Below are 72,089 nucleotides of genomic sequence, written 5' to 3' on the forward strand. Positions count from 1 at the left end.
TTGATTCTTAAAACCATGATTTCTGTTATTAATATATAAACTAGAAAGCAAACAAACAAGGAAGCAACATTTATAAACAATAAATAGAGAAAAGATGGTGGTGGTGGTTTAGTCGCTAAGTTGTGTCCGATTCTTGCTGACCCCATGGGCTGTAGCCCACTGGGCTCCTCTGCCCATGGGATTCTTCAGGCAAGAATACTAGAATGAGTTGCCATTTCCTTCTCCAGAGGATCTTCCTGACCTAGGGATTGAATGTAGGTCTCCTGCATTGCAGGCAAATTCTTTACCAACTGAGCTAGGTGGAAAGCTCTAGTGATTTATATATAGACCAGCCCAAATAATAGACTTATGAGACCTGAATTATTGTTTTCTCATCAATGAATTAAATGAGTTTTCAGAAGGTTAAGTAACTGGGCCAAGACCGTAAATCTCAAGTACTACAGCCAGAAGAGCTGAGGTGGCTAAGGATAGCTTCCCTGGTGGCTCAGGCGGTAAAGAATCTGTCTGCAATGTAGGAGACCTGGTTAGATCCCTGGGTCGGCAAGATCCCCAGGAGAAGGAAATGCAACCCACACCAGTATTCTTGCTTGAAGAATTCCATGGACAGAGAAGCCTGGCAGGTGACAGTCCATGAGGTTACAAAGGGTTGAACATGATTGAGCGACTAACACTTTCACTTTCAAAGCTGTAAACAGAAAAAATTTTAAACTTTTAATTTTTATCCCCAGATGGGCTTCCCTTGTGGCTCAGTTGGTAAAGAATCCACCTGCAATGCAGGAGACCTGGGTTCGATACCTGAATTGGGAAGATCCCCTGGAGAAGGGAAAGGTTACTCACTCCAGTATTCTGGCCTGGAAAATTCCATGAACTGTACAGTCCAAGGGGTCACAAAGAGCTGGACACAGCTGAGTGACTTTCACTAGTATATATATACACTCTAGAATGTTTGGAAATACAAAAGGAAAATAATAATTAAAAAATCACATCTCTACATTGCTGAGATCAGTACATTGACACCTTAATATCTATTCTGCCATAAGTTTTTTCTGTCTGAAAACTTGAGATAACCATTTTTTCAAGGTGTCCTGGATTCCTTTAGTGGGAAATGAAAGTAGAGAAAAAAGTTGGCACATACTCATTGACATTAGTCTATTTTAATGTACAGAGCTAAAAAGTAATACATATTTTAAAAATACATACATGAGTTTACAATGATATAAATTTAACCATACAGGATCATATCTTAATTTTTTATTTTTATAATTGCATATACCTTTTAGTAAAATAAAATTTTATATTTTATTTTTTATTTTATATTATATTTTATATTACTAAAATTTTGTTTCTAGTGATTGTAAAATTAGAAAACATTGATATGCAAAAAGGAAAATAAAAAACTTTGAAATACTCCATGGAATATTGCTTTTAAACCAAAAGAATAAGAGAATAATTAAATGCAACAGATGTTTTTGATATTCTCTGTGTATTCATTTTGGGTTTAGAAGTAGTATGATAACAATAATAAAGTAGAGTTTAAAAATTAATGCAACAAGTCAGTGCTTACCCACATACCTGACTTGATGACATTTCTACTTGTGCACATTCAGGGTTATGTTTGTTTATACACCCAGTAATTTAGGATTTGCTTTACTCCTTTGTGGTGATGTTTAATTTCCTATGATGATATTTACTACCCTGAAATGAGGTGAATCTGTGTCACATTTTATTGAACCTCCATAGGAATTATGTTTTTACCATTTGAGGCAGTCACCTGTGGTCTTTTCTATAAGGAACTTTCCAGAAGTCTTGGCTTCTTCAAGTAGTAATAATAATAATAATTATATCTAATATTATTGATACACGTGGTTTTCTCATTTAATTCTCTTCACAAGCATTGATGAATTGTTCTTATCTACATATTAAAAATGAGGAAACTGTTGCACAGAGAGGTTAATTAACTCACCAATGTTATACACCTAATTATCTTTTTATATCACAGTAGTTTCTTATTACAAATGAATAATTTACTTCAGCGTGGAATTGTATCTTTTTTCACTCTCGCTTTTTATTCTCTTTAAAGGAAGACAGTCTGGGCTTGCATTTGGTTTATCACCCTTTAGTTGTATATCTGTATTATCCTGAACACTTTATTGCTGATAATTATTTCATATTTGCTTTACACGGGAAATGTCTCAAAATATTAATAATATTTGCTCAGGTGGCTCAGTGGTAAAGAATTCACCTACAATGAAGGAGACATGGATGATGTGAATTCCATCCCTGGGTCAGGAGGAACCCCTGGAAGAGGAAATGGCAACTCACTGCAGTATTATTGCCTGAGAAATCCCATGGACAGAAGAGCCTGGCTTGCTCCAGTTCATGAAGGTCACAAAGAGCTGAACACGATTGAGCAACTGAGCACACACATGCATATTAATAATAATTTATTATAATTAATAAATCACCTAGAGATTATTTAAATTTCTTTGCTTTACTTTCTACCTTGAATTCATCCATTTGCCTCAATTACACAATAAAGTTACTAGAAATTCATTCTTTTGTAATGTTACCAATATAAAATATGGTTAGGTTCATTTGTTTCCACTTGTGTTCAATTAGTGGCAATATTCTATATCTAAATTATTATTTTTTTTATTTTTAAACTTTACATAATTGTATTAGTTCTATAAAGCTCAACATTCAAGAAACGAAGATCATGGCATTCTGTCCTATCACTTCATGGCAAATAGATGGGGGAAAAGTAGAAACAGTGGCAGGTTTTATATTCTAGGGCTTCAAAATCATTGTGAACAGTGACTGCAGCCACAAAATTAAAAGACACTCCTTGAAAGAAAAGCTATGACAAACCTAGACGATGTGTTACTTTGCCAACAAAGATCCGTATAGTCAAAGCTATGGATTTTCTAGTAGTCATGTATGGATGTGAGAATTGGACCATAAAGAGGGCTGAGGGCCAAAAAATTGATGCTTTTGAATTGTGGTGATGGAAAAGATTCTTGAGAGTCCCTTGAACTTCAAGGAGATCAAACCAGTCAATCTTAAAGGAAATCAACCCTAAATATTCATTGGAAGGACTGATACTGAAACTGAAGCTCCAATACTTTGGACATCTGATGTGAAGAGCTGACTCATTGGAAAAGACCCTGATGCTGGGAAAGATTGAAGGCAGGAGGAGAAGGGGGCAATAGAGGATGAGATGGTTGGATATTGTCCTCTACTCAATGGACATGAGTTTGAGCAAACTCCAGGAGATAGTGAAGGACAGGGATGCCTGGCATGCTGCAGTCCATGGGGTTGCAGAGTTGGGCATAATTTAGCAATTCAACAACAACAACAACAAAAATATTCAGCAATATACTACTGTGTCTCTGATTATAGCCCACCTTTCTGTATTTTTCTCTGTAAGGCTAGGAAAGGACTTCTATAAACTGTTTTCAAACTCTTGTCCTCTGGATACTGATTACTTTCTGCAAGTAGAAAACACTAATACAAGATTGAACAATGGGAAAGAAGAAAAATGATTCTTCTTCCTACTTCTGGTTTCTTTTTACAGCCTTCTAACAGCCAAAGACATACCAGCTCCAGCATCTTTCTGAATGACCAGCAAGAGCCCAACCACTGCCTGCTGAAGGTTTAAGCACCTGCAGTATCAACATCAGTCACATGGCCTCTCTGAAAGGTCTGAACACCAAGGTGTGCAATTGCTCTTCTTCTGCACACCTGGATTATGACCACTATCCCTTCCCTTTGGTCATGGGTTCCTGGGTTGTTGAGGGAAGCCTGCCTTCAGATCCCTTACCATGGGAGCTTCTCCACAGGGAAACTCACAACATGGCGTCTGGCTTCGTTAGAGTAACACAGGGAGAGTGGGAGTGCCAGAAAAAGAGAAGTCACAGTCTTTTACAACCTAATAGTGGAAATGCCGTGTCCTCATTATTGCCCTATTCTATACCTACAAGGGAAAACATGAAGTCCAGCTCATAGAAAAGGAAAAGATAACACACATGTATGTGTGTGGGGAGTCATTTTAGAAACTGTCTGCTACTAAGGAGATAATTTTTTTAAAAATACAAAGTACTAACACTGATATTTAAAAAAATAAGGTGCTACAGTCCTATATACCTATCGCAGAAGTTAAATTCATAATTAAAAATCTCACAAAGAAAACTGTAGTCCTAGGTGTCTTTGAATTTGAGTTCTTTCAAATATTTAAGGAAGACATACTGTGAATGCTACACAAAGTGGTATTTCTACTCATTTTAGGAGACCAGCCTTATAATGATACTAAAGCAGACAGGGCATTACAAAGAAAAGAGAAATACATATCAATGTTCTTCAGGGACATAGATAAAATCTTGAGCAAACTATTAGCAAATTACCCTTACAGAAAAAGTAATATTTTAAAATGTCTTGTCTTCAGCAGAGGGAATAAAGCCAAATTGTGATGCTATGGTGTGATGGTGACCAGGGTCTTTTGAATCATCCCAACCTAGCCAATTCAGGATATTTAGAGAAAATACTGCAGGAAAACATGATTTTCTTAGAAAACCATTCTGAATAGAATGTTCACCAAAAAATTACCAAATCTTCAAAAAGGTGGCCTCATGAAAATACTAACTGGGTTTTCTCTTTTTGACCACATATACTTTTTAGTTGTTTTTTCTAAAAGCATACATTTTCTTTTTTTTTTCTTTTCCATATTAAACTTGTGTTATTAAAATTTTTTTTAATTTTATTTTATTTTTAAACTTTACAATATTGTATTAGTTTTGCCCAACATCGAAATGAATCCACCACAGGTATACCCGTGCTCCCCATCCTGAACCCTCCTCCCTCCCCATACCCTCCCTCTGGGCCGTCCCAGTGCACCAGCCCCAAGCATCCAGCATCGTGCATCGAACCTGGACTGGCGACTCGTCTCATACATGATATTACACATGTTTCAATGCCATTCTCCCAAATCTCCCCACCCTCTCCCTCTAACTTGTATCCTTAAAAAACTTTTTAATACAATTTTTAAAGGTTATGGTCCATTTACAGCTACAGCAAAATATTGGCTATATTCCCCATGTTGCACAATACATCCTTCTAGTCTATCTTACACCCAATAGTTTGTACCTCCTGCTCCCCCACTCTTATATCGCTCCCATCCCCGTAATCACCAGTATGTCCTTTATATGTGTATCTGCTTCTTTTGGTTGTATTCACTAGTTTGTTGTAGACTTTAGATTCCACATGTAAGTGATATCATACAGTATTTGCCTTTCTTTCCATTTTAAAATATGTAAATTTATTTAAAACAGCAGCCAAATGAAAGTCTTGTCAAGAGGAGGTGGGGTAGAAAATATTTGTGTTCATTTTATTTCTTTTTAGAGTAGCTACTACTGATGCTATCTCTCCAGATAAATTAGAAGCTCAGATTGCATCAATCAGTTGCAAAATGTAGAGATGAAGGAGGATATGCACACAGAGGTTGCCACAAACAACTATGATTAAATTATCAATGATGAATGTCAAAAGATAAGGCAAAAGGCAAAGTAGAAAGTTAAAGCTGAGCAAGAAATCATTGACTTCAAAAGCTGGTAAGAAGGCAAGTGCATGAAACAAGAGACCTCACATGCTATGGGACAGTCTGGGGGTCTCTCAAAGACCTTGAAAAAATAAGTGGGTTTGGCAGTAGATTGAATGGAATGATACAGTGCCAGTGTTGTTGGGAATTACACATGAGAGCACTTTGTGCTGTGTTTTTTGTTGTGCAATTTTATCCCACCTGAAAAGTTTCTATTGATGATTTCTCCTTTTCTTCAGCAGAGAGCAAAGGAGTCATCATGGGCAGTTGATAAAAATGTGGGGCTGAATTTACAGTCATTCACTGACCGTCATGTACCCTGATGCTGACAGAGCACAATTAAGAGTCTCTAATTAGAATAAAAATCTGTTCTTTACAAAAAGAAAGGAAGAAAAGTATTATATAAAGTATTGCATGCCATTATGGAACTCATCTCTTGAATGCAAAAACTGATAAACTTTGTAAATTAATCAATTAGATAAACTGAATTTTAAAAAAGCATATTTTATCTTAATTTATGTAGCAACCATATTAGACAAAATCCAACAATTTTTTCTGGTCCCAAAGTCACCAAGAAAACTTGAGTCAGAAGAAAATATACACATTTGGTGAAAACCAGCTCTAAAATACAGACCTAATATCAAACAGTTAAATGATAGACCTAATATCAAATAGTTAAAATCTGAACACTGGAAAAAACATAATAGTCTCCATTCTCCTCAATCTTTCTGTCCCTGAAATTATACTGGAGATCCTAGACAGTGCTATAGACAAGAAAGAGACATAAAAGACATACTTATATTTAAGGAGTAATTAAAACACTTATTCACAAATGACAGGATTACCTACAAAGTAAATCATAAATCATTTAGTCTAAAGATATTACAACTAATAAGTAAATTAAGCAAGGTCTTGGGCTATAATAAGAGCAATATATAAAAGCAAGTGTGCTTCTATATTCCTGATATCAACAATTAGAATGAAAATTACAAAAATAAAACACTGAAATTTGCAATGGCCTTAAATATAAAATAATCAGGTATAAGCTTGCTGCTGCTGCTGCTGCTTAGTCACTTCAGTCGTGTCCGACTCTGTGTGACCCCATAGACATCAGCCCACCAGGCTCTCCTGCCCCTGGGATTCTCCAGGCAAGAACATTGGAGTGGGTTGCCATTTCTTTCTCCAATGCATGAAAGTAAAAAGTGAAAGTGAAGTTGCTCAGTCGTGTCCGACTCTTAGCGACCCCATGGACTGCAGCCCACCAGGCTCCTCCATCCATGGGATTTTCCAGGCAAGAGTACTGGAGTGGGGTGCCATTGCCTTCTCCATGTATAAGCTTAAGAAAGTATAAATAATAATCATATAGGAATTACACATCTGTACCTCTGTTCTTGTCAAATTTATCAGTCAGTTCAGTCGCTCAGTCGTGTCCGACTCTTTGTGACCCCATGGACTGCAGCACACCAGGCTTCCCTGTCCCTCACTAACTCCTTTCATGTTCATTCACATATTTGGCTGTGATTTTGCTTGTTTTATGTTAAAGTATCACATGTAATAATACACTGATTCAGTTAAGCACGAATTTTTAGTACACTGAACTCTGAGTAATACTGCTGCTGCTGCTACTGCTAAATCACTTCAGTCGTGTCTGACTCTGTGCGACCCCATAGACGGCAGCCCACCAGGCTCCCCGTCCCTGGGATTCTCCAGGCAAGAGCACTGGAGTAGGTTGCCATTTCCTTCTCCAATGCATGAAAGTGAGAAGTGAAAGTGAAGTACCTCAGTCGTACCCAACTCTTAGCGACCCCATGGACTGCAGCCTATCAGGCTCCTCCATCCATGGGATATTCCAGGCGAGAGTACTGGAGTGGGGTCTGAGTAACACTGGACCATCTTTATTAGCTAAATTTCTCTGTTGCAGCACCCTTTGAGGCCGGCAGAGAATAATGGCAAACACACTAATGAAAGTATTCCACAAAGATTTCTGAAATACGTTTTTCAAATTATTGAATTCATAATGTTTCAGGAAGTCTCAATTTAGAGGCACACACATAATTTTTAAAAATCAGTTTATTTCATGTAAAACATCTTCTAACTTACCTATTTCATTCCTCAATAATTTATTTTCCCAGAATTATTTTAGAAAACATATTACTATATTGAGGTTTGGTATGTGGATATGGATATATGTATGGTGTGTGTGTTTACACATATATACACACATGTAACAGTTCAGTTCAGTTCTGTTGCTCAGTCGTGTCTGAATCTTTGTGACCCCATGAATCGCAGTACACCAGGCCTCCCTGTCCATCATCAACTCCCAGAGTCTACCCAAACCTATGTCCATTGAGTCAGTGATGCCACCCAACCATCTCATCCTCTGTCGTCCCCTTCTCCTCCTGCCCCCAATCCCTCCCAGAATTAGGGTCTTTTTCAATGAGTCAACTCTTTGCATGAGGTGGCCAAAGTACTGGAGTTTCAGCTTCAACATCAGTCCTTCCAATGAACACCCAGGACTGATCTCCTTTAGGATGGACTGGTTGGATCTTCTTGTAGTCCAAGGGACTCTCAAGAGTCTTCTCCAACACCACAGTTCAAAAGCATCAATTCTTCATTGCTCAGCTTTCTTCACTGTCCAACTCTCACATCCACACATGACCATTGGAAAAACCATAGCCTTGACTAGATGGACCTTTGTTGGCAAAGTAATGTCTCTGCTTTTCAATATGCTATCTAGGTTGGTCCTTTCCTTCCAAGGAGTAAGCGTCTTTTAATTTCATGTCTGCAATCACCATCTGCAGTGATTTTGGATCCCCAAAAAATAAAGTCTGGCACTGTTTCCACTGTTTCCCCATCTATTTCCCATGAAGTGATGGGACCAGATGCCATGATCTTAGTTTTCTGAATATTGAGCTTTAAGCCAACTTTTTTGCTATCCTCCTTCACTTATACATATATATATATATAAACATATGTCACACACATATATGTATATATACATACATATTTTTTTTTGTTTACTTGTGTTTCTCCTATTACGGATTGGCCACACATATTTGGAATTATTACTTACATTGACTCCTTGCCAATCTCAAGGACCCAGATTAACCAAATGTATATACTGCTTTTGTCTGCTTAAAGTAAGTTCTCCCTACTGTCTTATCAAAATTCAAGAGATCCAGATATTTTTAATATATAATGACTTATATTTCATTTTCCTGGACTAAGGAGATGAGTTGTGCACTAAGAAATGTATTTTGCAATGGTGAACAGTTAATATTGAACTGGGACAAAAAATACTTAGAGAAACAACTTAATTCATACTAGAGATAAATAATATCTATCTATTCTGAGGAACAAAAGTGAGTGAATCACTCTGAGACTAACCTATAAAAATCATTCCTTGACAACAGTTATGTACATGTGGATTTAGCAAGACTGTGGTAGATATGTTCCTAACAGGAATCCTTTGGGTTATTGTCCTTTTTTCCTGAAATTCTGGGGCTTACCTTTTTCTATATTGATCAGATTTTTGTTACAGGTTTTCATGTAGCCAATTAATATACTGATTGGCTGCTCTATAACGAACTTTAGTAAAAGAAAAGAAAGTGTTCCATGGAATGCACCCTCTATGTGGTTATGGATCCCTCGAACTCCAGAATTCTGAAGTCGAGTAACATACATGAGTCCATCATCTCTTAAGACATCATATTGACAAGTGATGACATATGTCAGGGGTAAACCATGCAACTTGCTGTCATCAGCTAGCAGTGGTGAGCTTTCACATCTAGAATCCCTGAATATTTTTTAGTCAGCTCTGAACTACCATGAGTTGGAGTCTTATAAATGTGACCTTTCTTAAACTTCTCAGGGAGCAAAGAACTCCAATTAACAAATTTGAACAGATTGCTTGATTCCAGAGGAATGTGTTGGTTGGAAAGCATTGCTTTCTTAAGTGATCTATTTGTAGTAAAATATTCACTCCAGAATCTGACCATGAGTAACTTGGGCAGAACTGGATAATGTGCATTTTCTCGATATGATGGTAAACCGAAATCAAAATTCTGAAGGGCAGGATATATTAAAGTTTGAACCTTGAGCTTGATCTTGACATCTGGATCTTCTAAGAGCTGAAAAAAATTAGAATGTTATTTAAATAAATCTCAAAGAAAAAAAGAAACAGCTACAATGCAAAAAATGTATCCTTAAATTTAAAATTCTTAAAAATACAACATAACAACATTTTGATAAAAAATAAACGTTAGTATTAAGCAAATTTTAGTACTAGATACTCATAAATTATAAGCAACTTTTAATATCCAAGGCAAAAATAATCAGTCTTGATTGTGTAAGATAGACTGCATAAGATCTTTTATTTTTATATGAATTTCATACATATGTAACCTAGATTTCTAATTTGAAGCATTGCACATATTTAATCCTCTCTTTTCCATTATTAAGAATATTTTACGTATCTAAGTATGTCAACAATCATTGAGAGGGGAAGGAGATGGCTCTAATACTGAAGAGATGTTTGTTCTTGCATAAATCTACACCATGTGGAATAATTTTTTTATTTCTTTGAGCATTGCTCTGTCTTTTCTAGGGCTAGTCCCCATCTTTCCAGGAACAGTAGCATTTTATAGTTTCCTTCTAAGTTAATTTTCCTGCAATATACTTCTGCTACTGAAACAAAGAAATTATTGTATTTGTCATAAAATATGTATTTAGTAACCCATGTGTTTTCTTTTTTGAACAACAATATTTGGGCAAATTAAAATGTTCAGACTTGCAAAAGGTTGTTTTTTCAAACACTACCAACTGTATCTTGTGTTAATATATGCCTGGAGCACTGGCCTACTCAAGAGAAGTCAGACTGATTAGCACACTTTAGTATAGCTTACACATCACTCAGAGCACCGGCCAGGACTTCAGGTGCCATTTGGTAGTGGTGGTGTGTATCCAAGAGAATGTTTTTAATAACTAATCATTAAGTATGATGTTTCTTCTAAGAGGTTTTGTTTATATACAAAGTTAAAAATCTCTCTTTTTACTATTAATAGCTTACTATTAATAAATTAACTAATAGTTTACTATTTTGCTTCATCTTTAAAGATGTTGAATATTATCTTTAAACAGTTTAATTTGAGATTATCATAAGATTTTTTAAATTTAATTATTTATTTGGATAATTGTATTAATATCTATTTTAATGTTAAACCTATCACATTATCCTGGAATAAATGCAAGATAATCATGCTATGCTACCTTTTTATGTATTGCTTAATTTTTTGGCTAGTATTTCATTTCAGAATTTTGTATCTATGCTCATAAATGTGAATGCCTATAATTTTTCCTTCTTAAACTGACCTTGTCAGGTTAAGAATCATGACATATCCACTTCTCAAAATGCAACATTTGTTAATTTTCTGAATTCTTTTTTAGAAGTAGAGATATTTGTTTTAAAAATAAATGTTAGAGTGTATGTTTAAATCTATTTTACCCTTCACTAAGTATGTGTCTGTGTGTAAAAATATTAAAATGACTATACAGTTTACTGATTTCATGATAGTAGGATAATTCTTGTTCTATATTTCTCCTACAGTCAGTTCTTCCTTTGGTGAATCTTTCCATTTCATCAAATTTAACAGCATAGCAGTAAAAGTGTTCAAAGTATACTATTGTCCTTTTAATATCTGTGAGATACGTAGTTATAGTCCCCTCTTCATTCTTTATATTGGTTTATTAAGATTCTCCTCTTTTTTTTGTTTTGGTCTATCTCACCAGAGATTAGAGCTTCCCTGATGGTTCAGTAGTAAAGTATTTACCTGCAATGCAGGAGGGAAGATTTCCTGGAGAAGGAAATGGCAACCCACACCAGTATTCTTGTTTGGAAAATCCCATTGACAGAGGAGCCTGGCAATTAAAGTTCACGCGGACACAAAAGAGTCAGACACAACTTAAGCGACTAACCACCACCACCAGAGATTAATCAGTGGAAGTACATTTATTGACTTTGCTGATTCTATTGTGTTTATTTTCAACTTCATTTGTATGTTTTCTATCTCTCATATCCTTACTTCTATTATTTTATCTTTCCTTCTAATTTTTAGGCACTCTTTTTTTTTAATTTCATGAAATAGTTGCTGAATGGTTCATTTCAATAATTTTTATATATTTAGTTAAGGCTGTATATTTTCCCCTGGATATTGATATAGATGTATTTCATAAAGGATAATAATAATATTTTCATTGTATTGTGAAAGTCGCTTAGTGGTCTCTGACTCTTTGCTACTCCATGGACTATACAGTCCATGGAATTCTCCAGGCCAGAATATTGGAGTGGGTAGCCTTTCCCTTCTCCAGGGGATTTTCCCAACCCAGGGATTGAACTCAGGTCCCACTCATTGCAGACAGATTCTTTACTAGCTGAGCCACAAGGGAAGCCCAAGAATACTGGACTGGGTGAGAGTTCAAATATTTTCACATTTTCATTGTTATTTCTTCTTTCACACTTGGATTAATCAGGAATGAGCATTTTACTATCAAAACATAGACTTTTCTCTTGACATTTTATTGGTAATCCAAAGTATTATGCTAACTGTGGATAGAGATATAATCAAAATAACTTGATTTCTCAAATTTTATTGTGCATACAAATCACTTTGAACCCTTGCTAATATGCAAATTGTTATTCAGGAACTCTGTGATAAGAGCAATAATTCTGCATGTCTAATAAGTGCCCAGATACTGCTGATACTGCTAGTCCACAGACTATGCTATGAATATCAGAGGTCTATTCAGTTTCTGTTCTTTGAATTGATTGAGACGTGGTTATAACCCTGTATATGCTTGATTATAAAAAAAAATATTTTGTGTGCTTGAAAAGAATGTATTTTCTGATGATTATTATTTTATGTTCACTGTTAAATTTATTAGCCAAGCTGTTCTATTACTGAAAGAGGTTAGTAAAATTCTTCCAATTTTGCTATTAATTTGTCAATTTTTCCTTTATTTCTATCAGTTTTGCTCTGTGTATTTGGAGACTATGTTATTAATTGCATATAAGTTGATAGGATTTTTTTCATCTTCCAGTGGAATGGAATTAAAATTAGGAATGTTGCATGCTAACTCTAGTGATAGGTTTTCCTTCTAAGACTAATTAATCCCTTGGACTGCAAGGAGATCCAACCAGTCCATTCTAAAGGAGATCAGCCCTGGGATTTCTTTGGAAGGAATGATGCTGAAGCTGAAATTCCAGTACTTTGGCCACCTCATACGAAGAGCTGACTTATTAGAAAAGACTCTGATGCTGGGAGGGTTTGGGGGCAGGAGGAGAAGGGGACGACAGAGGATGAGATGGCTGGATGGCATCACCAACTCGATGGACGTGAGTCTGGGTGAACTCCGCGAGTTGGTGATGGACAGGGAGGCCTGGCATGCTGCAATTCATGGGGTCACAAAGAGTCAGATATGACTGAGCGACTGAACTGAACTAAACTGAATCTGATTATAAAGTATTAATGGTCATACTAATTAGCATTTGCATGACATACCTTTTAATAACTTTTTAATTTCCATCTATCTATTTACCTATATTTTATTGCATCTTTCACACAACTTATGGTTATTTTAAAATTTTATTGTTTCCTTATTTTGTATTCTACCAGAAGTTTTAGTACTTCTACACTAAAACCTTTATTAATATATTTGGTTTAAATTTATAAAATTTATCTATTATTGTACATTCTGTTTATCTCACCTATTCTTTTTCTGTCTTTTGTATTTTTTGATGTATTGTCTCATCATTCTATTTTCTTGTAATATCTTTTTATTTGTACTTTTTTAAAAGAAATTTTTTATAGGTTACACTAGGAATTAAAATAAAATTCATTGATTTATCAATGTCTAATATGAATAGTTTCTTTTTGTCTTCTTAGATAATAGAAAGCTGTTCAGTTCAGTTCAGTTCAGTCACTCAGTCATGTCCGACTCTTTGCGACCCCATAAATCGCAGCATGCTAGGCCTCCCTGTCCATCACCAACTCCCGGAGTTCACCCAGACTCACATCCATCGAGTCAGTGATGCCATCCAGCCATCTCATCCTCTGTCATCCCCTTCTCCTCTTGCCCCCAATCCCTCCCAGCATCAGAGTCTTTTCCAATGAGTCATCTCTTTGCATGAGGTGGCCAAAGTACTGGAGTTTCAGCTTTAGCATCATTCCTTCCAAAGAAATCCCAGGGCTGATCTCCTTCAGAATGGACTGGTTGGATCTCCTTGCAGTCCAAGGGACTCTCAGGAGTCTTCTCCAACACCACAGTTCAAAAGCATCAATTCTTTGGCGCTCAGCCTTCTTCACAGTCCAACTCTCACATCCATACATGACCACAGGGAAAACCATAGCCTTGACTAGACGGTCCTTTGTTGGCAAAGTGATGTCTCTGCTTTTGAATATGCTATCTAGATTGGACATCACTTTCCTTCCAAGGAGTAAGTATCTTTTAATTTCATGGCTGCAGTCACCATCTGCAGTGACTTAGTCCCTTCATGCATGTGTTATTGTCAGTTTTTAATATTAATTTCTTTTTATTTTTAAAATCATAAGAAACAGCTATTAATGTTTTATACAGTCAACATTCATTTTCATTTTTGGTTTGTCAATATATTTACGAATTTTTTTCCCTGTTCTTTATATATTCCTGCCTTTTGACCCTTCATCTGGGGTTAAATTTCTTCTGCTTGAAATAATCCTCTTTAAAATCCAAAGGCTATTATGTTGGGTTGTGAAGTCTCTTGAATTTTATTTGTAAGAAAAATACTAATTTTGTCCTCAGACTAGAAAAATATATTCATATTAGTCTTTTTCTAGTGCTTTTTCTGTGCTAAGTCATTTTAGTTGTGACTCTATGGATTATAGCCTGCCAGGCTCCTTTGTCCATGGGATTCTCCAAGCATAAAACTGGAGTGGGTTGCTATGCCCTCCTCCAGAGGATCTTCCTGACCCAGGGATTGAACCTGCAGTTCTTGCATTGGCAGGCAGGTTCTTTACTACTAGTACTGAATGGGAAGCCCTTTCACCATATGCTTAATGACTATTCTCATTATTTTGTATTTTCTGTCTTTTAATTTCTCTGTTCAAAATACAATTTGTCTGACCTCTCCCAATATTCTATACTGTATTGCAGTCAATACATTGACCACCTTCTACACTGTAAAACCAAGAATGAACTCCAACATAAACTATGGACTTTGGATGATTATGAGGTGTAAATAGAAATTCATTAACTGTAACAGATGTATTACTCTGAGTGGTAAAATTGAAAATGAAGGAAGTTATGTTATGCATGGCAGAGTGGATATTGGAAATTTTAAAAAAATGTTTAAGCTATGCTTTATCTTCACTGCTATGAAGACTTTTCTGTAGTGTGGTGAGCAGGGGCTACTCTCTCTAGTTTTGGTGTGTGGACTTCTCATTGTGGTGACTTCTCTTGCTGTGGAGCATGGGCTCTAGGGCAGATGGCTCATTAGTTATGGTTCCCAGGCTCTATAGCACAAGATCAATAGTTGTGGGGCATGGGTTTAGTTGCTCTGTGGCATGTGGGATCTTCCCAGACCAAGGATCAAGCCCATGTCTCCTGCATTAGCAGGTGGATTCTTTATACCTGAGCCACCAGGGAAGTCCTGGAAATTTCATATCTTCTCAATTTTTGTATGGATCTAAAACTGCTCTAAAAGTACAAAATCTTAAAAAAAATCCCTACATTGAATGCCTAATTTTGATAGCTAATATTTTTACTTGTTGAAGTTCTTGTTTATTTTTCAAATAAGTCATATTACTTTATAACTTCTTCCATGAATATATTTCCAAGTTTTAAAATCTATTTTTATTTATATTAAACAGATTCTATTAACACATTTATTCTAAGATAACAGTATCTAAATCTGGGTGATTATTTTCCTATGAAATAGTCCTTATTTTCCTCTTTGTCTGTCTACCTGCATACCTTCAGATTTCTATTGATAATTAAAATAAAAAATTAGTTTTAGGGTTAAAAATGAAAAAAGAGTTAGTTTTAGGAATAAATTGAAACCTAAAGTGACACTACCTTCTTGAAGTGATGACCTGTTTCTGGTAAGCCTACATACACATATTATATTATACCATAATATACAATATTCAAAATATATGTTATGAATGTACTCAGATAACATACCTTATTCTGATTTCCTAATTATGGTTATTGCTATCATTTATTAATTTCCTCTCACTAAAAATGCCTGTAAACTATATAGGAAATTGTTATCAGGATTTTACATAAAAAGAAGTATTAAAATATGAAATTACTCTTCATAATTTTCCCTAAATAAGTACAATGAAAAATAATGACACATTGTATTTATAATATAAATGTACAAATCAAAAGTTATTAAATGAAAGATAAAACATGGTGGCTCAGGTGGTAAAGAATCTGCCTGCAATGCAGGAGACCTGGGTTCCATCTCTGGGTTGGTAAGATCCCCTGGAGAAGGCAACCCACTCCAGGATTCTTGCCTGGAGAATTCCATGGACAGAGGAGCCTGGCTACAGTCCATGGGATGACAAACAGGCACAACTGAGCGACTAACACTTTTCACTTTTCAAAGAATACATAGTAAGTGAAAATGCTGAGCATCTTACCTGCTGTGTCACTGCTGCAGCTAAATTCCCTCCAGCACTGTCTCCAGAGATACCAATTCTTTCAGGATCTACACCATAGCTTTCGAGAATCTGGGGGTCTAAAAACCATTTTAATGCAATGTACACATCTTCAAATTGAACTGGAAAATGATGCTTTGGGGCTAGTCTGTAGCTGTAGATAGAAAAACAATATTTCTTCAATCAGTGATATTTTGGTCATTTAATTTAATTTTGTTTTTAATTAAATTTTATTCTATTTTGAGATACAGTTGATTTACAATGTTGTGTTAGTTTCAAGTGTACAGCAAAATAGCTCAGATGATACATACGCACATCTCCATTGCTATTCAGATTCTTTCCACATATATGTTACAAAAGAATATTCAGTAGAGTTCCCTATGCTATCATCAAGTCATGCACTAAAACTAGGTTTGGACTCTTGATCCAAAATCTAAAGCAAAAATTTGTTTTTCACCAACATAATATTTGTTGGAAAGCATGTTTTTCTTAATCATAAGATTTAACAATCTCTAAATATCATATCTATAAAATCAAAATTTGAAGTTCAAATATTAAATTTGGTTCAATCTTAGGGGGAAATCTTTTTAGCTGCTCTCTTAGCTAAAAATGTGTACAGAATGATTATTTTTGATAATTGACATATTGTTTTTTTAAAAATCAGTCATTATTATTACTTGTTTCTCCAGAATTACTTTTCAAACTTTTCAAAACATTTCAATTTGACATGACATTATTACATTAGTTTATTAATTCTGAATTATCTAAGGTCTAACTTTAAGTAGATTCTCACATGGAATGTGTTCTATAGAAAATGTAAATGCTTTTCCTACTCTTTCTAAACTGTGAGTTAGAATGGACTTTGAGATAGTTTCTGTCTTACCTTTCATGTTTAACATGAGTAATAGTTGCTTTTATCAAAGGAATAAAACTTCCAGGCACCATTCCAAGCACTGTTACATGTATTATAACAATTAAGCCCATATCAATACTGAGATATGCAAATTATCATTTAGAGTTAAATATTCTTTAAAATATCACACAGTTACCAATTTGCAGAGCCTACATTCAATCCCAGTCCTCTGGCTTCAAAGTCCTTATCCTTAATACTCTGCTAATTATAGGCAAAAAATCCAGAGGTGGTGGTTAGGTCCATGTGATATGTGTGTGTGTGTGTGTGTGTGCATGCATGCTGTCATTTCAGTTGTGTCTGACTCTTTACAACCCCATGGACTATAACCCATTAGGCTCCTTTGCCCATGGGATTCTCCGGGCAAGAATACTGAAGTGGTTTGCCATGCTCTTCTCCAGGGAGTGAACTCAGGTCTCTTATGCCTCCTGCCTTGGCAGGCAGATTCTTTACCACTAGTGACATCTGGGAAGCCCAAGTCCATGTGATACTGTTGGTTAATTTCACTTGATCTATTTCTTTATAGCTTTTGTCCTCTTCTTGAAATATGTGTACATGTGTTTTCTCTCTGATGCTGGACTGGAAAGCCTCTGATAGTAGGTAGGTTTCTTTGTCCATAGTTAATGTCATCAGAGGCATGGATTAATTTTGGCCATATTTAGACACTCTATAGTTGAGTATATTTTGATATGTAAGGCATATGACCTAAAATCAAATGAACACAGCTCTTACTTGGTTGATATGATGACTGCATCAACTCTGTCTGCTGTCCATCTTGACAGAAGGTCATAGGTATAACAATCTGAATAAAAAAAATATTGGACCACTTATAAGACTTGAAAAATGATACTGTTAAGAATAATGTTTACTATTGCAGCTTTATGATTACTTCTTGAAATACTACCTAAAGAATCTAACTCTAGGATAATGTTGATCAATGCTCATATTCATCTCAATAGAATGTGAATCATTCCTTCAGTGATCCTTTCACTTGACCCTGGTCAGCTTTCCTGTCCATTTGCCAAAGTTTTCAATGGGCTAGTCAAATTAGCTTTGTGTTGCTGCCTATTATGTGATTTTGCCTCTATGTGATTACAGGCTGGGAACAAAAATTTGAAGAGAATATGTTTTATAACGTTAAGGAACTCACATCTATGGGGTATAGGGGCAACAATAAAAACAAGCAAAAAGATAGCTGCTTTAATTGAGGTGGGTAGAAAGATATGCTAAAATATAGGAGGGAAGTCTCTCAGTAATCTTTCTACTGGTTCTGAGTAGAATTTAGAAAGGATTTGGGGTCCTTTCTAAATTCAGTCCATGGGGTTGCTAAGAGTCGGACATGACTGAGCGATTTCACTTTCACTTTTCACTTTCATGCATTGGAGAAGGAAATGGCAACTCACTCCAGTATTCTTGCCTGGAGAATCCCAGGGACAGAGGAGCCTGCTGGGCTGCCGTCTATGGGGTCGCAGAGTCGGATATGACAGACGCGACTTAGCAGCAGCAGCAGCAGACTAGAGATTGCAAATTTGTATAAATGCTTTCTATGAGGAGTCTGTACATATAGGTGTGTGAGTTTGTGTGCGTGTTTTGAGAATTGGCACTCATGCAGGTACGAATTTAGCAAAATAGTTTAAGGATCAAAGCTTTGAGCAGTTGGGGCCATTTGAAAGACAAACCCATCATAGTAAAAAAAAAAAAGTTTAAAAACACAACTTTATCAATAGCGATGAACAATATCACCTATTCATGGTAATCATTAAGTAGCACTCCCTCAATTACTTTTTATGCTCCCTATGCCAACAGGCAACCTCTCCACTGAAGTCTTCCTTTTATTCCCTCTCATAGCGAGACTTAATCCTCCTTCTGTTTGCTGGCAAAACTTTGCCCTTGTATCTCTTTCAGTATTCACCCATCGTAACTGAGTTAACATCCTACCATTCTACAGTTCCTGACCTCATAAAATCCATGAAATTGTCCATGAGGCTTTCTTTTAACATTTCAAGATTCCTTCAGCTTTTGGCACTAAAACACCCTCTTTCCTGATATTTTCTTCTCTCTGCTTTTCTCTTCTATCTCTAACCATTCTTTGTCCCGTGGAATGACTGTCATCTTTTCCTTCACTATTGAAAAATAGTTTCATGCCAACACTCACACAACCTAGAACACTGGCAATTAGAATCCACTTCTGACCCTGCATTTTAAAGACCTGTTTGGATTTTTCTGGTTGCCTGCTTCACAATAAGGTATAGACCCAACAGAGAAAAGTGGCATGTCTTACCCTTACAAACTATACTCTCATACCCTGGACCTTGGGTCTTGAACAGAATCTTTCTACTTTTAATCCACAATCCTCTCTATGGTGATATCCTACATGAAAAAAGGTACTAAATGTCAACTTTCAACATAAAGAATCATCTATTTTTCTGGAGTACATCTTGATCTGGGGAAGGGATAGAAATTCTCTTGGAAATAAAGAAAAAGAAAACACAACCTATTACTTAGTCCTATGCTCTTAAGCAGTAGATGATTTCAAGAAAGTAGACTATACCTTAACATTTAATTTAACTAACTGGGAATTTTTTCTACCTTTATATGAACCCCTTTGGATACTTGGAAAATAATCATTTCAGTCTTGAAGAATAAATCTGAAGTTTCCAGCAGTATGCTAATGAGTTCAAAAGACAAAAAGGTTTTTTTATTTCCTCTGTTCAGTTCAGCCACTCAGTCGTGTCTGACTCTTTGCAATCCCATGGAGTGTAGCACACCAGTCTTCCCGTCCATCACCAACTCCTGGAGCTTACTCAAACTTATGTCCATCGAGTTGGTGATGCCATCAAATCATCTCATCCTCTATCATCCCTTTTTCCTCCTTACTTAAATCTTTCCCAGCATCAGGGTCTTTTCCTATGAGTCAGTTCTTCACATCAGGTGGCCAAAGAATTGGAGTTTCAGCTTCAGCATCAGTCCTTGCAATGAATATTCAGGATTGATTTCCTTTAGGATTGACTGGTTTGATCTCCTTGTAGTCCAAGAGACTCTCAAGTGTCGTCTCAAACACCACAGTTCAAAAGCATCAATTCTTCGGTGCTCAGCCTTCTTTATAGTCCAACTTTCATATCCATACATGACCACTGGAAAAACCATAGCTTTGACTAGATGGACCTTTGTTGACAAAGAAATGTCTCTACTTTTTAATATGCTGTCTAGGTTTGTCATAACTTTTCTCCCAAGGAGCAAGGGTCTTTTAATTTCATGGCTGCAGTCACCATCTGTAGTGATTTTGGAACCCTCCCAAAATAAAGTCTGTCACTGTTTCCATTGTTTCCCCATCTATTTGCCATGAAGTGATGGGACTGGATACCATGATCTTAGTTTTCTGAATGTTGAGTTATATATATCCAAGATGGAGGAGTGGAAGGACATGCGCTCAACTTCTCCTTCAAGAACTCCAAAATTACAACTTGCTGCTGAACAAGCATCGACAGGAGAATGTTGGATCCCACCAAAAATAGATATCCCATGTCCAAGGGCAAAGGAGAAGCCCCAACAAGACAGTAGGAAGAGTGAAATTGGATTTAGAATCAAACTCCATACTCCTCAGAGATGCTTGGAGGGCTCAAATAAAACTTCGTGCACATCAGGAGAACCCAGAGAGACTGAGTCAGACCTGCCTTTGAGTGTTTGTGTGTCTTCTGCAGAGGTATGGGTCAGCAGTGGCCTGCCACAGGGCAGGGGGTCTGGGTGCAGCAGACCTGGATATGGCATAAGACCTCTTGGAGGAGGTCACTATTACCCCACCATAGAGCCATCAGATCTTACACAGGACTGGGGAAACAGACTCTTGGAGGGCACAAACAAAACTTTGTGCACATCAGGACCCAGGAGAAAGGATCAGTGACCCCACAAGAGACTGACCCAGACTTGCCCATGAGTGTCCAGGAGTCTCTGGCGGGGGCGTGGGTTTGGTGGTGGCCTGCTGCAGGGTTTGGGGCACTAAGTGTGCAGTACATGCACAAGACCTTTTGAAGGAGGTTGCCATTCTATTCATCACCTCCATGATAGTCTGGCCTCAGTCAAACAACAGGGAGGGAACTCAGCCCTGCCCATCAACAGAAAATTGGATTAAAGAGTTTATTTCCTAAGTAGCTTAATCTCCATTCTGTAAAACTTGTAAGTTCTGTCAGTGAGTGATAAGATCAGAAGCTCTCATAATTTTTGTAACAAAAGTGTTTTAAATTCTATATGTTAATAAACTTTTATTTTGACTGAGATTTCAAGAACATTAATTCACACTGCTTGACTGAAATGAACTTCACAAACAGGAACATGATATTTAATTTTTAGATGATAATATGATAGTAATCATATACATTATATGAAGTGAATCATTCAACATATCATCCTTACCATTGCTACCCAAACACCAGCCACCACCATGAACATAAAACAAGCCTCTTCTTAATGATTTTGTCTCCATTGGGGCACATATATATGGACAGGAATGTTGTTAAATGTTGTATCTCTCACAGTTATATTTTTATCTGATGTTGGTGAAACACATTGAATACTTGAAAAGAATAGGATGGCTTCCATGACGTGGCTTAGTCCCAATGTTTCAGCAAACAAGGCCTAAGATGAAACACATTCATATACATGTGTATTCTAAATGTAAAGAGCTTTTGAGCCAAGAATTGCACATTAATCTTCAACATGATCATAAGTGTTAGTTATGCAGTCTCAGAAAAATCAGCCATGACACCACCAGAAGATATATGAACCCAAATGCTTTATTACCATATGATGAATGAGCATGAATGACATCAATCCTTCTTACACATTTACCCAATAGTAATATTAATATGGAATATATAATTCTCTGTTAAATACTATCAATATCCTGCAGACCCAGGCAAACTCTTCATTCTCAAAAAAAAAAAAAGAAAGAAAGAAAGAAAAGAAAAATCAGAGTCAGATGGAAAACTTGTTATAAAAGGACATCCTAATTATGACCAACCTAGATAGCATATTCAAAAGCAGAGACATCACTTTGCCAACAAAGGTCCGTCTAGTCAAGGCTATGGTTTTTCCTGTGGTCATGTATGGATGTGAGAGTTGGACTATGAAGAAGGCTGAGCGCCAAAGAATTGATGCTTTTGAACTGTGGTGTTGGAGAAGACTCTTGAGAGTCCCTTGGACTGCAAGGAGATCCAACCAGTCCATTCTGAAGGAGATCAGCCCTGGGATTTCTTTGGAAGGAATGATGCTAAAGCTGAAACTCCAGTACTTTGGCCACCTCATGTGAAGAGTTGACTCATTGGAAAAGACTCTGATGCTGGGAGGGATTGGGGGCAGGAGAAGAAGGGGACGACAGAAGATGAGATAGCTGGGTGGCATCACTGACTCAATGGATGTGAGTCTGAGTGAACTCTGGGAGTTGGTGATGGACAGGGAGGCCTGGTGTGCTGCAATTCATTGGGTTGCAAAGAGTTGGACACAACTGAGTGACTGAACTGAACTGAACATAAAATATGGCTGTAATTCTTTGAAATAGTTGTGAAGATGCTGGGGAAGGAAAAGGTTTTTGACTTATATTTGAACAGAAACTTTAACGGGAAAGTAGAGTTTGGATGATCAACTGAGCAAAAGCCCTTTCAGTCAGATAAAATTAGCTTAACCTAGAGAAAAACAAAATTGTGGTGTTAGAGAAATACAGGTCATTTGCTATTCCTATACTTCCAGACTTCATGAAGTTAAGTAAGAGGAAAGAATCCTTAAGAAGTATTGTACAAAATATATACACACTTATTAAAAGCAATACAAAACCCAAGAAGCTATGATACATATATTGAGAATTTATTTTTAAAAAAATTATGAAATATTTGAAAGTACAGCCACAATGTGAATAATGATACTTGCATTATTTTAATTATGAAAATACTATTCTTTAGAATGGGCTTACCTGGTGTCTCAGATGGTAGAAAATCTGCCTGTAATGTGGGAAATCTGACTTAAACCCCAGGGTCAGTAAGATCCCCTGGAGAAGGGAATGGCTACCACTCCAGTATTCTTGACTGGAGATATATAACAAACTCATAAAAATAAGAAGTAGACTAACACTTCCACACACAAAAGACTTCAGTACCTGTTTCATCAAAGGTATAGAATGATTGGGATTCTAAGGAACAAAAATATTCATTTTCAAATATATAATTTCAAAAAAATGGCAGACACAAAACAATGGTGGAATAAACATTGTTTTAACCTTCCTTCATTTCTCCTCATTTTATAAAAATGATGGTAAAAAAGAAATCTTAATGGTAATACAATTATGCTAAGGAAGCAAAATACAATTGGCCCTCCATAGTTTAGGGATTTGATCTGCGGTTGGTTGAATCCATGGATTTAAAATTCACTGACAGGACAATTAACTGTGTTCATTGTTCTGTACTGTTTTATATAAGGGGACTGAAAATCCACAGATTTGTTATCTGATTTGTTACCAATCTCCTGCCAGCTCTGATAATGAGGGACAACTGTATTATCATCTATACCTCTTAAAAAGGTGATTCTTTATATACCTCTTATAGATGATTCTTGATTATTATCAAGAATCAGAATAACAAAAGACCTAGTTCTCCAGGAAGACACAGCAATCCTAAAATGTGTCTGCATTCAGTAACAGAGCTTCATAACATAGGGGGTAAGAATTGAAAAAAACTGAAAGAAAAGACAGAAATATCTGAAATTACTAGTTGGCAATTGATACTCCTATCTCATTAATTGATAGAGCAAGTAAACAGGAAAATAGTATATAAAAAATTTGAAGAAAAAAAAAAATTTGAAAAACACTATGAACCCAACAGAACTAATTGACATATTGAAAATATTCCACCCAGTGACAACAGAATACACATTCTTTCCAATTGCATGCAGAACTTTCACAAAGATGTTGTTGTTGTTGTTTAGTTATTAAGTCGTGTCTTTGTGTTCCATGGAATGCAGCACACCAGGCTTCCTTGTCCATTATCTCCAAGGGTTTGCCCAAGTTCATATCCTTTGAATCAGTGATACTATCCAATCATCTCATTATCTGCCACCCTCCTCTCCTTTTGCCTTCAATCTTTCCCAGCATCAGGGTCTTCTCCAATGATTCAGCTCTTCACAACAGGTGGCCAAAACGTTGGAGCTTCAACTTCAGCATCAGTCCTTCCAATGAATATTCAGGACTGATTTCCTTTAGGATGGACTGGTTTGATCTTCTGGCAGTCTGAAGAGTCTTCTCCAGCACCACAGTTCAAAAGCATGAATTGTTTGGTGTCCAGCCTTCTTTATGGTGCAACCATAGCTTTGACTATACGGACCTTTGTTGGCAAAGTGATGTCTTTGTTTTTTAATACTCTGTCTTGGTTTGTCATAGCTTTCCTTCCAAGAAGCAAGTGTCTTCTAATTTCATGGCTGTAGTCACCATCTGCAGTGATTTTGGAGCCTAAGAAAATAAAATCTGTCACTGCTTCTACTTTATCCCCATCTATTTGCCAAGAAGTGATGGGTCCAGATTGCCATGATCTTAGTTCTTTGAAAGTTGAATTTTAAGCCAGCTTTTTCACTCTCTGCTTCCACCTTCATCAAGAGGGTTTTTAGTTCCTCTTCACTTTCTGGCATTAGAGTAGTATCATCTGCACTTCTGAGATTGTCGATATTTATCCTGGAAATATTGAGTCCAGCTTCTGATACATCCAGCCTGGCATTTTGCATGATATACTCTGCATATACTTTAGGTAAGCAGGGTGACAATATACAGCCTGTCGCACTCCATTCCCAATTTTGAACCAATTTTTCCACGTAAGGTTCTAACTCTTGTTTCTTGACCTGCATATAGGTTTCTCAGGAGACAGGTAAGATGGTCTGGTATTCCTATCCCTTTAAGAATTTTCCACAGTTGGTGGGATCCACACAGTCAAAGGTGAAAAGCAGAAGTAGATGTACCTTATGACATATTTTGGGAAAAAATCAGCAAGTTAAAAAGGATTAAAATAATACAGAATATGTTGTCTGTCCATTGTATAATTAAAATAAAAATCTGAAACAATGATTTATGAGGAATCCCCACATATTTGGAAATTAAACAACATACTTCTAAATAATTCATCAGTCAAGGAAGAGATACCGCTAGACAAATTGAAAAAAATTTTTGAAGCAATTGAAAATGAAATTATTCCATATCAAAATTTGTAGCGTACAGGAGAAACATTGACTGAAGGAAAATTCATAGCTTTAAATGCATATATTAGAAAAGAGGAAAGGTCTAAGGGAAGTGAGCTAAGCTTCCTCCACTAAGAATTTACCGTTAGATTATCAAATTAAACCATAAGTATGGAGAAAAGACGTAGGGCAAACAAAACCCCAGAAATCAATAAAGTCAAAATAGATAAATAAAACCAAAGATTTATTCCTTGAAAAGAAACTATAAAATTGATCAGCCTCAGATCAGACTAGTCAGAAACAAAAGAGAAGATGCTGCTTAGCAATATCAGAAATAAGTGAAAGGACATCACTTTACATGCTCAGACTTATAGGCAGCAATCAGTCTGTGCTCAGATCAATTGGCCTGGCCACTCAGTGAGACTAGTACTTGGAAAAGTATATGACGTTGAGGAAAGAGATTGAAGACGAAACAAAAATATGGAAAGATATACAATGATTATGAATGAGAAGAATCAGTATTGCTAAAATGACCATACTCCCCAAAGCAATCTATAGAGTCAATGCAATCTCTATCAAAATACCAATGACAGACTAGAAAAAAGAATTCTAAAATATGTATGAAAACACAAAAGACTCCAAAAGCCAAAACAATCTTGAGAAAAAAGAATAATGCTGGCTCTAACATGCTGTCTGATTTCAAACTATACTACAAAGCTACAGTAATCAAACAGTATGATATGAGAATAAAACAGACCCATACATCAATGTAATAGAATTGAGAGCCCAAAAATAAACCCACACTTATATGGGCAATTAATCTATGTCAAAGGAGGCAAAAATATATAATGGGGAAAAGATGGACTCTTCAATAAATGCTATTGAAAAAACTGGACAGCTACATGCTAAGAATCAAACTAGACTACTTTCTTACAACATATAAAAAGAAATTTAAAATATTTTAAAGACTTAATGTAATATCTGAAACCATAAAATTCTTAAAGATTAGGCAATATGTTCTTTGATATCAATATTAGTAATTCTTTTTGAATATGTCTCTGAGGCAAGGGACACAGAAGAAAAAATAAACAAATAGGGCTATATCAAATTAAAAAGCTTTTGCATGGTGAGGAAAACTATCAACAAAATGAAAAGGAGGTTGTCTACTGAATGGAAGAAGACATTTGCAAATTATGTAATGGATAAAAGGTTAATGTCCAAAATATCCAAAGATCATTAAAAATTAATCATGACCTTGCATTTGCCAAAAGCAGCTGACTTCACTTTTAATGATATGAACTGAAAATGAATTTGTCTAAGTACATATTTTGTTGACCTGATGAATAAATTAATAGAAAAGAAAGCCAGAAAAATCTTGTGATCAATAAAAAACATAACATTAATAAATTATTATTTTTCATTATAACACACAAGTTATATCAAACTATAGTTTTACAATTTGTAACTTTTGCTATTCATGTATTCACTATTACCCATATTTTATCAGTAATAAAATGTTTTTAAAAGAAAAGTTGTATGTTTTAATGCCTTTGTGCTTTTCTAACTTTTGAACAAGGGTTCTTGCCTTTTTATTTTGAATCAGGCTCTACAAATAATGTAGTCAGCTCCTCTTGATGTACACTTGATATGAATATTATGGATAAATATAGATGCACAGACAAGGGATGGACTACTCTTTTGTTTCCATAATGTAGTATTTATGTCAGCCATTGTCATGTACACTAAATGCACCTATTAAAACTGCAACAAAGCTGGTAGTTACAAAGGTGAAGGTATTTGATATTTGCTTAGCCTGATGCAAGCACTCCCAGGCTTGTCACACAATAGCAGCATTATGACTCAGCTTAAGGGACTAACTGTTGGAAAATTTATTTCCTGAGCTTCTTAGGCAGAATCTAAGAGAAATACAAAATAAAAGTATACTAAGATACAACTTATCATTATGTTGATAAAACAAAACTGAGAAAAATTACAACATACTTTGTTGAGAAACTGACAGAGCATGGATATTCTCATGTCTCGTTGGTTGGTGTGGACAATATAAACAGGGCAATTTTGCAATAATTAGCAAAATTCCAAAATGCTCAACAATCCCACTTCATGGATTTATCATAGACAAAACTCGGCCTCTGAATATTTTTCATGTATTATCATTTTATTATTCATAATAACAAAATCCCAAAAAGATAAAAAGCTTGAACTTCAATAGGCCTGATTAAGTGAACTATGGTTTATATTCATACTAAATCCTTTGCAGTATGTAAGTGAATGAGGGGGCTTTATATGTGAAGCTGTGGAAACATCTACAGGATATATAACAAAATGAAAAATATAAAAAACACAATAGAATACTTGCTATGTTGTTTCTCATGTAAAAATGAAAAGAGGATAAGAATATATGCTTTTTATTACTGTATTATAGGTATTATTTGTATAAAGAAGCCCCAGGATGAATCACAAGAGGCTAATAAACTGGTTTTCTTCAGAGGCCTGGGCTGAGGATAGAATGGATGAACACAGGAATAGGAGCAGGAATTCTCAATGTTTACTTTTTTCATATTGATTTGATTTTTGAACTATATGGATGCGTGTGTGATGACATGTCGTGTGTGTGACATGACATTCAGTCATGTCAGTCTTGTCTGACTCTTTGCAACCCTATGGACTGCAGCCTGACAGGCTTCTCTGTCCATGGGATTCTCCAGGCAAGAACACTGGAATGGGTTGCCATGCCCTCCTCTGGGGATCTTCCCAACCCAGGGAGGGAACCCACATTTCGAGCATCTTCTATATTGCAGGCAGATTCTTTACTGCTGAACCACTGGGGATGCCCATATGGATGCATTACTATTCAAAAAATAAAATTTGTTTAAAAAAATTTTTTTACTGGAGTGGACTACATAAAAGAGTAGTGAACTCTCCATTCCTGGAAATATGCATGTGGAGTTTAGAGATTTCTAGCGGTTGGACCTTTAGCAGCCTCCAGTCTCTACCACCAAACAGTCTTTGTTGATTACTCTTTTTAGTATATAGTGAAAGAAGGAGACAGGGACAGAATGAGAAGGCTAATTTTTCAGGGAGAGTGTTAGAGGAATAAACTGGATTAGGTTCCCAATGAAGTAGTCATAATAGAAACAAAAGATCCAGTGGCAATAATCCATTGCCACTAACTACACATCTTATGCTTTTTATTAGGCATTTGCAGTCAGCAAATATATACCATTAGAACCTATTAACATGCCTACTGTATACACTGTACTCTAAATCCATTATTAGTGTTTAAGTGTCACAGTTAACTAGAAGATCTCAAGCACATGATTTCTGAGTTTTGTAGGGAATTTAAAAATCACACAAAAGTAAAAGTAGAGAAAGTAAAACACGATTGTCACACAAACACACACATGCATGCACACAAATGATCACATTTTTACTCTACTGCTAGCAGAATAGATCACTTTAAAATTACAACCTGAATGTCTCCTTGGTTATTGTGTTAGCAGTCTGCTCTGAGATCGTTCAGAGGTATAGCATTTCACAACATGAGCAGAATTTGACAATAGGAAGCTAAGGCTATGTAGAACTTGCAGAAACAAAACAAACAAATTGGGAAACTTAGAAAATTTGCCTTTTTTGATTAGCACATGTTTTCACTTACCAAATATCTTGATGTTTGTAAAGAAGTATCTAACAGCATTATTTTCCATGGTTCTTCAACGTCTGGGAGGGGTTTATAAATATAAGCTGCTAGGAAGATTTCCAATATCAGAAAGCCTAAGGATGTTTTCCCCATATTGTAACTGTTCCTTTCCTAAGCAAGACAGTATGATACCTCATTTAAATGCCTGAAATGGTCTTGGGGAAAACTCTGCTCAAAATTATTACATAACTTCTGAGTCAAGGAGATTTCTCACTAGCACAGTAAGTTGCCACAGGGCAGTTTTTGGTGTTTATAAAAAAAAAATACATTCTCATAAAGGCCAGGTCAAATCTTCCAGCTTTAGCATAGGAGAAAAATATCTGTGGAACTCCAAGATAGAAAAGAATATTCCTTCTCAAAGATTCTGGAAAATAGAATCACATTCCCCCCCCCTGAGAGTAGTAAGTGAAGGAATCCATAAAAAAGTTTTGATATATCTTTACTATATCTTTAATAAAAGCCAAGTAATTAAATGCAAATAGAGTACCATAAGAGATACGTAGTGATTGGAATAGTTTTCAAGAGAATGATGGAAAACTTTGCTGACCCAAGCCCAAGCTGTTTGATAAACAAGAGAAAGGTAAAGGACTGTGTAAAATAAAATGACATAGACTTTGTAAGTCCAATTTTTAAAGTTCATTTCTGAGTTTAATATATAACTTGCTATTTCAAATTATATATTGGTTAATATACAACCTTGACTTATAGGTTGTTAAATAACTCCACTATAAAATATTGGAAGTGAAGACGTCTTATATGGGTCCTTAAGCTAACTCTGCTGACTTTAAGGTCTGAGTGTTTTCTTTGTCATGATTCTACTTTCTAGAGAACAAGAAAAAGAATTTGGATAACTACTTTTTCTATGTTTTCAAAGGAATTCCTGCATAGAGGTTGGTTGGTATAAAAGGAAAAATTTTAACGCACAGATCTACTTGCCCAGGAGAGAGAGAATCAAAACTTAATGCTGTATTTCACTAGAACACTTCTGACACTCATTTTCTTAACAAACCATGAACTTTAAATACCCCTGACCTGAATCTAACTGAGATTCTTTCATGACTAATGATTAAGGGCATTTGTATACAGACCTATGGACCCAACAGTACTGCATGGACAGCTACATTTCAGTTCTTAATGACCACAGCCAATGTGGCAGATGCCCTTTCACTTTGCAGTTCTCAAAAAGTCTGCTTTTCCTCCTTCAAAAATGACTCAGTGAATTTCTTGTCTGGTATGCAGTCCTTGCCTGGCAATTAGCTTAGCATTAAAACAAAAACATATAAACTTTTCATATAGTCTGCTTTATTATTTGACAGTAGGGAGAAGGCAATGGACAGGATTAAATAACAGGTTAAGACTCAGGGGGAAACGTTTAAAGATTACCTATCACTCTTCTCTCTCTGTCTCTCTCATTTTGATTTGTTCAACAATTTCTTTTCTTAAAATATATACTTTAATTTGAAAAGCATTCAGGTGAAATTAGTAATAAGTCACAGTAATAGATATAAGTAATAGAAATTGTGGGGAATAATTTTCTTAACCAAAGGCAAATCTTTCTCAGGTTAAAATAGATAAGTAGAAATTAAACTTCACCCTTAAGATGCTATCTTTTAAAAAAAGTTCTTGAGGAATCTGCATACCATTTTTCAGAGTGGCAGTACCAGTTTACATTCCTTCCAGCATTGGAAGACTCTGCCCTCCCAATCCATGGAGTCCGGCTTTGAACCCTGCTCAGGGAGCTAGATGCCCCATGCAACAATGAAGATGAAAGAGCCCATGCCCCCCAACTAAGACTGGTGCAGTCAAATAAATATATAAACACTTTTTTTTTTTTAAAGTGCATTAGGAACATGCTTCAGACACTGTTATCCATGTTCTACTGGGAGGTCCTGTGTCTCTGCTATATGATTGATCTATTGTTTAAAGTGTCATCAGTTTCCTGGCCCTATCACTATTCTTTGTTGATACGTGTTCACATTTTCTTAATCATCAGCATTCTAAAAATTGGACTATAATTGCTTTTACAACGTTGTCTTGGTTTCTGTTGTATGATGAAGTAAATCAGCTATATTTACACATATATCCCCTCCCTCTTGAGTCTTCCTCCCCTCCCCCATATCCAAACACTCTATGTCATCACAGAGTACCACGCTGAGCTCCCTGTGTTAAACAGCAACTTTCCACTAGCTATCTACTTTTGTACATCAACCCTACTCTCTCAATTCGTCCCAGTCTCCCCTTTCCCACCATGTCCACATGTCCATACCCTATGTCTACATCTCTATTCCAGCACTGCAAACAGAATTTCTCAAAAACCTCTATCAAAACAAATATGCTTGGCAATAGATTGACTGTAATGAGACAGTGTCCGTCTTGTGGTAGGGATGCATTCATGAAAGCGCTTTGTGTGGTATTCTTTGTTGTGCATTTCTACCCCACCTGACAGAACTTTTATTGATGTTTTCTGTTTTTCTTCAGCAAAGAGCAAAGGCATCATGATGGGAAGTTGACAAAAATGAGGAGTTTAATTTACATAGTTATTCACTGACTGTCATGTACCCTGATGCTTAAGAAGCACAATTAAGAGTCTCTACTTGTAATAAAAATCTGTTCTTTAAAAAATGAAGAAAGAAAAAAGTAATAAATATAAAGAATTGTATGACTTTGTGGAATTCATCTCTGGAGTACAAAAATTGATTGACAAAAATAGATTAAACAACCAGATAAACTGAATACAGAGAAAATAGCATGTAATGATTTCAATTTATGTAGCAACTAAATTAGACAAATTCAACAATTATTTTCTTGTCCAAAATTCAACAAGCAAACTTGAAGGAGAAGAGAATAAACACATTTGGTAAAAAGCAACCCTAAAATGTAGACCTAATATCAAGCTGTTAGATAATACACTTAATATCAAATAATTAAAATCTGAACACTGGAAAAAACACAAGAGTATCCATTCTTGCCCCTCTTTCCCTAACACTTTACTGGAGATCCTAGACAGAGCAATATGACAAGAAAGAGACATAAAAGGCATGAAGACTGTTAATTAATAATTATTGATAAAACTCTTATTCACAGTTGAAACAATTATCTACACAGAAAATCATAAATCATTCAGTGTAGAGCTTTCCGAACTACTAAGTGAATTAAGCAAGGGCTTAGAATACAATGTCAATATATAAAAATAACTGGCTTCTATATTCCTGATGTCAACAACTAGAAAATAAAAATTACAAGAAAATATTATACTTTTGAACAGGTTTAAATATGAAAAAAATCAGGTATAAATTTAAGAAAATAACATAATAATACATAAATTGTTTCTGGACTTCTGTTCTTGTCTAATTCACATCCATTCACTTATTCAGCAGTGTTTTTGCTTATTTTATTTTGAATACACTAACTCAGTTAAGGAAATATTTTTTAGTATGCTCAACTTCAACACTGGACTGTCTTTATTTGTAAAGTTTTCCACTGCAGAATACTTTGAGGTAGGCAGAGGATAATGACAAACACCAGTAACAGAAGTATTCAACAAAAGATTTTTACAGCACTTTTTTCAAATAATTGAATTCATTATGTTTTATAAAGTCTCTATTTAGAGGCACACATGCAATTTTTAAAAATAAATTTATTTCATATAAAACATCTTCAAACTTACCTATCTCACTTCTTAATAATTTATTTTCCCAAAACTATTTTTATTTATTTTTTTAATTTTATTTTATTTTTAAACTTTACAATATTGTATTAGTTTTGCCAAATATTGAAATGAATCTGCCACAGGTATACCTGTGTTCCCCATCCTGTACCCTCCTCCCTCCCCCCTCCCCATACCCTCTCTCTGGGTCGTCCCAGTGCACCAGCCCCAAGCATCCAGTATCGTGCATCGAACCTGGACTGGCGACTCGTTTCATACATGATATTATACATGTTTCAATGCCATTCTCCCAAATCTCCCCACCCTCTCCCTCTCCCACAGAGTCCATAAGATTGATCTATACATCAGTGTCTCTTTTGCTGTCTCGTACACAGGGTTATTGTTACCATCTTTCTAAATTCCATATATATGCGTTAGTATACTGTATTGATGTTTTTCTGTGGTTTGGTATACATTTGAGGACATGTATATATGTATGTGTGTGTATATACAGATATATATATATATAGATGTAGATTAAATACATTGGTTTATGAGCATATGTGCAAACATATATGCACACACATATGCATTTTTGTTTCCTTGTGCTTCTCCTGTTACTGCTCAGCTACTCATATTTGGAGCTATTTTCTTAGCTGACTCCTTGACAGTTTCAAGGATTCAGATTATCCAAAAGTAAATGTTGCTTTTGTTTGGCTAAAATAATCTGTCAGCACCTATCATCAAAATATCAAAAGACTGAGATTTTTTATATCTTTGTTTTCCTTGACTAAGGAGTTGGGCATTAGAAAATAAATTTTGCAGTGGTGGACAGTTGATATAGAACTGGGACAAAAATACATAGAAAGAATAACAATTTCATTCACACCAGCATTAAATGGATCTTATCCAAGGACCTAAAACCATGCAGAGTAAATGGTTGGTATTAAACAAGCAGACATTTATTCTAACTGAAATAATTTATGAAACAAGTAAAATGAAAGGAATGTAAGAAAACTAGATGCTTGAAAGTGATAGCTAAAAGTGAAAAATAAAATCTAATATACTCTGAGAAACAAAAGTGAGTGACACTAACCTATAAAAATCATTCCTTGACAATAACAATAATTACCTACATGCAGATTTAGAAAGACTGTAGTCTATAAAACATGTATTCCTAATGTGAATACTCTCAGTGTTTGTCCTTTTTTCCTGAAATTCTGGGGCTAACTTTTTTCTATATTGATCAGATTTTTATTACAGGTTTTCATGTAGCCAATTAATATACTGATTGGCTGCTCTATAACCAACTTTAGTAAAAAGAAAAGCAAGTGTTCCATGGAATGCACCCTCTACGTGGTTATGGATCACTTGAACCCCAGACTTCTGAAGTCGAGTAACATACATGAGTCCATCATCTCTTAAGACATCATATTGACAAGTGATGACATAGGTCAGGGGTAAACCACGCAACTTGCTGTCATCAGCTAGCAATGGTGAAGCTTTCACATCTAGAATCCCTGGGTATTTTTTAGCGAGCTCTGAACTACCATGAGTTGGAGTCTTATAAATGTGACCTTTCTTAAACTTCTCAGGGAGCAAAGAACTCCAATTAACAAATTTGAACAGATTGCTCGATTCCAGAGGAATGTGTTGGTTGGAAAGCATTGCTTTCTTAAGTGATCTATCTGTAGTAAAATATTCACTCCAGAATCTGACCATGAGTGATTTCGACAGAACTGGATAATGTGCATTTTCTCGATATGATGGTAAATCGAAATCAAAATTCTGAAGGGCAGGATATATTAAAGTTTGAACCTTGAGCTTGATCTTGACATCTGGATCTTCTAAGAGCTGAAAAAAAACAGAATATATTGTTTTAATAAGTCCTTTTAATGAAAAAAGTAACCACAATGTTAAAACAATGTATTATTAAGGTTCTTAAAAATACAATTCAATAACACATTTTGATAAAAAATAAAAATCTTAATATCAAGTAAATTTTAGTATTCAGTTCAGTTCAGTTCAGTTGCTCAGTCGTGTCTGACTCTTTGCAACCCCACGAACTCAAGCATGTCAGGCCTCCCTGTATATTAGATGTTCATGTAGTTAATATGTTTTAATTTTCAAAGCAAAATTAATTCATATCCTCCTCATAGACTGTGCAAGAGAATCATTTTTTTAAGAGGATCTTTTACTAAATGTAATTTCATACTTATGGAACTTGGATTTATAATCTGAGGTTCTATAAGTTTATAATCAGGTACTGTTCTTCTCTTTTCTATTATTGAGCTTCCCTGGTGGCTCAGATGGTAAGGAATCCACCTGCAATGCCAGAGACCTGGATTCAAACCCTGGATAGGGAAAATCCCCTGGAGACAAGAATGGCTATCCACTCCAGTATTCTTGCCTGGAAAATTCCATGGACAGAGGAGCCTGGCAGGCTATAGTCCATGGGGTCACAAAGAGTCAGACACGACTGAGTGATTAACATATTTTTCTATTATTAGAATTATTTTAAATACCTAAATATGTTAGCAAGCATTGAGATGGGAAGGAGATAGCTTGAGTTTTAAAGAGATGCTTGATTCTGGATAAGTTTAAATTATACAGAACTACTAAGTTTTTAATATTTGAATTTATTTGATGGTTTAACTTATTACTCAAATTTAATATTTAAACTTAATAGTTCAAAGAAAATTAGAACTTTTGTGCTTTTGTAAATATAGTCCCCATCTTCTTCCAGAAACAGTAGAATTCTATAGTTTTCTTCAAAGCTAATTTTCCTGCAATATGCTTCTGTTACTGGAACAAACAGATCATTTTATCAGTCATAAAATATATATCTAGTTTACTGCATAGTTATGTTTGGTAAGTTAAAATTTTCAGAACCAACTTTATCTTGTATATGCCTGAAGTAATGACATACTCAGGAAGAATCAAACTGATTAGCACACCGAAAAATAGTATCACTTGCTTATCATTCAGAGTACTGGCCAGGATTTCAGGTACACTTGGGTACAGGTAGTGTTTATCCAATTTTCAAGAGAAAACTTTTATGAATTACCTATTAAGTATGATGTTTCTTCTAAGTGATTTTGTATACACACTTTTTCAAATTAAGGAGATTCTTTTCTATTCACTGTTTCCTAATTTTTTCATATTTATAGATGCTGGATATTTATTATCTTTAAACAACTTACTTTTATTAAGATAATCATTATTTTCTTCTTTATTAATTTGAAGAATTGTATTAAAGGTATTTTAATATTAAACCTATCACAATCTAAAGAATGAACTCAAAATAGTCACGATACACTAACCATTTAAAGTATTGTTTAATTTTTTGGATAGTATTTTAGTTCAGGATTTTGCATCTGTGTTCACAAATGTAGATGTTTATCATTTTTCCTTCTCAAATTGACATTGTCAGGTTACAAATCAAGATATGTCAGCCTCCCAAAATGCAACTTTTGCAACTTTCAGAATTTGTTTTTAGAAGTAGATATTTCTATTAAAAATACTTGCTAGAGTTTGTGTTTAAAACTATTTGATCCTGGAGTGTGTGTGTGTAAAAATATAAAAATGACCGTTCTGTTTATTTCATGATAATAATATAATCCTTTTTTCATATTTTCCCTAGAGTCAATTCTTTTTATAGTGAATATTTCTATTTCATGTAAATTTGAATGCATTGCAGTAAAGCTGTTCAAAGTATACTATTGTATTTTTAATATCTGTAAGATATGTAGCTATAGTCTCCTTTTCTTCCTTATATCAGCTTATTAAGATTCTCACCATTTTTTCTTGGTCTGTCTCACCCAGACTAATCAACTGTATTGCTTTTTTCAAGAAACTATTTCTGTTGACTTTGCTGATCTTATTGTGTTTATTTTTAATTTCATTTTTATGCTCTCATCTATCTCTTATCCCTTTTTATTTTGTCTTTGTTTCTATTTTTTAGGCATTCTTTTCTTTTTTTAATTTCATTAAAAGGATACTGACCTGTTAATTTTAGCAATTTTTTTATATTTAGTTAAGGCTGTATATTTTCCTCTGGATGTTGATATATCTGTGTTTCACACAGTATAATGTATATCTATTATAATGCAGGTCAAATATTTTCACACTTGGATTAATCAGGAATGAGCATCTTACTTTCAAAACATACAGAGTTTTCTCTTGATATTTTATTAGTAGTTCAAAGCATTATGCTAACTGTGGACAGAGAGAGATATAATCTAAATAATTTGATTTCTCAAATTTTATTGTGCATACTTAGAATCACTTAGAATTCTTGTTACATATGCATAGTGTTATTCAGGACATCTTTGGTAAGACCAATGATTCTCTATCTCCAATAAGTGCCCAGATGCTGCTGATACTGCTAGTTCACATACTATGCTATGAATAGCAGGGGTCTATTTGATTTCAGTTCTTTGAATTGTTTGAGACTTGGTTTATAACCCTGCATATGTGCCTGATTAAGAAAAATGTTTTGTGTGTTTCAAAGAAATGTACATTCTGCTGTTTATTATTTTATGTTCACTGTTTAAATTTATCAACCATGCTATTCTATTACTGAAAGAGATTAGTAAAATTCTTCCAATTTTGCAATTAATTTGTTCATTTTTCCTTTATTTCCTATCAGCTTTGCTCTGTCTTTTCAGACTGTTATTAATTGCATGTAAATGGATGTGTTTTTTTTTTTTTTTTCATCTTCCAGTAAATGGAATTATAGTTAGGAATGTTGCATGTTAATTCCAGGAATAGTTTTTTTCCTCTAGGATTATTTAATATGATTATAAAATAAGTATACTGATTAGTATTTGTTTGACATATCTTTTACTATCTTTTTTTCTTGCATCTATTTATATCTGTTTTAAAGCATCCTATTCATACAACTTCTGTTGGAATTTAAAATTTTATTGTTTCCATTTTTTGTATTCTACCAGAATTTTTAGTACATCTATACCAAAACATTTATTAATATTTTTGGTTTAAATTCATAATTTATGTATTATTGTGCATTCTATTTATCTCATCTATTCTACTATTCTTTTTCCATTTTGTAGTTTTTGAAATATTTTTTATTATTCAATTTTCCTGTGATATCATTTTATTGGTACATTTTTATAACATTTTTTTATATGTCCACTAAGGATAAACATAAACTCATTACTTTATCAAATGTGAAGATGGCTGGATGGCATCACCGACTCGATGGACATGAGTTTGAGTGAACTCCGGGAGTTGGTGATGGACAGGGAGGCCTGGTGTGCTGTGATTCATGGGGTCACAAAGAGTCAGACACTTCTGAGCGACTGAACTGCACTGAACTGAATATTAATTACATCTTTATTACCTTCTTACAAAATAGAAAGTTAATGGAATATTTTAATATTCTAATTAGTCCTTCTATGCATGGGTTATTATTTTTCATATTAATTTTTTTTTAAATTTTATTTTCTTAAATTTTTAAAATTTTTAAATTTTTAAAAGAAAATCCATCCATTAATATTTTTCATATTAATTTATTTCTATTTTTACATCACAGGACACAATTATTATTCTTTTATAGAGTCATGTTCATTTTCATTTTAGTCTGTGAATATATTTACCTTTTTCCCTTCTCTTTATTTTTTCCTATCTTTTTGATCCTCCCTCTGTGGTTAATTTCCTTCTGCCTGAAACACTCCTCTTTAAAATCCAAAGGGAGAGTATGTTGGGTTGTGAATTTTCTGGAATTTTATTTCTAAAAATAGTCATCATTCTGTCCTCAGATTAGAAGGATATATTCATATTAGTCTTTTTGCCATATATTTAATGACATTATTATTTTGTATTTTCTATCTTTTAATCTCTCTGTTCAACATTACAAACAATTTTCTGATCTCTCTTCCAATTTTCTATATTGCTGTATTGCAGTCAATATACTAACACTTCTACATAGTAAAACCTAGAATGAACCCTAATATAAACTATGGACTTTGGAGGATTATAATGTGTAAATACAAGTTCATTAACTGTAACAAATGTACCACTCTGGGTGGGGTTGTTGATAATGAAAGAGTCTATGAATGTGTGGCAGAGGGTAGACTGTAAATTTCTCATCTTCTTCTCAATTTTTATATGAATCTAAAATTGCTCAAAAAGTATAAAATCTTAAAACAACTACATTGAAAGCCTAATTTTTATGGGTAATGTTTTTATTTATTGAAATTTTGTTTATTTTTCAAATATCTTATATTATTAGTTTTACATAGTTTCTTTCATGAGCCTATTTCCAAATTTTGAAATATACTTTTATTTATTTTAAACAGATTCTACTAAAAGATTTTTATAACAATAGCAACATCTGAATCTGGGTGATATTTTTTTCCTGTTAACTTGTTTTTATTTTCCTCTTTGTATATCTGCTTACTTTCAACTCTCTGTTGATTACTGAAAAAAAATAATCAGTTTTAGGAATAAACTGGAAACTAGGATCATGTTGACTTCTCTCAGTGATGACCTATATTTCTTTCTGGCAAGCATATATACACATATTAAAGTATATTATAATATACAATATTCTGAACATATGTCATGAATATACTTAGATTACATACATATTCAGATTTCTTAATTATACTTATTGTTACCCTTTATTGAATTTCTCTCATTAAAAATGCCAATGGACTATATAGGAAATTGTTTCAGCATTTTATATATAAAGAAGTTCAAAGTATGAAATCATTCTTCTCAATGTTCTTAAATAAGTAAAATAAAATTAGCGACAAATTATATTTATAATCTTGATGTATGAGTTAAAAATTTGTAAATGAAAGATAAAGAAAATACAATAAGTGAAAATGCTGAGCATCTTACCTGCTGTGCCACTGCTGCAGCTAAATTCCCTCCAGCACTGTCTCCAGAGATACCGATTCTTCCAGGATCTACACCATAGCTTTCAAGATTTTGGGGGTCTAAAAACCATTTTAATGCAGTGTACACATCTTCAAATTGAACTGGAAAATGGTACTTTGGGGCTAGTCTGTAGCTGTAGATAGGAAAACAATGCTTTCTTAATCACTGATTTTCTTATCATTTCAAATTTTTTATTTAACTTTTACTTTATGTTGACTTATATTTGATTAACATTGTTGTGTTAGTTTCACGTGTACAGCAAAGTGACTCCGTTACACATATACATATATCCATTCTTTTTCAGATTCCTTTCCCATATAGTTTATAACAGAATATTGAGCAGAGTTCCCTGTGCTATAACCATTGATTTTCCTGGACTCTTGACCAAAAATCAAGAGTAAAATTTTGCTTTTACCAACATATTTGTTGGAAACATGTTTTTCCTAATCATAAAATTTGACTGGGAATCTCTAAATATTGTCATTTTTATAATCAAAATATAAAGTCCAATTGTTAAATTTGGTTTGGTCTTGGGGAAAAGCTTACTAGCTGCTACCTTTCCCAGGAAAAAATATTTGCAGAGTGATTATTTTTGGTAAATATTCTATCTTTTTTTTAAAAAATATATCATTATTATTACTTGTTTCTCTAGAATTACTGTTATTTTATCAAAATATATCAGTTTAATATGATAATTATTCCATTAGTCCATTAACTGAATTTTCTGAAGTTTATGTTTAAGAAGGTTCTCACAGACAGTGTGTTCTATAGAAAATTTAAACCCTTTCCCTACTCTTTCTAAGGTGTATATTAGAATGGACTTTGAGATAGGTTTTGTCTTACTTTCATGGTAAATATGGGTAATATCAATGGATTACTAACTTCTAGGCACCTTTCTAAGCACTGTTACATGTATTATAATATGTAGTCCCCATGTCAATGATGAGATATGCAAATCGTTAATACTTAGAGTTCAATATCCTGTAAAATATCACACAGTTACCAATCTGCAGAGCTGACATTCAACCCCAATCTTCTGGCTCAAAAATTTCCTTAATATCCTGCTAATTATAGGGAAAGATCTAGAGGTAGTAGTTAAATCCATGTGATACTGTTGGCTAACTTCACTTGAACAACATCTTGCCTTTCTGACCTCTGTTCCTTCTTCAAATATGGTGTATGCCTTTTCTCTCCACTGCTGGACTGGACAGCTTCTGACATTTGGTTTCTCTGTCCATAATCAATGTCATCAGAGGCACAGATTTATTTTTGCCATAATAAGACACTCTATATAGTTGAGTGTATACTGATATGTAAGGCATATGGCCTAAAATCAAATAACACAGCTCTTACTTGGTTGATATGACAACTCCATCAAGTCTCTCTGCTGTCCATCTTGACAGAAGGTCATAGCTATAATAATCTGAAATAAAAGAAAAAATACTGGACTGTCAGGGGACGTTCAGCTTTAAGGGATCCAATATGTTGCATTTTCCTTTGTGTGCCATTTCTCAAGGACTCTCTGTTTCTTATCAGTTCCTGGAATACAGGAAAGAGTAGAGCTGCATGCAGTTCTCAGGGCTGAGAAAGGGCACCTGCTTGGATTCTTTTCAGTGACTCTCTTCAGTGACTCTCTTCAGTGACCTTGTATATATTAGACTATCCATTTTGTTGCAACTGGTAGAATTTCATTCTTTGTAATAGCTGAGTAATCATTTTACTGAAGATATATAAGCATGCATTTCTGCTAATAAAACACCCTTGTTCCACTAGATACTTGGGTCCCCCACGTCCTTCTTTCTGTCTTCATTCTCTTAGGAGCGTGGAAGCCTACCAAGCTCAATTTCTCACCGGGCTTTCAAGACCCTCTTGAGAGGACGCCCTGTGCCTTCATGAGCGGCACATGTCCTGTGCATGGGCTTTATTGGTTTTGCACGTAACCTGAGAGATACTGCTCTCTCTCTCTCTTTTTCTCTCTTCCTTTTCATCGACTCTGGTCCCCAGGTCCTGGTCTGTAAAAGACCACAACACTGGACCACTATAAGAATTGAAAAATGATACTGTCAAGAATAAAGTTTACTGTGATGACTTTATATTTCTTCCCTTTATCTTAAAATATTACCTAAAGAAAAAAGTCTAATACTTAGCTTCCTGTTGATCAGTTTACATATTCACATGTCAGTAGAATGTGAATCATTAAGTCTGGTGATCCTTTCACTTGCCCCTGATCAGTTTTCCTTTTCAGAGCACAGTGGCATGTCTTACCCTTGCCAACCATACTCTCAGTACACTGGACCTTGGGCCTTGAACACAGTCTTCCTACTTTCAATCCACAGTCCTATCCATTGTGATAACATACATGAAAAAATGTACTAAATGTCTCCTTTCAAACATAAAAACTAAACTGTTTTTCTGGAGTACAACTTGATCTGGGAAAGGATAGAAATGTTCTTCAAAGGAAAATAAAATAATGAAATGCAACTCATTATTTAGTCCTATACTGTTAAGCAGGAGATGATTTCAAGAAAGCTGACTATACCTTAACATTTAATTAAGTAATTGGAAAGCTTTTTCACATCTATATTGGGGCATTAGGAACTTTGAAAATAATCATTTGCGTCTTGAAGGATAAATAAGACATTTCCAGCAATATGTTAATGAGTTCAAAAGACAAAAAGAATTTTTATTTGCTAAGGTGCTTAATCTTCATTCTGCAAAATTTATAGGGTCTGTCAGTGAGTGGTAGGATCAGAAACTGTCTTAATTTTTTTTGGTAACAAAATGTGTTAAATTCTGAATGTTAATAACATTTTATTCAGACTGAGATTTCAAAAACTTAATTCACGTTGCTTTCCTGAAAATAATTTCAGAAGCAAGAGCATGATATTTAATTTGTAGCTCCTAATATGAGAATCATCATTTACATTATATGAAATGAATCTACCAATGTATCACCCTTACCATTACTACCAAAACACCAGCCACCACCATGAATATAAAACAAGCCTCTTCTTAATGATTTTGTCTTCTGTTGGGGCACATATATACGGACAGGAATATCATTGAATGTTGTATCTTTCACAATTATGTTTTCATCTGATGTTGGTGGAAAACCTTGAATTCTTGAAAAGAGTGCCATCGATTTCATGAAATGGTTTAGCCCCAATATTTCACCAAACAGGGCCTAAAATGAAATAAAAATACACATATACTCTAACTGTAAAAAATGTTTTGAGTCAAGAGGTGTACATAAATATTCAATATTACCCCAAAACTCTTAGTTATAGTCAGAAAAATCAATGATTATACCACCAGAAGATATACAAACCCAGATGCTTTACTACTGTATGATGAATAACCTAAGTGACACTAATCCTCACTTATACACTCACCCAATAGATATTAGTATGGAATATATAATTCTGTTGTCAATGCCCAGTACAATTAGGCAAGCTATTCATCCTCAAAAAAAAAAGAAAAGAAAAAAATCACAGTCTAATGAAAGGCAAGTTACAAAAGTACATTGTAATGTAAATATGGGAAAAATTCTTTGGAATAATTGTCAAGGTGAGGAAAAGGTTTTTAACTTCTACTTTAACTAAGACTTAAAAGGAAAATAGAGTTTGGATGATTAACTGAAGAGAAAACCTTTCAGTCAGATTAAGTAAGCTTAGTCTAGAGAAAAACAAAATGTGGTGATAGAGAAATACAGGTTGTTTGCTATTCCTATACGTTTGGACTCCAAGAGGCTGAATGAAAGGAAAGAGTCCTTAAGAAGAATTTAATAAAATATACAACACACACATATTAAAAACCAAACAAAACCCAAAGGCTATGAAAGGCATATTGAAAAATTAAGTTTTGTTAAATTTAACAATAATATTTAAAAAATCTAGTAAAGTGGTTGAAACGTCAAAGCACAATGTAAATAATAAACTTGCAATTATGAAAATGATAGTCTTTAGAATATATAACAAACTGATTACAGTAAGAAACAGACTAACAATTCAATAGACAAAAGATTCCAACATTTTTATCATGAAAGGTCTAGAATGACTGAGGCTCTAAGGAACAAAAATACTCAATTTTCAAATATGCAATTCAAAAGAATGGCAAATACAACAAAATGGTGGAATAAGCACTGTTTAAACCTTCTTTCATTTCTAATTTTATTAAAATTAAGGTAAAATAAAAATCTTAATACAGTTACGCTATGAAAGCAAAATACAATTGGCCCTCCATATCCTAGGGTTGTGATCTCTGGTGGGTTGAATCCAGGCTTCCCAGGTGGCGCTTTTGGTAAAGAACCCACCTGCCAATGCAGGAAACATAGGAGAGGCCAGTTTGATCCCTTGGATAGGGAAGATCCCCTGGATGAGGGCATGGCAACCCACTCCAGTATTCTTGCCTGGAGAATCTCACGGACAGAGGATCCTGGCAGTCTACAGTCCATAGTGTTGCACACAGTCGGACATAACAAGCAACTTAACAGGCACACACAGGTTGAATCCACAGATACAAAATCCACTGATAGGAGGATTGGCTATATTAACTGGTCTGTGCCATTTAATATAAGGGACTTCAGCCCTGATATTGGTTTCTGAGGGGGTTTCTTCAATCAATCTCCTGCCACCCTGATAACAAGACTGTATTATAATATATGCTTCTGAAAAAAGGCACAGTACTAGGAATCATAATAACAAAAAGCTTAGTTCTCCAAGACACAGCAATACTAAAATGTGTATGCAAACAGTAACAGAGCTTAATAATGCAGGAATCGAGAACTGAAAAATTGAAAGGAGAAACAAAAAAAAAATCCAAAGTTATTAGTTGGAAATTGATATTCTTACATCATTTATTGATAGAAAAAGCAAATAGAAAAATAGTAACCATATAGAAAATTTGAAAAAACTATCAACTCAACAGAATTAATGTATTGAGGACATTCCACTCAATGAAAACAGAATACACATTCTTTTCAACTGCATAAAGAAATTTCACAAAGATGTACCACATGACAAATTTTGGGGAAAAAATATCTCAACAAGCCAAATAAATTAAGATCATACAGAATAGTTGTCAATCATAGCATAAGTAAAATAAAAACTGGAAACACAAATAGTGTATGAGGAATCCCTACATATTTGGAAATTATACAACATATTGCTAAATAACTCATTGGCCAAGGAAAAGATACCTCTAGACAAATTGAAAAAATATTTTTAAGCAATTGATAATGAAATTATAGCATATCAAAATTTGTAGAGTGCAGAAAAAGCATTGACTGAAGGAAAATTCTTAGCTTTAAATGCATTATTAGAGGAGAAGAAAGGTCTGAAGGAACTGATCTAAGCTTCCTCCACTACAAATTTAGAGTTAGATTAGCATATTAAAGTATGAAGGAAAGAATAAAGGAGGGAAAACCCCCTGGAAATCAATAAAATAGAAATAGATAAAGAAAATTAAAGATTTATTCCTTGAAAAAAAAAATCCCATAAAATTGATCAGCCTCCAGTCAGAATAATCAGAAAGAAAGAGAAGCTGCAGTTTACCAGTATCAGAAATAAATGAAAGGACACAATTTTAAATGCTCAGACCCATAGACACAGTAGGCAGCAGTCAGTGTGTGCTCAGAGCAACTGGACTGGCCACCCAGGGAGGGTGACGTGTAGGGCAAACTGGGACTAGGACTTGGATAACTGTAAGACGTGGAGAGAAATCGAAGATGACACAGACAGACAGATATACAATGCTTATGAGTTAGAATTGACATTATTACTGTAAAAATGACCATACTTCTCAAGGCAATCTACAGAGTCAAAGCAACCTCTGTCAAAATACCAATGGCATATTTCATAGAATTAGAATAAAGAACTCTAGAATTGTATGGAAATGCAAAAGACTCTGAATAACCCAAACAATTCTGATAAAAAAGAACAATGCTGGAGGTATCATGCTCTCTGATTTCAAACTATACTACTAAACTTATATTGATCAAATAAGGACTATACTGGGAAAAAAACAAACCAAGACATCAATGGATTAGAATTGTGATACCGGAAAAAAACAGATCCAGACATCAATGGATTAGAATCTCAAGACCAGAAATAAACTCGCACTGATATGGGAAATTACTCTATGACAAAGGGCAAGAATATACAATGGGGGAAAAGAGAGCCTCTTCAATAAATGGTGTTGGGAAAACTGGACAGCTACATGCTAAGAATCAAACAGGACTACCTTCTCACATCATTTAAAAAATATACTCAAAATATATTAAAGACTAAATGTAAGACCTGAATCAATAAAACTCTTTAAAAAATAAGCAATATGCTCTCTGACATCAGTCTCTGCAATACGTTTTTGGAAATGTCTCTTTAGACAAGGGAAACAAAAACAAAAATAAACAAGTGGGACTACATCAAATTAAAAACCTTTTGCACAGTGAAGGAGACTATCAACAAAATGAAAAGTCTGTCTACTGAATGGGAGAAGATGTTATATAAATGATATAACTGATAAGGGGTTGATACAGAAAATATACAGATTATTAAAAATTAATGTGATCTTGCGTTTGCTATAAGCAATTGGTTTCAATTTCAATTATATGTATTGAAAATGAAGTTACTAAAAGTATAGATCTTGTTGACCTGATGAATAACTTTATAGAAAAATGAGAAAAGACTTGATAAATAAAAAGCATTACATTAATAAGTTATTATTATTCATAGCAACACATAAATTACATACATATTTTTATAATTTGTATATGCTGTTATTCATGTATTCACTATTACCTGTATCATTTGTTGCTGCTGTTTAGTTGCTCAGTCGTGCTTGACTGTTTGTGACCCTGTGGACTGTAGTCTGCCAGGCTCCTCTGTCCATGGGATTTCCCAGGCAAGAATACTGAAGTAGGTTGACATTTCCTCCTTCAGGGGATCTTCCCAACCCAGAAATCAAACCTGCATCTCCTGCATTGGCAGGCAGATTCTTTACTGCTGAACAAACAGAGAAGCCCAAACATACCTAGCTCAACATTGTGTGTGTGTGATCAGTCGTGTCTGACTTTTGCAACCCCTGAACTGTAGCCCTCTAGGCTCCTCTGTCCATGGGATTTTTCAGGCATGAATACTGAAGTGATTTCCATTCCTACTTCAGGGGATCTTCCCAACCCATGGATCGAACCCTTGTCTTTTGCATCTCCTGTGTCGGCAGGTAGATTCTTTACCATTGTGCCACCTGGGAAGCTCACATATATTATATATCACGAGTAATAGATGTTTTTAAAGGAAAAGCTTTATGATTAAATATCTTTGTGCCTTTTCCTCCCTGCCTTTTGAACAAGGGTTCTCGAGTTTTCATTTTGCACCAGGCTCGAAAAATTATTTAGCCAGCTCTACTTGATGCACACAAACTGGGGCTAGACTACTATTTTGCTTCCATAATGAAGTACACATGTCAGCCATTATCATGAACACTAGTGCACATATAGACACTGAAACAAAGCTGGTAGTTACCAAGAGGAAGACATTTGTTATTTCCTTCGCCTTGTTGGAGCGCTCCCAGACTTGTCTCATAATAGTAGCGTCACTCCAACATAACAAGTATTCTGTTGGGTTTTTTGCATTTCTCATTTAATCATATATCTTATAGATCTGTCCACATCTTCACGTAAAAAGTCCCCTCATTCTTTTACATAATGCAAAGGATTCAGTAAGTGTATAAAAATATAGTTCACTTATTCAGCCCTATTGAGGTGCAAAGTTTTGTTATTTTTAGTATTTTGGTATTACAAGCAATAAAATAGTAATACATGAAAAACTTCCAGAGGTTGCATTTTGTCTATGATAAATCCATGAAATGGAATTGCTGAGCCAATTGGAATTTTGCTAATTATTGCAAAGTCATTCTGTAATATTTTCATGCCTTGCTGGTTGGAGTGGAAAATATTACAGAATGACTTTAGCAGTTTCCAGTCTGCCACCAAACAATCTTTGCTGATTTCTTTTTTATATAGAGAGGGACAGAGAGAGAGAGACAGAGAGACAGACAAAGGGAGGAGGCTAATCTTGCAGTGAGAAGGTTAGAGGAGTAAACTGGATCAGGTTTCCAAATAAGTAGTCATAACAAATCCAGGGGTGATAACTGATTGCCTCTAACTAAACCTCTCATTCTTGACTATATGGATCTTGGACACTTGGGCAAACTTAGGGATATTGTGAGGGACAGAAAAACCTGGTGTGCTGCAGTTCATGGGGTCACAAAGAGTCAGACACTACTAGGCAACTGACCATCAACAACAAACCTCTCATGTTTTTTATTAGGCATTTACAGTCAGCTTTTCTATACCATGAGAACCTACTTGCACGTCTACAGCATATATTGTGTTCCAAAACCATTACTAGTGTTTAAATGTCATAGGTTCCTACTGAGTAAGCATATGACTTCTGAATTTTGTATGAAATTCTGAAAGTGAAAGCTTGTTGTTGACGGAATTCTTGGCCTCCAGAGGAGAAGAATTCAATCCAGGGTCAGAGACGAGGCTTGATCGCTCAGAGCATTTGTGTAATACAGTTTTATTAAAGTATAAAGGAGATAGAGAAAGCTTCTGACAAAGGCATCAGAAGAGGGCAGAAAGAGTATCCCCCTGCTAGTCTTCAGCTGGATGTTATATAGTCATTAGCAGTCTGTTAATGAAAGAAAGGTGTGTCTTAAAACTCAGAATGGCACCAGGCCCTTCATCCATAAAATGTATTTTGGGATAATCTCTGTACCAGACGATTCATCCCAGGCCATAAAACGATTGACTTGAATCTTGTAGAAGGGCAGATTACCAAACAAATAGTATAGTTTACATAGATTAGGGGAATAATATCTGAGTATAACATAATGGTTTGTCAAGTAGTTTCTGAGCCAAAAGGCGGAACCAACTTGAAGACAGAGTCTGGGGTAAATGCATAGTACATTAACATGGCTTAAGACAAACATTTCCATAAGAAAAATGCATTGGTTAACTCAAGGTTTGAGAATAGTTAACTTCAGGTGTTCTGGTATTCCCATCTCTTTCAGAATTTTCCACAGTTTATAGTGAGCCACACAGTCAAAGGCTTTGGCATAGTCAATAAAGCAGAAATAGATGTTTTTCTGGAACTCTATTGCTTTTTCCATGATCTAGCAGATGTTGGCAATTTGATCTCTGGTTCCTCTGCCTTTTCTAAAACCAGCTTGAACATCTGGAAGTTCACGGTTCATATATTGCTGAAGCCTGGCTTGGAGAATTTTGAGCATTACTTTACTAGCTTGTGAGATGAGTGCAATTGTGCGGTAGTTTGAGCATTATTTGGCATTGCCTTTCTTTGGGATTGGAATGAAAACTGACCTTTTCCAGTCCTGTGGCCACTGCTGAGTTTTCCAAATTTGGGGCATATTCAGTGCAGCACTTTCACAGCATCATCTTTCAGGATTTGGAAGAGCTCAACTGGAATTCCATCACCTCCACTAGCTTTGTTTATAGTGATGCTTTCTAAGGCCCACTTGACTTCACATTCCAGGATGTCTAGCTCTAGGTCAGTGATCACACCATCGTGATTATCTGGGTCGTGAAGATCTTTTTGTACAGTTCTTCTGGGTATTCTTGCCATCTCTTCTTAATATCTTCTGCTTCTGTTAGGTCCATACCATTTCTGTCCTTTATCGAGCTCATCTTTGCATGAAATGTTCCTTTGGTATCTCTGATTTTCTTGAAGAGATCCCTAGTCTTTCCCATTCTGTTGTTTTCCTCTATATCTTTGCATTGATCACTGAAGAAGGCTTTCTTATCTCTTCTTGCTATTCTTTGGAACTCTGCATTCAGATGCTTATATCTTTCCTTTTCTCCTTTGCTTTTCGCTTTTCTTCTTTTCACAGCTATTTGTAAGGCCTCCCCAGACAGCCATTTTGCTTTTTTGCATTTCTTTTCTATGGGAGTTGGTGATGGACAGGGAGACCTGGCGTGCTGTGATTCATGGGGTTGCAAAAAGTCGGACACGACTGAGCGACTGATCTCATCTGAACTTCAGGTGAGACCAGGTGTCATTATGGCAACACAGTATTTTAAGGGAAACCTTCTTTTAAATTTGTATAGAGAAGGAAAAAAAATATGCTAGTTTGTTTCCTCCTGCAGCTTAAGAGAGACACAAATGTCTGACAGACGCGGCCTATTTTCTCCATTTGGAGACCCCTGGCCTTCCTGCCTGTTACCCTCTCAAAAGCACACAAGAGTAGAAAAAATAAAACGAGATTGTCACACACACATATGCACACACACACACATTTTTACCGCTAGCAGAATAGATCACTTTAGAAATACAACCTGAATGCCTCCTTGGTCATCTTGTTACACTTTGCTCTGAGATCACTCAGCGGTATAGCAGTCAGGAGAATTTGACAACAAGAAGCCAAGGTTATGAAGAACTTGTAAAAACAAAATGAAACAAAGCTAGAATATTATAAAACTTGACTTTCTTGATTAATAAATAATATCACTTACCAAATATGATGAAGTTTTTAAAAAAGTATTTAACAGCATTATTTTCCATGGTTCTTCAACATTATCTGGAAGAGGTACATAAATATAACCTGCTAAGAGGACTCCCAATATCAGAAAGCCAAAATATTTTTTCCTCATGTTGTAACTGTTCTGTTTCTTAAGCAAGACAGTATTAGACAACATTTCAGTGCCTGAAACTAAATAGAGGCAAACACCACCTAGTTACTATGTAACTACTGGGCCAGTTGAGTTCCCTCATTGGCACAATAGGTTGTTACCTGGCAGGTACAGAAGGCTAGTGCTAAGGATAACAGCTGAAGTTCCAGTGTGCAGTTTGTAAAGGATAACACTCACATTTTTGACAGTTCATATCAAATCTCCCTGCATTAACATATGAGAAAAATAATTATGGAACACCAATTTAGAGAAGGATATTCTCAAAGATTCTGTAAAATAGAACAGACACACACTCCCTCTGTGTGTGTGTCTTAGTTGCTCAGTTGTGTCTGACTTTTTTGACCTCATGGACTGTAGCCCACCAGGCTCCACTGTCCACGGAATTCTCCAGGAGAGTACTGGAGTGGGTATTCCACGGGATCTTTTGACCCAAGGGTTGAACCGGGTTCTCCTGCATTGTGGGCAGTTTCTTTACCATTTGAGCTGCCAGGAAAGAGAAGAAAACAAAGAGATCCATAAAAAAGTTTGATATACCTTTACTGATATCTTTATTATAGCTTTATTAAAAGTAAATCATATACAAATTGATCATCTTAATGGCTATGTAGTGACTGGAGTAGTTTTGGAGTGAATAATGGAAAACTTTCCAGCACCTAAGCCTAAGCCAAGACTTAGGTCCACTGTTGGGTAACCCAGGAAAGATAATGAACTTTGTGAAATGAAAGGCACTGATGTAGACTTTGTAAGCCCAATTTTAAAAGTGCATTTCTCAGCTTAATATGTAACTTGCTATTTCAAATTCTATTTGGTTAATATATAACCTTGATTGATAATATATAACCTCAATTGTTACATAACTCCACTAAATAATATTGGAAATGAAGATGTCATACATGTGCACCCAAGCTAATTCTGATGATTTATGTAAAATGTGTGATTCTGTTACTGTTCCACTTTCTAGAAAGGAAGAAAAAGAACTTGGATAACTACATTGTTATGTGTTGTTAAGGGAATTTCTGCATAGAAGGTGGATAGTATACAAGGAAAATTTTTTAATTTCAGAACTACTTTCACAGGAGAGAATCAAAACTTAATGCTCTGTTTAACACTTCTGAGGCTAATTTTCTTAAAGAACCATGAATTTAAGTAACCCTGACAGAATGTGGTCCACTGGAGAAGGGAATGGCAAACCACTTCAGTATTCTTGCCTTGAGAACCCCATGAACAGTATGAAAAGGCAAAATGACAGGATACTGAAAGAGGAACTGCCCAGGTTGGTAGGTGCCCAATACGCTATTGGAGATCAGTGGAGAAATAACTCCAGAAAGAATGAAGAGATGGAGCCAAAGAAAGAAAAAAAAACCCAGTTGTGGATGTGACTGGTGATAGAAGCAAGGTCCGGTGCTGTAAAGAGCAATATTGCATAGGAACCTGGAATGTTAGGTCCATGAATCAAGGCAAATTGGAAGTGGTCAAACAGGAGATGGCAAAAGTGAATGTCAACATTCTAGGAATCAGAAAACTAAAATGGACTGGAATGGGTGAATTTAACTCAGATGACCATTGTATCTACTACTGTGGGCAGGAATCCCTTAGAAGAAATGGGGTAGCCATCATGGTCAACAAAAGAGCCCAAAATGCAGTACTTGGATGCAATCTCAAAAATGACAGAATGATCTCTGTTCATTTCCAAGGCAAACCATTCAATATCACAGTAATCCAAGTCTATGCCCCAACCAGTAACGCTGAAGAAGCTGAACTGTTCTATGAAGACCTACAAGACCTTTTAGAACTAACACCCCCCCAAAAAAGATGTCTTTTTCTTTAAAGGGGACTGGAATGGAAAAGTAAGAAGTCAAGAAACACCTGAAGTAACAGGAAAATTTGGCCTTGGAATATGAAATGAAGCAGGGCAAAGGCTAATAGAGTTTCGCCGAGAAAATGCACTGGTCATAGCAAACACCCTCTTCCAACAACACAAGAGAAGACTCTACACATGGACATCACCAGATGGTGAACACCAATATCAGATTGATTATATTCTTTGCAGCCAAAGATGGAGAAGTGCTATAGAGTCAGCGAAAACAAGACCGGGAGCTGACTGTGACTCAGATCATGAACTCCTTATTGCCAAATTCAGACTTAAAATGAAGAAAGTAGGAAAAACCACTAGATCATTCAGGTATGACCTAAATCAAACCCCTTATGATTATACAGTGGAAGTGAGAAATAGATTTAAGGGACTAGATCTGATAGATAGGGTGCCTGATGAACTGTGGAATGAGGTTCATGACATTGTACAGGAGACAGGGATCAAGACCATCCCCATGGAAAAGAAATGCAAAAAGCAAAATGGCCATCTGGGGAGGCCTTACAAATAGTGTGAAAAGAAGAAAAGTGAAAAGCAAAGGAGAAAAGGAACGATACACCCATTTGAATGCAGAGTTCCAAAGAATAGCAAGAAGAGATAAGAAAGCCTTCTTCAGCGATCAATGCAAAGAAATAGAGGAAAATAACAGAATGGGAAAGACTAGAGATCTCTTCAAGAAAATTAGAGATACAAACGGAATATTTCATGCAAAGATGGGCTAAATAAAGGACAGAAATGGTATGGACCTAACAGAAGCAGAAGATATTAAGAAGAGGTGACAAGAATACACAGAAGAACTGTACAAAAAAGAGCTTCACGACCCAGATAATCATGATGGTGTGATCACTCACCTAGAGCCAGACATCCTGGAATGTGAAGTCAAGTGGGCCTTAAAAAGCATCACTACGAACAAAGCTAGTGGAGGTGATGGAATTCCAGTTGAGCTATTTCAAATCCTGAAAGATGATGCCATGAATGTGCTGCACTCAATATGCCAGCAAATTTGGAAAACTCAGCAGTGGCCACAGGACTGCAAAAGGTCAGTTTTCATTCCAATTCCAAAGAAAGGCAATGCCAAAGAACGCTCAAACTACTGCACAATTGCACACATCTCACACGGTAGTTTAGTAATGCTCAAAATTCTCCAAGCCAGTCTTCAGTAATCCATGAACCGTGAACTTCCAGATGTTCAAGTTGGTTTTAGAAAAGGCAGAGGAACCAGAGATCAAATTGCCAACATCCACTGGATCATCAAAAAAGCAAGAGAGTTTCAGAAAAACATCTATTTCTGCTTTATTGACTATGCCAAAGCCTTTGACTGTGTAGATCACAATAAACTGTGGAAAATTCTGAAAGAGATGGGAATACCAGACCACCTGACCTGTCTTTTGAGAAACCTATAATGCAGGTCAGGAAGCAACAGTTAGATCTGGACATGGAACAACAGACTGGTTTCAAATAGGAAAAGGAGTTCGCCAAGGCTGTATATTGTCACCCTGTTTATTTAACTTATATGCAGAGTACATCATGAGAAACGCTGGACTGGAAGAAGCACAAGCTGAAATCAAGATTGGTGGGAGAAATATCAATAACCTCAGATATGCAGATGACACCACCCTTATGGCAGAAAGTGAAGAGGAACTAAAAAGCCTCTTGATGAAAGTGAAAGAGGAGAGTGAAAAAGTTGGCTTTAAGCTCAACATTCAGAAAACTAAGATCATGGCATCCAGTCCCATCACTTCATGGGAAATAGATGGGGAAACAGTGGAAACGGTTGTAGACTTTATTTTTTTCGGCTCCAAAATCACTTTAGACGGTGATTGCAGCTATGAAATTAAAAGATGCTTACTCCTTGGAAGGAAAATTATAACCAACATAGATAGCATATTCAAAAGCAGAGACATTACTTTGCCAACAAAAGTCTGTCTAGTCAAGGCTGTGGTTTTTCCAGTGGTCATGTATGGATGTGAGAGTTCAACTGTGAAGAAAGCTGAACACTGAAGAATTGATGCTTTTGAACTGTGGTGTTGGAGAAGGCTCTTGAGAGTCCCTTGGACTAAAAGGAGATCCAACCAGTCCATTCTAAAGGAGATCAGTCCTGTGTGTTCATTGGAAGGACTGATGCTAAAGCTGTAACTCCAATATTTTGGCCACCTGATGTGAAGAATTGACTCATTGGAAAAAACTCTGATGATGGGAGGGATTGGGGGCAGGAGGAGAAGGGGAGGACAGGGGATCAGATGGCTGGATGGCATCACCAACTCCATGGACATGAGTTTGAGTGAACTCCGGGAGTTGGTGATTGACAAGGAGGCCTGGCATGATGCAATTCATGGGGTCACAAAGAGTCAGACATGACAGAGCGACTGAACTGACTGACTGACTGACCTGAATTTAACTAGAAATTCTTTCCTGACAATTGATCAAGGGGCCTTGTATACTAACCTATGGGGTCATCAGATCAGATCAGTCGCACAGTCGTGTCTGACTCTTGCGACCCCATGAATCGCAGCACGCCAGAGTCATCAGTACCACATAAACAGCTGCATTTCAGTTCTTAATGCCCATAATCATTGTGGAGTATGCCCTTTCACTCTTTAGTTCTTAAAAACATCTGCTTTTCCTCCTCTGAAAATGACTAACTGAATTTCTTACCTGGTATGTGTTCTCTGCCTGGCGCTTAACTCAGTGTTAAAACAAAAAGAAACAAATTTTCTTATAGTTGTTTTATTACTTGACAACAGGGAGAAGGCATTGGACAGGATGAAAGAGCAGGTTAAGACTCAGGGTGAAATGTTTAAAGATCAACTATTACACTTCTCTATCTGTCACTGTCTCTTTCTTCTTGCTTTGTTTAACAGTTTCTCCCTTAAAATACATACTTTAATTTTAAAGACATTCAGGTGAATTTAGTAATAGTATAAGTAATAAAATTTGTGAGAAATATCTTGCCTATCGAAGGCAAACCTTTCTCAGATTAAAACAGATACATGAAAACTAAACTTCTGCATTAACATGCTACTAATTAGAAATAAATTCTTGAAGAAAATGCATAACATTTTTCTTGGTGGAGGAACCAGTTTACATTCCTTCTAACATGGGATCGGGTTTCCCTTTTCTCAACATCTTCACCTTTCTCTCTTGGTTTTTTAAAAAATCACCCTCCAAACTGGTGTGCGGTGATATCTCACTAATTGAATTGTTATTTCCCTGACGATTAGTCATATTGAGTACCTTTTCATGTACTTGGTGATCATTTTGATGGAAGAAATTTTCATATACTGTGATATGCGGAAGTCACCCTGGATTATACATGGTTTGGCTTGAACTTTCTGCCAAATAGAACAATCTGTCTTATGGCCTGTCAAACATCCATCTGTTTTAACCAATTTAAAAAAAGAATGCAGTCACCAGATTGTTTAGGATGTCCAAATTTGAAGGTAGAGATAAATGCTCCCCTTCCTATTTCGCTAATGCTAGTACTACTGAACATGAGGTTTTCTTTACAAATGTTGTGCTGTCTTACTATGTACATGCTATTCTGTCTCTTTTGAAACCTTGAAGGAATGTAAGAGTCATGTTTGATGTCTGTTCTTTGTTTTGACAAGATATAAAACTGTGGTTCAGGCATCCGAAATGGGGCCGGGTGGCCATCATACATGTGGTTTTGGACATGTTCCTGCATCATTGAAAAGTTGAACTTTCTGAACTACATAAATTAAAGGACAACATCGGTCATCCTCAGAACATCATCTGCTAGTGTTAGTGAACATAGATTGGGGTCTGCTTACCCAACACATAGCAAAGTCAATCAACTGACCCCGGATTGTGGTAAAGGAAAGTACAGCATTTATTGCATGGTGCCAAGCAAGGAGATCTCTACTCTTTCTCTTTCTATTGTTTTCCTCTATTTCTTTGCACTGATCACTGAGGAAGACTTTCTTATCTCTCCTTGCTATTCTTGGGAACTCTGCATTCAAATGGGTATATCGTTCCTTTTTTCCTTTATTTTTCACTTCTCTTCTTTTCAAAGCTATTTGTAAGGCCTCCTCAGAGAGCCATTTTGTTTTTTTGCATTTCCTTTTCTTGGAGATGGTCTTGATCCCTGTCTCCTGTACAATGTCACAAACCTCCAATCCATAGTTCATCAGGCACTCTATCAGATCTAGTCCCTTGAATCTATTTGTCACTTCTACTGTATAATGGTAAGGGATTTAATTTAGGTCATACCTGAATGGTCTAGTGGTTTTCCCTACTTTCTTCAATTTAAGCCTGAATTTTACAATAAGGAGTTCATGATCTGAGCCACAGTCAGCTCCCAGTCTTGTTTTAACTGACTCTATAGAGCTTCTCCATCTTTGGCTGCAAAGAATATAATCAATCTGGTTTCAGTGTTGATCATCTGATGAAGTCCATGTGTAGAGCCTTCTCTTTTGTTGTTGGAAGAGGGTGTTTGCTTTGACCAGTGAGTTCTCTTGGAAAAATTCTGTTGGCCTTTGCCCAGCTTCATTCTGTACTCCAAGGCCAGATTTGGTTGTTAGTCCAGGTGTTTCTTGACTTCCTACTTTTGCATTTCAGTCCCCTGTAATGAAAAGGACATCTTTTTTTGGGGGGGGTGTTAGTTCTAAAAGGTCTTATAGGTCTTCATATAACCATTCAATTTCTGCTTCTTCAGCATTACTGTCTGGGGCATAGACTTGGATTAGTGTGATATTGAATGGTTTGCCTTAAAAGACGCTTGCTCCTTGGAAGAAAAGTTATGACCAATCTAGATAGCATATTAAAAAGCAGAGACATTACTTGACCAACAAAGATCCATCTAGTCAAGGTTGTGATTTTTCCAGTAGTCATGTAAGGATATGAGAGTTGGACTATAAAGAAAGCTGAGTAAAGAAGAATTGATGCTTTTGAACTGTGTTGTTGGAGAAGACTCTTGAGAGTCCCTTGGACTGCAAGGAGATCAAACCATCCTAAATGAAATCAGCCCTGAATGTTCATTGGGCGGACTGATGTTGAAGTTGAAGCTCCAATACTCTGGTCACCTGATGCGAAGAACTGACTCATTTGAAAAGACCCTGATGCTGGGAAAGATTGAAGGTGGGAGGAAAAAGGGATGACAGAGGATGAGATGGTTGGATTTCATCACTGACACAATGGACATGAGTTTGAATAAGTCCCAGAAGTTGGTGATGGACAGAGAAGCCTGGTGTGCTACAGTCCACGGGGTCACAAAGAGTGGGACATGACTGAGTGACTGAACTGAACTGAAGCAAGGAGAATGAGCAGTCAGTGCTCAGAATACGTGAAATCCCCAATGACTTTCAGGGAAGGGTTTTTAAAGGCAACATTAGTGGTGGGTTGCAGGGTGCCTGATAAGACTTTGGATCTTTTTTCTGATTGGTTGCTGGCTAAGGGAGATACTTGGATCAACATCATCAACCTTATGGTACCAACCAGTCTGAGGTTTATGTACTTGTGGTTAACAGTTTCCTAGTGTTGGAGTCTGGTGTCTGTAAAAACAATTTAGGAGGAACTTTCCCGGGGTCCATGGTCTAAGACTCTGTGCTCCCAACGCTGGGCACCCAGGTTCAGTATAGTCAGGGAACTAGAGCTTATGTGCTGTTTCTTAACCCTGGTGCAATCAAATAAATACACACATATTTTTAAAAAAGCAACTTAGAAATGTGTTTCAGACAGGGTTATCATGTTCTGGGAGGCATGTTATCATGTTCTATATCCCTGCTGTATGGCTGATCTATTTTCTAAAGTGTTACTAGTTTCTGGCCCAATAGCTATTCTTAGTTGCTACATGTTCACATTTTCCAAATCATTACCTTTTGAAAATTGGAGTATAACTGCTTTACAACATTGTGTTAATTTCTGTTGTAAAACTAAGTGAATCATCTATATGTATACATATATCCTCTCCCTCTTGAATTTCCCTACCACCCACCCTCATCTGACCCCTCTAGGACACTACAAGCTAAGTAGTGACCAAGCTAAGTTCCCTGTGCTATACAGGAGGTTCCCACAAGTGTATGTCAGTGCTATTCTCCCACTTTGTCTCACCCTTCCCTCCCTTCCTCTGTGTCCACGTGTGCATTCTCTATTCCTGCCCTGCTAACAAAGGTTCTCAAAGACCTTTATCAATATAATAGGCTTGGTAATAGATTGAACGGGATGATACAGTGTTGGTCTTGTGGGCTGGGGGGGAATTCACACATGAAAGGACTTTGTGCTGTGTTCTTTGTTGTGCATTTCTACCCCACCTGACAGAACTTTGCATTGATGCTTTCTCTTCTTCAGCAGAGAGCAGAGGAGTCATGATGGCAGTTGATAAAAATGAGTTTTATTTACAAAGTCATTTACTGACTTTCATGTACCCTGATGCTTATGGAGCACAATTAAGAGTCTCTAATTGGAATAAAAATCTGTTCTTAACAAAGAAAGAAAGAAAAAGTAATAAAAAGTAAAAGAAAGTAATAAAGTATTGTATGCCATTATGGACTTCATCTCTGGAGTACAAAAATTAACCTTGCAGATTAAACAACCAGATAAACTGAATAAAGGGGAAAAAAAGCTTACAATCATATCAATTTATGTAGCATCCATATTAGACAAAATTCAGCAATTATTTTCTTGTCCCAGTGAAACTTGAAGGAGAAGAGAATATACACACTGGTAAAAAGCAACTCCAAAGTACAGACCTAATATCAAACACTTAAATAGTAGACTTGATATCAAATAATTAAAATCTGAACACTGGAAAAAACAAAAAAAAATATCCTTTCTCGCCACTCTTTCTTTCCCTAACGTTATACTGGAGGTCCTCGGCAGTGCAATAAGACAAGAAAGATGTATAAAAAGTAAGCAGATTTTTAAGGATAATTATTCACAGATGGCAGGATTATCTACATAGAAAGTCATAAATATTTCATTGAGAAGTTTTAGAACTACTAAGCAAATTAAAACAAGGTATTGAGATATAAGATCTCTCTATATATAAAAGCAATTGCACTTCTATATTCCTGATATCAATAATAAGAAAATGAAAATTACAAATAAATTATTGCAATTTGTAACAGCCTTAAATACGAAATAAGAAGAAAAGAAGAAAGTGAAGTCGCTCAGTCATGTCTGACACTTTGTGACCCCATGGATGGTAGCCTGTCAGGCTCCTCTGTCCACGGGATTTTCCAGGCAAGAATACTGGAGTGTGTTGCTATTTCCTTCTCCAGAGGATCTTTCCAACACAGGGAATGAACCCCATTCTCCTGCACTGCAGGCTGACTCTTTACCATCTGAGCCACCAGGGAACCAGGGAATATGAAATCACTTCAGTTCAGTTCAGTCACTCAGTCGTGTACGACTCTTTGCGACCCCATGGATTACAGCATGTCAGGCCTCCATGTCCATCACCAACGCCCAGAGTTTACTCAAACTCATGCCCATTGAGTCAGAGATGCCATCCAACCATCTCATCCTCTGTTGTCCCCTTCTCTCCTGCCTTCAGTCTTTCCCAGCATCAGGGTCTTTTCAAATGAGTCAGTTCTTCGCATCAGGTGGCCAAAGTATTGGAGTTTCAGCTTCAGCATCAGTTCTTCCAATGAATATTCAGCACTGATTTCCTTTAGAATGGACTGGTTTGATCTCCTCACAGTCCAAGGGACTCTCAAAGGTCTTCTCCAACACCACAGTTCAAAAGTATCAATTCTTTGGTGCTCAGCTTTCTTTATAGTCCAGCTCTCACAGACTGCTGAAAAAGCTATAGCCTTGACTAGACAGATCTTTGTTGGTAAAGCAATGTCTCTGCTTTTTAATATGCCATCTAGATTGGTCATAACTTATCTTCCAAGGAGCAAGTGTCTTTTAATTTCATGGCTGCAGTTACCATCTGCAGTGATTTTGGAGCCCCCCAAAATAAAGTCTCTTTCTCTTTCCACTGTTTCCCATCTATTTGCCATGAAGTGATGGGACTGGATGCCATGATCTTAGTTTTCTGAATGTTGAGCTTTAAGTCAACTTTTCACTCTCCTTTTTCACTTTCATCAAGAGGCTCTTTAGTTATTCTTCGCTTTATGCCATATGGGTGGTGTCATCTGCATATCTGAGGTTATTGATATTTCTCCTGGCAATCTTGATTCCAGCTTGTGCTTCCTCCAGCCCAGTGTTTCTCATGATATACTCTGCATAGAAGTTAAATAAGCAGGGTGACAATATACAGCCTTGAAATACTCCTTTTCCTATTTGGAACCAGTGTGTTGTTCCATGTCCAGTTCTAACTGTCACTTCATGAGCTGCATACAGATTTTTCAAGAGGCGGGTCAGGTGATCTGGTATTCCCATCTCTTTCAGAATTTTCCACAATTTGTTGTGATCCACACAGTCAAAGGCTTTGGAGTAGTCAATAAAGCAGAAATAGATGTTTTTCTGGAACTCTCTTGATTTTTCAATGATCCAATGAATGTTTGCAATTTGATCTCTAGTTCCTCTGCCTTTTCTAAAACCAGTTTTTGAACATCTAGAATTTCACGGTTCATGTACTGTTGAAGCCTGGCTTGGAGAATTTTGAGCATTACTTTACTAGCATGTGAGATGAGTGCAATTGTGTGGTAGTTTGAGCATTTTTTTGGCATTGCCTTTCTTTGGGACTGGAATGAAAACTGACCTTTCCCAGTCCTGTGGCCAGTGCTGAGTGTTCCGAATTTGCTGGCATATTGAATACAGCATTGTCACGGCATCATCTTTCAGGATTTTAAATAGATCAACCGGAATTCCATCACCTTCTCTAGCTTTGTTCGTAGAGATGCTTCTTAAGACCCACTTGTCTTCACAATCCAGGATGTCTGGCCTAGGTGAGTGATCATATCATTGTGATTATCTGGGTCAGTATCTTTTTTGTATAGTTCTTCTGTGTATTCTTGACACCTGTTCTCAATATCTTCTGCTTCTGGTATAATGTTCAAACTACCACACAATTACACTCATCTCACATGCTAGAACAGTAATGCTCAAAATCCTCCAAGCCAGGCTTCGACAGTACATGAACCAGGAACTTTCAGATGTTCAAGCTGGATTTAGAAAAGGCAGAGGAACCAGAGATCAAATTGCAAACATTCGTTGGATCATAGAGAAAGCAAGAGAGTTCCAGAAAAACATGTACTTCTGCTTTATTGAGTACACCAAAGCCTTTGACTGTGTGGACCACAAAAAACTGTGGAAAATTCTTCAAAAGGTGGGAATACCAGACCATCTTATCTGCCTCCTGAGAAATCTGTATGTAGGTCAAGAAGCAACATGAACATGGACATGGAACAACAGACTGGTTTCAAATTAGGGAAGGAGTATGTCAAGGCTGTATATAGTCACCTTGCTTATCTAACTTACATGAGAGTACATCATGTGCAATGCCAGGCCAGATGAAGCACAAGCTGGAATCAAGATTGCCGGGAAAAATATCAATAACCTCAGATATTCAGATGACATTATCCTCATGGCAGAAAGTGAACAATAACTAAAGAGCCTCTTGATGAAAGTGAAAGAGAGTGAAAAAGTTGGCTTAAAAGCCAACATTCAGAAAACTAAGATCATGGAATCTTTTCCCATCACTTCATGGCAAATAGATGGGGAAACAATGGAAACAGTGACAGACTTTTTTTGGACCCCAAAATCACTGCAGATGGTAACTGCAGCCATGAAATTAAAGGATACTTGCTCCTTGGAAGAAAAGTTATGCCCAACCTAGACAGTATGTGAAAAAGCAGAGACATACTTGCCAAGAAAGGTCCATCTAGTCAAAGCTATGGTTTTTCTAGTAGTAATGGATATGAGATTTGGAGTATAAAGAAAGCTGAGTGCCGAGGAATTGATGCTTTTGAACTGTGGTGTTGGGGAAGACCCTTGAGTTCCTTGGACTGCAAGGAGATCCAGTCAGTGAAACGTAAAGGAAATCAGTCCTGAATATTCATTGGAAGGACCAATGCTGAAGCTCCAATACTTTGGCTGCCTGATGCAAAGAACTGACTCATTGGAAAAGACCCTGATGCTTGGAAAGAGTGAAGGCGGGAGAAGAAGGGGATGACAGAGGATAAGATGGTTGGATGGCATCACCAGTTCCATGGACATAAGTTTGAGTAAGCTCTGGCAGTTGGTGATGGACAGGGAAGCCTGGCATGTGGCAGTCCATGGGGGTCACAAAGAGTTGAACATGACTGAGTGACTGAGCTGAGGTAAAAATTTTAGAGAATATACATAAAAATAATACATAAATTATGCTTCTGGGCCACTGTTCTTGTCAGATTCATATCCATTCATTTATTTAGCAATGATTTTGCTTGTTTTATATAAACATCCTCAGCTAACTTTGCTGTTTTGGGCTCAATAGTTTTAGTGTACGAGCTTAGTTTCTTGGCAGCATGTGGAATCATCCAGGACCAGGGACGAACTCGTGTTCCCTGCATTGGCAGGCAGATTCTTAACCACTTGACCACCAGCGAAGGGAAATCCAATGACAGTGTTTGGGCTTCCCTGGTTGCTCAGGGTGAAGAATCTGCTTGACAATGTAGGAGATGGAGGTTCAATTCCTGGGTCAGGATAATCCCCTGGAGAAGGAAATGGCAACCCACTCCAGAATTTTTTGCCTTGGAAACCCCATGGTCAGAGGAGTCTGGCAGGCTACCATCCATGGGGTCACAAGAGTCAGACATGACTTAGTGACTAAATAGCAACAGCAGCAACAACTTCATTCATGCTAGCAATAAATGGATCTTCTCCAAGGACCTGAAATCATGCTGAGTAAATCCTTTGTAATAAACTAGCACATATTTCTTCTAGCTGAAATAACATTTATCAAGCAAGGAAAATGAAAGGAATGTAAGAAACCTAGCCTTTTAAAAATGATAAAAATAACAGACTGGAGAAGGAAATGGCAACCCACTCCAGTACTCTTGCCTGGAAAATTCCATGGACAGAGGAGCCTTGTAGGCTACAGTCCATGGGGTTGCAAAGAGTTGGACATGACTGAGCAACTTCACTTCATTTCCCTGGCAGTCCAGTGGATAACACTCCACAATTTTAATGCAGGAGATGCGTGTTCGATCCCTGGTTGGGACTAAGGGAACTAAATCCCCCATGCCATGTGGCACGGCCTAAAAAATAAAAGATAACAGAAAAAGAAAATAATATATTCTGAGAAACAAAAGTGAGTGAATCCACTCTGAGACTAATGTATAAAAACATTCATTGACAATAACAACAATTACATGCATGTAGATTTAGGAAGACTGATCTATAAAACACACATTCTTAATGTGAATTCTTTGCAGGCTTTTCCTACAACACTAGGGTTTACATTTTTTATATTGATCAGATTTTTACTACAGGTTTTCATGTAGCCAATTAATATACTGATTGATGCAGTGTAACCAACCTTAGTAAAAAGAAAAGAAAGTATTCCATGGAATGCACCCTCTATGTGGTTATGGACCACTTGAACTCCAGAGTTCTGAAGTTGAGTAACATACATGAGGCCATAATCTCTTAAGACATCATATTGACAAGTGGTGACATAAGTAAGTCAGAGGTAGACCACACAACTGGTGGTTATCAGCTAGTGAAGGTGAAGTGTCACATCTAGAATCCCTGGATATTTTTTAGCCAGCTCTGAACTACCATGAATTGGAGTCTTATAAATGTGACCTTTCTTAAACGTCTCAGAGAGCCAAGAACTCCAATTAAATTTGAACAGATTGCTTGCTTCCAGAGGAATGAGTTGTTTGGAAAGCATTGCTTTCTTAACTGATCTATCTGTAGTAATATATTCACTCCAGAATCTGACCATGAATGATTTCGACAGAACTGGTTAAGGTGCGTTTTCTCAATATGATGGTAAATCGAAATGAAAATTCTGAAGAACAGGATATATTAAAGATCAAACCCTGAGTTTGATCTTGACATTTGGATCGTCTAAGAGCTGAAAAATACTAGGATATGTTGATTGTATAAGTCATTTTAATGGAAAAAAAACACAATGCAAAAAAGGCATTCTTAAATTTAAAAATCCTTAAATATATAACATATTTACACAGTTGGTAAAAGAATAAAAATATTAATATCAAGTAAATTTTAGTAGTAGATGCCCATAAACTAAATATAAACTTAAATTTTCAAAACAAAAATAATCAGTACTCTCCTCATAAACCTTGTTAAAGTATCTTTTATTATAATATGAATTGCATACTTATGTAACCTGCAGGTGTTTGATCCTCTTTTTCATTTTTAAGACTCTTTTAAGTATCTAAGTATGTCATCAAACATTGTGATGGGAAGGAGATAGCTCTCATACTGAAGAGATGTTTGATCTTGGAAGATTATAAACAGTGTGAAACTTTTAATTTTTAATTTTTTTCAGCACTGCTCTATCTTTTCTAGGTCTAGTCCTTATCTTTCCAACAACAGTAAAATTTTATCATTTTCTTCTAGGCTAATTTTCCTGCAATGTGCTTCTGAGCACATTGCGACAAAATGATTATTCTACCCGTCATAAGACATGTATCTAGTAACCCATGTTTTTTTCTTTTTTGTTGCACAGTAATGTTTGGATAAATTAAAATTTTCAGACTTTCATAAGGTTGTTTTTCCAAACACTACCAACTTTGTCTTGGACATGCCTGAAGTGCTGGCCTATTTAAGAGAAGGCAAACTGATTATCACACTGAAAAATAGTATCGCTCACTCATCATTCAGAGTACTGACCAGGACTTCAGATACAATTTGGTAGTGGTAGTGTGCATCCAATTTTCAAGAGAAAACTTAATAACTACCCAATAAGAATGATGTTTCTTCTAAGTGTTTTTGTTTACATACTTTTTTTCAAAGTTAGGAAATTCTCTTCCATTCACCATTTCCTATTTGTTTTGTATTTATAGATGCTGAGTATTATCTGTAAACAGTTCACACTTATTAACATAACCATATGATTTCCTTCTTTAAATTGACTGCTGGGTCAAGCTCACTCATCAGAACTTCCAGGGTTTGATCTGGCTGATTGATGACCCAACTCTCTGGGAAATCCAAAGTGTACAAAGTACCAACAGTCAGAATTCATGTGTCCCATACAATATGCTGTTCCATTTGGGAAAACTGCATTTAAAAAGTCTATTTTTGCCTGGAAATTCCTGTGGGGTGTCCCCTTGGTGAGACAACTTCATGAAATTCTTATGAGAATAAAAGAAGCTTTAAATTAAGCTACATCCACTGTAATCCCTAGCAAATTTCAACAAGGGAATCAGTGCTTTCAGCCAGAGGATGGTACCATATGTCTTCAAAATGGAACGGTCTGTTAGCGACAAACATACTACTCTCACTGAGTACATAAGCTTCCTGCTTGTCAGTTTCTGTTACATGATTGAATATTGCAGTCTTCAAAAATATGACCCACTCTGATTTTGGTATTGTAAGAAGATCCCCAGATGCTTGGTTTGTGTTGGGCTGCTGCATGGAGAAGCAAACTTCCAGCAGTTTCTTGGTTTTCCTCCAAAAAATGTGCAGCTTCCATAACCGTGAGACTAGTGACCCACCAACAACCACAGAAAATCAACTACATTAAATCTCTTTTCCCACAGATGACGCCGCCACTGCAGATTGTTCCAGCTGTGTTAGTAAAGTTCAGGTTCGTTTTTGCCATAGCTTTATATTAACTTAAAAAAAAAAAGGATTAATAAAAATTTCCTGGCTTTTTTTTTGGTGTGGGAACCCGAACATGAGCTTGTTGGGAATAGAGGCAGATACAGCTGTCTCTTGTAGTCCACTGTTTCCCCGTGATAAAGAGCACAGCAAGTGTTAGCTAACATTGGACCATACTGGGAGAGCCCCTTCCTGTCTTTTTGGTCCTCCATCTGGGGTTAATGTTCTCCTGCCTGAAATCATCCTCTTTAAAATCCAAAGCGACAGTAGGCTGGGTAGTGAATTCTCTTTAATTTTATTTGTAAATATATGTCCTCATTTTGTCCTCAGATTAGAAAGATATATTCATATTAGTCTTTTCCTCCATATGCTTACATGTCTATTTTCATTTTGTATTTTCTTTTAATCTAGCTGTTCAGTATTACAATTTTTCTGGTCTGTCTTCCAATTTCTATATTGTATTGCAGTCAATATAATAACAAATATCTACATTGTAAAACCAAGAGTGAACGATGAACTTTGGATGATGATAATGTGTAAATATAAGTTCGTCAACTGAAACAAATGAATCACTCTGGGTGGAGATGTTGATAAGGAAGGTGGCTATGTATGTGTGGCAGAGGGTAGTCTGGAAATTTTTGTCTTCTTCTCAATTTTGCCATGAATCTAAAACCGCTCTACAAGTAATCTTAAAGTCTGTATTAAATGCTTAACTTTGAAGGTTAATATTTTTGTATATTTAAGTTTTATTTCTTTATTTTTTGAATAATCCATAATTTACAGCTTCTTCCATGAGCATATTTCTAAGTTTTAAAATATATTTTTATTTCTACTAAACAGATTCTACTAAGACATTTTTTCTAAGGATAATGATATCTGAATCTGGGTGATTTTTTCCCCCTGTAACTAGTTCTTACTTTCATCTTTGTCTATATACCTGCTTACCTTCAGCTTTCTATTGATTATTGAAATGAAAAATTAATTTTTGGAGTAAATTGAGACCTAGGATCAGGTTGCCTTCTCTCAGTGATGACCTATATTTGCTTCTAGTAAGATACATACACATATTATAGTATATTATAATATATAATATTCTGAATATATATTATGAATATACTCAGATTAAATAAAATACTTTGATTTCCTAATTATAGTTATTGCTGTAATTTATTGATTTTCTTTCTTAAAAATGCTTATATACTATACAGGAAATTATATCAGCATTTTGCAAAAGTATTAAAGTATAAAATTGTTCACCTCAGTGTTCCTCAAAATAAGTAAAGGAAAAAATACTGACATTGTATTTATAATTTAGAAGTAAGAATCAAAAATTTTAATAAAAGATAAAAGAAAACCTATTAAGTGAAAATGCTGGGCATCTTACCTGCTGGGTCACTCTTGCAGCTAAATTCCCTCTAGTACTGTCTCCAGAGATACCAATTCTTCCAGGATTTACACATCTTTCAAGAATTTGGGGGTGTAAAAAACATTTCAATGCAATGTACACATCTTCAAACTGAACTGGAAAATGGCACTGTGGGGCTAGTCTGTAGCTGTAGACAGAAAAACAATCACTGATTTATTTACCATTAAAAATTTTTAATTTAATTTTTATTTTCTATTGGGGTGCTCCAGGTGGTGCTAGTAGTAAAGGACCTGTCTGCCAATGCAGGAGACATAAGACACACAGGTTTGATCCCTGGGTCAGGAAGATCCCCAGAGAAGGGCAAGGCAACCCACTCAAGTATTCTTGCCTGGAGAATCACATGGACAGAGGAGCCTGGCTACAGTCCTTGGGGTTACAAAGACTCAGACATGACTAAAGTGACTTAGCACGCACATAGTTGATTTACGTATTAGTTTCAAGTGTATAGTAAAGTGGTTCAGTTGTACATATGTCCATTTTTTTTCAGATAATTTTGCCATATAGGTTATTACAAAAGAATATATAGAATATTGAGTAGAGTTCCCTGTACTATAACCATTGATTCTTAGTCATATACTAAACTAAGGCAGGCACTTCTGATCCACAATCAAAAGTAAAATTTTGTTTTTATCAACAGCATATTTGTTGAAAAATGTATTTTTCCTAATCATAAAATGTGACTGGCAATCTCTGAATATCATTTTTATAATAAAAATTTAGAGTTTGATCAATTTGGTTCAATTTTGGGGGAAAACTTTCTAGCTGCTATCTTTTGCTGCTGCTGCTGCTTCTAAGTCACTTCAGTTGTGTCCAACTCTGTGCGACCCCATAGATGGCAGCCCACCAGGCTCCCCTGTCCCTGGGATTCTCCAGGCAAGAATACTGGAGTGGGTTGCCATTTCCTTCTCCAGTGAATGAAAGTGAAAAGTGAAAGTGAAGTTGCTCAGGCGTGTCTGACTCTTCATGACCCCATGGACTGCAGCCTACCAGGCTCCTCTGTCCGTGGGATTTTCCAGGCAAGAGTACTGGAGTGGGGTGCCATTTCCTTCTCCATCTTTTGCTAGCAACAAATATTTACAGAATGACTAGTTTTGGTAATTCCCATACTATTTCTTAAAAAATCAGTCATTATTATTACTTGTTTCTCCACAGTTATTTTTCCAACTTTATAAAATTATTCAAATTTTACATAATCTTAATTGCATTAGTCCATTAGTTCTTTATTTTCTAAGCTTTAAGTAGCTTCTCACAGAGAGTATATTCTATAGAAAATTTAAACCTTTTTCTTACTCTTTCTAAAGAGTGCTCTAAAAAGGACTTTAAGATAGGTTGTGTCTTACCTTTCATAGTTAACATGGTAATAGTTGCTTTATTCAATGGATTACTATCTTCTAGCCACCATTCCAAGCACTGTAACAGGTATTATAACATTTAATCCCCATATAAATGATGAATTTTGCAAATTAGTAATATTTAGAGTTCTCATCCTTTAAAATATCACACAGTTACCAATTTGCAGACTCTACATTCAATCCCAGTCCTCTGGCCCCAAAGTCCACCTCCTTAGTACCCTACTAATTATAGGGGAAAAAACCAGAGCCAGTAGTTAAGTTCCTGTGATTCTGCAGCCTTGAACAACTTTTTAACTTTCTGGTGTTTGTTCCTTTTTGAAATATGTGTATGTCTTTTTTCTCCAATGCTGGACTGGACGGCCTCTGGCATTAGGTTTCTCTATTTATAGTCAGTCTCATCAGGGGCATGGATTAATTTTTGCCATAAAAGACACTCTATATAGCTGACTGTATGTTGATATGTAAGGCACGGGGCCTAAAATCAAATGAACACAGCTCTGACTTGGTTGATGTGACAACTGTATCAATCTGTCTGCTGTCCATCTTGACAGAAGGTCATAGGTATAATAATCTGAAATAAAAGAAAATATAATGGATTACTAATAACAACTGAAAAATGGTACTGTTAAGAATAAAGTTTACTGGCAATGTTGTAAATTTCTTCCCTTTATTGTGAAATACTAACAAAAGGAAAAAAAAAAAAAAACTAACCCTAGTTTCATGTTGATCAATGCACATATTCACATCTCAATAGAATGTGAATCATTCTCTTTGGTGATCCTTTCATTTGCCCCTAATCAGCTTTCTTTTCCATTTGAGAAATTTTTCAATTGCCTAGTCCAAATTAGCTTTGTTTACCTGCCTTTAATGCAACTGACATGTAGTTAGAGGCTGGGAATGCAAATATGTAGAGATATGTTCTCTGACTTTAAGGTGCTCACATCAATGAGGTATACAGGCACAGATACAGGTCAACAACAAAATTACAAAAGAAAATAAAATAGTGTGAGTGGGCAGCAGTGTTGAGATATAGGGGAGAAATCTCTCATTAAACCTCCCAAGGGTTCTGGGTAGAATTTAGAAAGGATTTTAGTAGACTAGAGACTACAAATTTGTATAAATATTTTCTATGAGAATGTGTGTGTGTGTCTCGGGAATTAGCACTCATATAAAGTACAAATCTAGCAAAATAGTTTGAGGAACAAAGCTTTCAGCATTTGGGCCCACTTGAAAGACAAATTAGCCATGGTAAAAAATTTTTACTTTAGAAACACACTATATCAACAGCAGTTAATAATACTGCCTATTCATTGTAATCTTTTAGTTGCTGCTAAGTCGCTTCAGTCGTGTCCGACTCTGTGCGACCCCATCGAGGGCAGCCCACCAGGCTCCCCACCCCTGGGATTCTCCAGGCAAGATCACTGGAGTGGGTTGCCATTTCCTTCTCCAATGCATGAAAGTGAAAAGTGAAAGCGAAGTCGCTCAGTCGTGTCCGACTCCTAGCGACCCCATGGACCGCAGCCTATTGGGCTCCTCCGTCCATGGGATTCTCCAGGCAAGAGCCCTGGAGTGGGGTGCCATTGCCTTCAGCACTTCCTTAATTACTTTTCATACAATCAACTCCACATACCTACAACTAACTTACAACCTCTCCACTGAAGTCTTCTTCCCTCTCCTAGGAAGACTTGTTCCTCCTTTTGTGTGCTGGCAGAGCTTTGCCCTCAGATCTCTTTCACTATTCATTTATCATAGCATCATTATATAATTTCTGCCCTCATGCAATCAATAAAATTGTCCATGAGGCATTCTTTAACTTTTCAGGACGCCTTTAGCATTAGGTATTGACAACTCCATCCTCTTTCCTGGTATTCTCTTGTTTCTAGGTTTCTCTTGTATCTCTGACCATTTTTAGTCCTACAGTGTGGCTGTCATCTCTTCTTTCACCATTTGAAAATATTAATAGTTTCATGCCAACACTCCCTAAGTCACGCAACCTAGAACACTGGCAATCAAGCTCGCTTCAGACCTAGGGAACTGGGGCACTGCTCAGGGTTCCAACATTAGAAGGACTGTTTGGATTTCTTTGGTAACTGCTCCACCACAGGGTATAGACCCAGCAGGGCACAGTGGCATGTCTTTCCTTTGCAAACCACACTCTCAGTACCTTGGACCTTGGGCCTGGAATAGAATTTTGCTCAATAGTACCCCACTCCAGTACTCTTGCCTGGAAAATCCCATGGACGGAGGGCCTGGTGGGCTGTAGTCCATGGGGTCGCTAAGAGTCAGACACGACTGAGCAACTTCACTTTCACTTTTAATCCACAGTCCTATCCATTGTGATATCCTTCCTTAAAAAAAATTTCCTAAAAGTCTTTTTAACATAAAAACAAAACTACTTTTCTGAATACATTTTGATTTGGGAAAGGGATAGAAATGTTGCTGAGGGAAAAATAAGAAAGAAAACATAACTCATTATTTAGTTGTATGCTCTTAAGCAGGAGATGATTTCAAGAAAGCAGACTATACTTTAACATTTAATTTAAAAAACTGAACATTTTTTGACCTCTATATGGTGCCACTGGGAAAGCATACTTGAAGTATAATCATTTGAGTCTTGAAAGATAAATAAGATATTTGCAGCAATATGTTAGTAAGCTCAAAAGACAAAGAAATGATTTTATTTTCTAAGGAGCTTCATCTTCATTCTGGAAAATTCATAAGTTCTGTTAGTGAGTGGTAGGATCAGAAACTCTCATAATTTTTGTAACAGAAATGTTTTAAAATCCAAATGTTAATAAACATTTATTTAGAATGAGATTTCAAAAACTCCATTAATTCATGTTGCTTGAATGAAATGAGTCTCAGAAGCAGAAACACGATATTTAACTTATAGATCATAGTATGAGAGTAATAATTTATATTATATGAAGTGAATCTTCCAAAACATCACCCTTATCATTACTACCCAAACAGCAACTACCACCATGGATAAAAAACAATCCCCTTCTTAATGATTTTGGCTTCCATTAGCATACATATATATGGACAGGAATGTTGTTAAATGTTGTATCTTTCACAGTTACATTTTCATCTGATATTGGTGAAATGCTTTGAAAGCCTGAAAAGAATGCCATGAATCCATAAATTGGTTTAGCCCCAGTATTTCAGCACACAGGGCCTAAAATAAAACAGACACACACATCTATTCTAAATGCAAAAGCTGTTTTTGATCCAAGAGTGCACATTAATATTCAATATGACACCAAAAGTTTTAGTTGCAATCTTTCAGAAAATCTGTCGTGATACCACCAGAAGATATACAAACCCAGATGCTTTATTACCATATGATGATTTCCCATAAGTGACAGTAATTCT

At 35.9% G+C, this 72,089-nt stretch overlaps 1 protein-coding gene and 3 pseudogenes across 2 annotated transcripts; all 4 read right to left on the reverse strand.

The window, feature by feature from the left end:
* Positions 1-8,725: 8,725 nt before the first annotated feature.
* Positions 8,726-29,354, reverse strand: LOC133254695 (arylacetamide deacetylase-like; annotated as a pseudogene).
* A 2,510-nt stretch (positions 29,355-31,864) lies between these two features.
* LOC133248411 (arylacetamide deacetylase) lies at positions 31,865-50,426 on the reverse strand. 2 transcript variants are annotated; one of them, XM_061418591.1, is made up of 5 exons: positions 50,207-50,426; positions 42,637-42,859; positions 41,029-41,098; positions 39,637-39,808; positions 31,865-34,620 (listed from the first exon to the last, which is right to left on the reverse strand). In XM_061418591.1, exons 1-5 carry the CDS (start codon positions 50,387-50,389, stop codon positions 34,024-34,026), a joined length of 1,245 nt encoding a protein of 414 aa, XP_061274575.1. In that variant the 5' UTR covers positions 50,390-50,426; the 3' UTR covers positions 31,865-34,023. The 2 variants fall into 2 exon arrangements, with proteins under 2 accessions (XP_061274575.1, XP_061274584.1); XM_061418600.1 differs by lacking the exon at positions 50,207-50,426 and adding an exon at positions 46,473-46,812.
* A 13,202-nt stretch (positions 50,427-63,628) lies between these two features.
* LOC133252848 (arylacetamide deacetylase-like) lies at positions 63,629-65,155 on the reverse strand (annotated as a pseudogene).
* LOC133254698 (S-adenosylmethionine decarboxylase proenzyme-like) lies at positions 65,148-65,808 on the reverse strand (annotated as a pseudogene).
* Between the last annotated feature and the right edge of the window lie 6,281 nt (positions 65,809-72,089).

Source organism: Bos javanicus, chromosome 1, assembly GCF_032452875.1.
Source record: "Bos javanicus breed banteng chromosome 1, ARS-OSU_banteng_1.0, whole genome shotgun sequence".
Taxonomy (NCBI): domain Eukaryota; kingdom Metazoa; phylum Chordata; class Mammalia; order Artiodactyla; family Bovidae; genus Bos; species Bos javanicus.

Coding starts and splice junctions, on each gene's coding strand:
- LOC133248411 (XM_061418591.1), bottom strand. CDS start 50,389: ATGTTGTCTAATACTGTCTTGCTTAAGAAACAGAACAGTTACAACATG. Junction 41,099..42,636: donor CTGGTGTTTTGGTAGTAATG/GTAAGGGTGATA, acceptor CTTTTATTTCAG/ATTATTATAGCTATGACCTT. Junction 34,621..39,636: donor CTGCAGCAGTGGCACAGCAG/GTAAGATGCTCA, acceptor GTTTTTTTTCAG/CTCTTAGAAGATCCAGATGT.